The sequence below is a fragment of the Pinus tabuliformis genome, chromosome J, assembly GCF_031772625.1.
Source record: "Pinus tabuliformis cultivar Carrire ecotype Pingquan chromosome J, CPIR1, whole genome shotgun sequence".
Classification (NCBI taxonomy): Eukaryota; Viridiplantae; Streptophyta; class Pinopsida; order Pinales; family Pinaceae; genus Pinus; species Pinus tabuliformis.
In genome coordinates this window covers 1,214,914,499-1,214,986,587 of record NC_142295.1, presented here as the reverse complement: position 1 = coordinate 1,214,986,587, position 72,089 = coordinate 1,214,914,499, and the positions used below count along the sequence as shown (strand labels likewise).

Below are 72,089 nucleotides of genomic sequence, written 5' to 3'. Positions count from 1 at the left end.
TCTTGTAGATTATTTCCATACACTCTTGAAGGTAGAGCATCTGTTTGGTACCATAGCCTTCCACCAAATTCAATCCATAATTGGAGGGAGTTTAAATAGTTATTCTTAGAAATGTTTTTTGATGATAAAACTTCATCCATGTTACTTAAATAACTTGGAAACATTAATATGGGTGATAAAGAAAAGGTTAACAATTTCAATAAAATATTTACATGTATTTTGAATAAGTTCCCCAATGATGTGCAACCTCACTATTCAATTACTAAAGATTATTATACTGCTTCCTTTCCCACTAACATTTCCGTTTTTGTTAAGAATATTGCAAAAGAAAATTTGGCTCTCAACTTTGTGGAAGAAATTTCTGTTGAAAAGGACCTAAGGTCTATTGGGGTCATTGTTGATTAGGAAGATTGAAAAGAATCCAAATACACTAGTAAAAGTTCCTAAGACTCTTCCACAAAGACTTAAGAGAAATATCCTTTTGACATGGAGAACTTGACTAAATTATCAGATTTGTTAACCAATGAAGTATGAGCTCAAAAGGAAGTCAAGTGAGGCTTCTACTGATAACAAGTATTTTAAACTGTTTCTTAAGAAGAACACCAATCAATTGACTAATTCTGCACTGAGTTCCATTGTTGTATTCAACGTTGAGAACTTGGGCATGGATAAATATTGTAATTTTTATCAAGAATCACATTTAGAGAAAACATTCCCTCAAATAAAACACAATATGAATGTTGTGATTTCTAATGTTATAGAAATCTTGTCAGCAGAAGAGAATTCAAAGCAGAATCAAGATACCGATGAACCAACCTCGACAGAGGAAAACACAAGTGTTGGTGATTCAATTTTCACTTTTGATCTTATCTTGAACAATGATCGAAAAGGTGATAGTGAGCCCCTAGCAGGCGATTCTCCTCCTCAAAAAATTGCTAAGAAATACAATTTGAGGAGCAAAGGACCGGTGTCTAAGAAAAATGTGATGAAGAAATTATTGAGAAAGATTTTAGCACCTAGTAATCCTGCACAGAGCATTCATAAAAAATATGGAAGTACACAACCTTAGAAGAATGCTTTTGGAAATAATAAAACAAGTTTTTCACTCCTGAGGTATCGAACAAAGTCACACCACCTACCACTTCAACACACATTCCCAAGACAAATATATGGATTACAATGTTATTGAAGACATGAAGAAATCTAGTGCTAATTATTCCATATTTGAGCTAGCAAAGTTGGTAGGGAAACATGAGTTGATCATTCAAGCATTTTCATCCAAGCCTTCGTTAGGTAGAATGGTTTCCACTTCTCAAGCCTCATTTGGTAAGTTTCCTACTATTCTCAAATCAATTGTAAATGTAGGTAATGTAATTTCTAGATCCACTTGCCCCCCTTTCTTTTAACTTTCGAGATTTTTAATTATAATGTCCATAATTTCTTAGTTAATTTTGTTGCGCCTATGAATGTCATGCCTTTATATGCTGCAAAGAAAATCAATGCTAAATGGGAAAATACTAACACCAGAATCATATAGTTAGATATATATTTAGTACAGACAATTGGAGAACTTAACAATGCTATAATTTATTTATCATCTGATCATAGAGTTCACCAATGTTGACAGTGTCATTGTGGACATTCCAGAATCTTATGGCTTGATTTTAAGTAGATATTTGTCTAGAAAGTTGCAAGGATACTTTTCTACTGACTAGTTGCATTTATGGCTTCCTTACAAAGGTAAGAATAATAAGGTTCAAGTCAAGAGTGAACCTTTCATGAAGCATACATCACAACGCTTGAAGATCCTAATGAGCCTATTATTTGTGCGTAAGTAATTTTCAGAAATTGTTTTTAAGAAGTTTATCATGGATTTTATCTTGCACATCCATCCCTTATACCACCAAATACATAGTTGGAACTCCTTCCTTGCATTCCAATTGGTGCTTATGAATTTTGTAACATAGATGTAAATAATACTAGCATAGGAACTAACCTTGTTGCTGCTAACATTTGGACTTTATACTTTGATGGTTCAAAAACATAGGAGGTTTCTGGAGCTAGTTGTATTTTGATTGACCTACAAAAAGAAAAAGTATTTGATCCCATGCCGATTGGAATTTGAGGGCATGAACAACATTTCTGAATATGAAGTGCTCATTCTGGGATTTAAGAAAGCCATAGACCTTAAGGTGGAAACACTAAAGGTAATAGGTGACTTAGAGATTGTTACACATCAGGTACAAAATACTATACATTGTGTGTCACCTAATCTTAAGAAAAACTAGCAAGAGGTATGCCATCTTATTTCTTTCTTTCAAGATTTTAATATTAATTATGTTCCTAGGATTCACAATGCAGTCATAGACACATTAGCTAATGTTGTTGCTATATTATCACCACTTAGAGATATTTTTTCTGTTGAGGGTATTTATAAGCCATCTGTACTCGATAATGTTACTAATTTTCATTTTTTCAATGATGAACAATAGATATTGGATTTTATGGCCAATGCTAACGTGTTTAAAGATGCATCGATAGACAAGGATGAACACAAAAAGAATTTGCATAGATCAACTTAGGCACATAAGGGAAATCCCATGTTTAAGGGTGTGGTAACTTTAGAGAAGATTTATGACCTATAGACCCACTTCAAGGGGCCAATCAATGCAAAAAATCATAGTTCTACACTGCCACATGAACAAGTTAACTTGGGTACTGATGAAGATCCAAAATATGCGAATCCCGAAACATATTTTTCTCCCCAAGAGTGACAAGCTTTTGTTTGTATTTTCAAACAGTACTAAGATGTGTTCGTGTTGACCTATGATGATTCAAAAACCTATGTCAGACAAATTATCCAGTACATGATACCCATTAAGGAAGGGGTAAAGCCATTTCAACAAAAGTTAAGAAAAGTTTACCCTACAATTAAACCCCTTATTCAAAAAGAATTAAGGAAATTGTTGGATGCTCAGATCATATTCAAGGTTCATCATTATACATAGATCTCAAGTTTGGTTACCATTAGAATGAAGTCCAAAGAGTATTGAAAATTTTGCAGCTCAGGGTTGAATTTCTAAAAATAGAAAGTATAAAAATAGAATTTCTAAAATTAGAAACCCTAAAGATAGAAATTCTAAAATTGGATTTCTAAAAATAGAAAGTCTCCAGTTTGACTTTCCAAAAATATTAAATCAACTTGCATCAATTGGTAATCAAGTATTGTTGATGGAAAATCCATTTTGATCATCAATCAATATTAATAGTTAAATTTTGAATTAATCATCATTATTATTATTAATATTATGATACTATTATATTATTATTAAAAAGAAATTCAAGGTACTCAATTATGGCTCTCAATAATGTTCTCTTATGCTCTCATTAATGGCACGACATATTCCTCTTACCCTCTCATTAATTTTCTTACACTCTCGTACACAATAAAATCTCATCATAGAAGATTCCTCTTACACTCTCTTACACTCTCATTAAATCATGTCATAAAAGATTCCTCTTACACTCTTTAATGCATATATTACACTCTCTCTTATAAGCATAAGTTACAAAGGCATGCATAACTTCTTAATGGCATGAGTTACATTTCCTAAATGGGCATATGTTAATTTTCCTGGTGGCATGAAAGTTACTCCTACTTTATGGTATAGAAATTACGTTGTAGATTTGCAACTGCTTATGAATTTTTAATCAAAATCACAAGACACAAGCCTACTCTACTGCTCTACAAACATTAATTCACAATTTAGAACAAAAATATAGGAAACGCAATAAGAAATCACACACATGCAAATAGTATTTTTCCTAGGGAAAGCAATCTACTAAAATCCCCAATGTCTGCTTGCATTAATATGATGAATAGAGATGTATTACAATTTATTTACTCAGCTGAGCACAACCCACACGTTCATAACCTATCTCTCTACTCACTAAGAAGCTCTGACCCAGACTTCGTCAATTTCTACCTATGCTTGAGCCCTTATTTCCTTGTGCAAGTCGTTGAGAAATTAGGACCCTATTATTGATCTGAAAATGGGGATCTTAGGCTTCTTGTCTAGCTTACAAGAACCTCTCCCACTTCCAAAGCTTGAATTTTCCCAAGTCTATATTATTAACCAATGTGGAAAATAAGAAATGCTTGAAAATATGGGTGTATGCTTGCATTTGTTTCAACTGATTATTTGCTTTAGAATCTATTGTCTGTGTTGTAAGTTGATGTGATGAAACTGATGTATGGATACATGTAACAGAAAATAAAGCAACAATAAACAATCACACAAAGACAACGATTTAATTAGGAGTTCACCCACAACTTTTGGGCTATATCTCTGTGAGTTCTAGTCAACTTGACTAGGCTCTCTGGGATTATGGTGTAAGTCTTTTTTACAAGCTCTTGGCCTAACTCCTACTGTTCTACACAAAAATAGTGGGTGCAGACACCATTTTATCCCCTGGCTCTTGAAGCTCTGGATCTTGGCTCTTGGTTTTGGCTCTTGGCTTTGACTCTGGCTCTTGGTTCTAGTTCTTGGCTCTGACTCTGGCTCTTGGCTCTTGGTTCTGGCTCTAGCTCTTGTCTCTTGGCTCTGGCTCTTTGGCTCTTTGGTTCTTTGGCTCTAGCTTCTTTGCCCTCTGCAACCTTCAGCTCTCCGGCTTTTCACTTGAACTTCAAGTGACCCCAAAGGCTCCCTTAGCTGCTCTGTGCAGTAGCTCTTCAGCTCTGTAACTGCTTTCAGCATCCAGCTTCCCCTTCATCAGCCTTCGGTCTTTGAAATTCATGGCTTTTAAGCCAAATTGGCGCTGCTTGTTTCATCTTCCCTCTCGGGCTCTCTATCTTCCTGCCAAAGTCCGCTCAAATCCCTTCTCTAAGCGTTAGCAATCATTGCTAAACACCCTTAGGGATGAATGCCACCTATTTAGTAATCGAAGGGGTGTATCGGCGCTTTTAATCCTTCCATAATGGTTGCTCTGTGTTTACACAGAGAACACTACCATTACACAGAAAAATCTGCAGATAACACTGTTCCTGGACTTGAAATTCTCAAATCCCCACTTTATAGCACCATCGGGTCCGCCTGGGAATCCCTATCGCACCATCACATATCGCATGGGTCTAAGGCCTGGTGCTCTACTCCTTCTATCACCCGATTGCCGATCACATATTGCATCGCATATCACATGTCGGCATTATCACATTGTCAACGACCCTTTTTGTCATGTGATCCGATCGCATATTGCATATCGCATGTCAGTGTTATTGCATTGTCAACGACCCTTTTTATCGTGCGATCCAATCGTCGATCGCATATCGCATCGCTTGAGGCTTAAGGTCCGGCCCAACGCCGCTGTACCCTTACGATCCGATGAAGCCATCTCCACCGTTGATCTAACGGCCCATGTGTAATCGCACTTCCCTTTAAAGGCCAAGGTTTGATAACACTTCTGCTTGGCTTCTTCGATGTGATTTCCTTCATTAAGGCCTTAAGCCCATTTTTCAAAGAATTTGCCTCATTTTCAAAGGAACAAGGGGAGCTTCTTTTCATGATAACTTCTTCATCTAAAGATCATTTTTGCCCATTCAAGTTGCATTGGATTCAAAATGACAGGATCTCTGCAATGAGACTATTTCTGAGAGTAGCCTGTGATTTTCATTTTCCTCTGATTTACAAAGGATTTGTGCCATTTGGCACCTTTTACCTCTTGCATGAAGTCTTTTAGACTTAGAGGTTTATCTAGAATCCATTTTTGGATCACGCCTTCCCACTAAAAGAACTTTTGGTCTCCAAAAGACTGATATACTAATCTGAACAGTAAATGAGAGTGACTCACCCTCTTCTCTTAGCCTCCCTACACTTGCCTTTGCATAGTGCCTCTGAACCAAAGTTTTTGACCACTTCCCTTCTCTTGGATGGGTTGGTCTTCCTGAGAAGAACTGTATTCCTCCTTGCCTTCCTGCAAAACTTCCACTGAAATGGTCATAGAGGGTAGTTTGAGCTTCTTTTCCTTGATCATTGATCCAAGGTGGTTCAACAAATGTGAAGTACATCTGCTCGACAAAACTTTCATTTGTACCTATTTGAAAAGATGCCAACAAAAACTATTAACAAAAATAGGCATACAGACAACAACTGGATGGAATAAACTCTTGCTTCAATAAAAGAAACAGATTTCACATCTTGTGAACACCTCCATGTCTTACATCTGCATACAAATGATGGACCAGATAATAAGCCCACAAAACATGCCTTTAAACAAATGACCCTTCAAGTCAAGCATGTAGAAAAATACCATTAGGACTCTTTTTCCAAAAGATGAAACTTTCATCATTATCTCCATTTGGAGACCAAGTTAACTTCTTTCAAGTCAACATGGCATCACATGCATTTCATCCCTCAACTTTCACTTAAGCACACTGTACTTTCGAAGCTGAAATGAGATATAATGTAGGTGCATCAATAGACATGCAATCTTAATCAGATAAGAATTCTAAATTTTCCTTACCAATCCCTTTCAGAGGTACTACCTTTGCCTGCACATCAGCATCATCATGTGAATCATTTTGAGATACATCATTCATGGGATCTTCACTCCTATGTTTTCCATCTTCTCTTTCCACTTTCTTCAGCTTTAGTGGAAGCATTGTTGGATTCAGTGTCCAACATTTTGCAGCAAGATGTCCTTGCTTATGGTAGTAAGTGCACTGCATGTGCATCCTCTTGATAGCATGATTTTCCTTGTTCAATGGACCTTTGGCTGCTTACTTCTTTTCCTTCTTCTGCTTCCTGTATGCGGCCATTCTCTTCCAACATCTAGAAACATCATGGTTATTCAAACCACAAAAGGAACATGCAACTCTTTCCCCATACTTATGTGTAAATTTATCGTGCTTTGCAAAATCAAAAGGAATATGTTTAGAACAAGATTTATACCTACCTCTTTCACCTTTATTGCCTTCATGAGGAGGTGAAGCAAATGAAGAAGTGGCTCCCTTTGGAACACCATCAAACTGTTCAAGGTTGTTAGGGTCTCCCCAACTCTCTGGTTCAAGTGTGTGCTTCTGAACACCTGCATTTTGCAATTGATGTTTCAAACTATTGTATTCCTCTTGGATATAACCTTCACACTTCTGAGGTAGAGGACATGAAATGAAACTCCTCCTTGCGACTGTTTCAATGGCATTCATGGTAGCTTTGGAATTCTCTCCATAAGATTGTCCATAGCCAAGACCCAAATATTTAGGCCTTTACTCAACTGTTATTGGTTCAACAATACCTTGTGCATGCTTTCCCAAGCCCTTTCCTTCATATCCCATCTTGGACATTAGCTTGGAACCTATGCCTTTAGTATGTTTCTCAAAAGAACCAATATAAGCATTCTTAGAGGAATTTGAAGACAAACTAGAATGGCTTACCTCTTCTTCCAGTTGATACTTGACTAAGGCTTCTTGGGCAACAAAGAGCTGTGACTCCAACTCATGCATCCTTTTCAGGTTCATATTTGTAATATGAAGTTGTGTTATAGACATATTTGGGCACTGCAACCACAATCACATATGTCCATAAACCAAGGGCTTCTAAACCCCTAAAAAGGTTGTTTCATAACCTAAAAGATCAAGGTCAACTCATTACATCATTTCTCAGAAGTTCTCCTTGAAAAACTGCTCAAAATTGGTCAAAACTGGACCATACAGACTGCTCCATGCTGAGGTTGCAATGCATCTCACCTGTTACACACAAGGGGTGCGATGCATACTGAAAAACCCTCCTGTAGGGTGCGATGAGCGAGAGCAAACAAATGGCAGAGGCAGTTTGCTAGGTGGAAACTCAAATAATCTTCTAGAAACTGCTCATATGACACTTGCCTCTCTGAATTCGCCCAAGGATGAGTAAGAGATCATGAAATCTCCAAGTGGAACCAAGAAATATCAATGAAATGACACTAATCAAAAACCTAGAAGCTGACTCACCCATTTGCAAATATCTATAAATGGATCCCTCATCCCATAGATCTAGGGGCTGGAATTTTGTAATTTGTAAGGAAGTGCTGTTGGTTTCTCTTTGAGACATTGTATTGTTGGGTGATCTAGCTTTTCATGAGGTGAAGAGGGCTTTCATGCTGGGAGGATGGCACTGGATTAGACAGCTGGATCATAATCCTCTCTTCTACTACTTCTATCAATAAAGCTATTTGAGTTTTCCTCCATATACTTGTATATTTCTGAATCTTGTATTTGTGTATCCATTTGTATGGTTAATGTACATCTGATTATACATTGTTTATGGTTAGAGATCTCTATGCTTTGATGGTATTTTGCTACTTTGACTCTACAGGTGTTCTTTGAAGCAGGACAAGTGAGAAAGGAGTGGCGAAAGCTCTATCAAGGGAGAGAGGAAACAAGCAAGGAGCCAAGTGAAAGACTAAGGTTGGTGCTCTCTGCTTCTCTCTCACATATCTCTCATAAAGGAAAACACAAGTTACTTTGAATTGTTTGTTTCTAAGATAGCTACCCGTCTTAGTGGGACTAGCAGATCTGAGTAGACACTAGTTTTACTGGAAACACAATGGCAACTCTGCTGGGGAGCGAATAGTTTGTTTGTTTGTTTTTATTTGTTTGCTTTATAAATTATAGACGGAGCCTGAAGTTAAGCCAGCTAGCCTTCGAATTGCATTTTCTATGGAAGTGCAAAGTAGATCAATGCTACTTCAGTCAATCTCCAGGTTTTTTTATGAACTGAACAACTAACTTGCAAACATCCTAAGTGCCTTGGTGGTAGCTTAATAACCTCATTAGATCAGCCCCTATACTTTGTGTTTACTGCCTATCATAAGCTCAGCCTAAATCCCTAAACTTAGCTGCAAACTGTGGGTCAAAACCAAGCTCAGTCTCGTCCCTAGACCATCGCACTGTCTCTCATTGGTAGTCTGGATACATCGCACCTCCCGTGTGTTGTAGGTGAGATGCATCCCTGTTTCCCTTAAGGATAGGTGTGATGATTGAGTGAGACTGTTCCTCTCTCCAGATTTTGGTTTTTTTCTTCATTGTTTTCAGCTCTATTCAGTAGTTTTGCAGCCTATGATCAGTATATCACTATTGAAACTCTCTTCCTTTACATTATTCAGCCTCCATTGATAAGGAATTGTGAATGTTTTTTTATGTATTTTTCATCATTTACAGTCCTCCTTTGCAAAAAGTAGCTTAATCGAATTATCGTCTTTTGATTTGAAAGTGTTGCAACTATCGTTTTCAGTCAAGAAAAAGAGTGTCGTAAAGTCTTCCTCTTTTAGATAGTCGATTACACTTTTGCCATTGTATTTGATTTGAATTATCAATTCTTTGAAGTGTCGAAAATAGTTTTCCATTCGAAAGTGAAAGTGTCGTCTTAGTCTTCCTTTCGTTTTTGAAAAGAAATTGCTAAAGTATCGCTTTGAGGAAAAGTAATTTAGATCTGTACTTAGTTTTTTTTTGTCATTCTTAAATTAAGAAAGCAGAAAAATAAATACATGCATGTGCATTTGCATTTAAACTGCATGTGGAAATTGATTTAGGAAAAGTTCATTTAGTGCGTGCTCTCTGCTCTATGTTGAAAGAATTTTACTCTTCTTTCCTTAGTAGCTAGGATCTTCATTGCTAAAAGAAAATAAACGATTGTTTATCATCTTAGATTGCATATTTAGGAATTGTACATCTACATCATGCGGTGAACCTTGAAAGGCAAACTTCTTAAGAAAGATCAACTATAAAATAAACCTTAATGAACATAAAAATGCTTTGGAACCTAACACACAACATCTAGAATTCTAGGCTAGAGACGTATTCCGGCGTCGTAAAGCCTGGTAACTATCGTTTTCATCGTAGGTTGGGTGATTCCTCCTCTTTGATATGACAAGTGTCAGTACGGACTTGTGCTCCCACGTACCGTCGAGTATACATTGGGAGACCACAATAGGCTGATATCCTTTATCCTTAGGAAGCCGTGTCTGCCGCCCTATCGATCGCAATGCATTGAACACAACATTCAGGAAGATTTATTGCCGTATGTAAAGTCCTCGGTAATTTCTCTATAATTTGCCACCAAGGTGTATATTGCAGTTTTGCGATTGGTTCGGTAATCCCTCTGTCTATATTTCCAGAGTAGTCACTTTCATTCCTTTTCAGACTCCTTAAAATAAAAGGTCCATCTGAGAACTTGTCACTTCAGACTCATTAAAAATCGAAGGCGACTAGAGTCACCTTAGATTTTTCTCGACTCTTAAAAATTGAAAAAGCAAGTTGTGTCAAAGCATCATAAAATTCATTTAATTCGGAATAACATCACTGTTCCCTCTTTGGTCTTAGGTTTAGAAAATTGAGTCCACCAATCAAGGATTTCCTCTTGGGGGAAATCCTAGTCCTTTCTCTTCTTGGGGAGATATTGGTGCCCCTTATATGGCTACATTGTCCCTTCTAGGATTGACAATTGGCCTACCAGTTTGGCTATTCTTGACCTCTGTCATTCAAAACACTATGATTCCTCAGCAATAAAATCAGCAACTAGATGATACTAAAGTTGCTCCCCCACCTTCCACTTCGTTTGTTTCTCCCTCCCCTTCTTCCTCTTTGCTTGGTGAAACTAGTAACACTAAAAACCAAGTAACTGAGAAGAAGAAGAAGAAAGGGAAGGAGAAGAAGAAGAAGAAGCCAATGACAAAAGGGGGCAACCATGCATCTTCTGGCGAAAATCCACACACTACACCATCCAAACCCAAATATCCATGTGTCATTTGCAAAGGAGACCACTATCATCAAGATTGTCCTTGCATCCCGCGGATCTTGAGAGACTGGTCTCCCCACTTGCACAATCCGGTGTCTTCAACCTCTGTCGATCATGTTGAGAGTACACCATCAACTAGTGAAAATGATGTCAATGGAAGAAAAGGAAGATCTAAATTTCCTTGTAGGATGTGTGACGGAAATCATGCCCTCCACCGTTGTCCCTTCCTGGACGAAGCTAAAAGAGTCTTGGATAACCGTCTTGCTTCACCACAGCGGCTTCCTCCTGGATACAAGAAACTCTTACCAAGTCCATCACTAGTTGAAAATCCGATTGACACACCTCTGTTGTCAGTCGAAACACCTATAATTTAAGATAAACTTTCTGAGTCCACACCAGACCAAAGTCAATAGTTCGAGACGACAGTCGACCCAGTCTTTTCTTTCGAAGGTCCACCTTCAGATGATATAGTCTCCAAAGAGAATGAGAATGACACCACTCAAATTCTTTTTGTTAACACAGAATCTGATGAACATGGGGGCAATCTACTCGTTCCTTTACCGCAGGAAGGAAGTTCCCCATTTCAAGAGATTCATCTGGCCATTTATTTGGTCCCTCCTCCAAGCAATCTAGTCATTTCCTTCAATTGGAATTGACTAGCGAGCCCCCGCCTACCATCTAATGTGCCATTCAGAATCATAGTACAAGTTTACAGAATGATCATGGCTGGCACTATCATAGATGAAGGGGCTTCTATGAGTATCCTTTCCTCAACTGCTTGGAAAGCGCTTGGTTTGCCATCGCTTCTGCCTGAGATTCGAAATTTGTCAGGCTTCAATAAAGGAACCAGTCGACCGTTAGGGATCCTTCCAAATGTTCCTATAACTTTGAGAAGGAAAAACGTTCACTTAAACTTGATGGTAATCCAAGGGCCTCTAAATTACAATCTACTCCTTGGGTGTGACTACATTTACAGCATGGGAGATATTGTTTCCTCACTCTTTTGGGTGATGTGTTTCCCGTATGAAGGCAGAATGGTCCAACTCATTGACCATCTTTCATTCCATGGTTCAAACATGGCTACTAGTAAAATGCCATCCCTAAATGGTCTTTTTGCACAAGGAATGTCTCATCAACCTCTAGCCTGTACACCTGATGTCCGCAAGTGATTCGATGAATGTGACTAAACCCAGGGGGCATGCGCCCTGGTCTGATTTAGCAGGATAACCCTAGGTATAAGATAGGTTTCCTTGTAGGATATATGACTAGTTTGACACACTCGTCCGTTTAGGATATGAGATCAGTCTGGAATAGGATTTCCTTGTCAAAGGTTATGTGATTGGCAGTGGATCCACACCTTTCACCTTTGTCTATTTCGATGGACAGAGCCAAGGAAGTGTTTTGTCTGCAACGTGGACGAAACAACCTTGCTTTAATGCAAGAACTTCCATATGGTAACCTAGAAACTCTACTTTTCTTTATACCTGGGGGCATGCAAACCTTTTTTACACAAGTGAAAAGCGACCAACGTAACTCTAACCCCGTAGTTTTACTAACTTCAACTTCTTAAGTTAGGTGATTGGTCTGATCCACCATTCACCTTTGCAAGGGTCGACGGCACCAGCAAAGTAAAGGAAATGTTTTGTACAAAACTATCCTACCTAACCTTAGTAGTTCATTAACCCTTAGGATAGTAGTTGGTCGTTCCTAACTTGCATACAAAAGGCTCATGAGAAAAGTTTCGCATGGGGCAAGCTCATTAAAAAATGAACCTACTAATGAGAGACATCCTTAAAAGACAACTGGCATGAGCAATGTTTCCGCAAAGTTCAAGCTCGTTAAAAAATAAACCTAGCACTGAGAAATGTTTCCACAAAGTTCAAGCTCGTTAAAAAATAAACCTAGCTCTGAGCATAGTTTCCAAAAGATTCAAGCTCATTAAAAAATGAATCCACCCTCGGTAAATAACCTTTGTGATCACATCGCTATCAGCTTTTTAGCCTTGGTCGTGTTCTTACCATCACCTCCACTCTTTTAGCCGATCATACGCCTCCACTTGATTGTTTACCCTTTTGAGGAACAACTGCGATGAGTGATTCTGTTAGCCACCATCTTTACACTGCTGTGATTGAAAACTTCCAAACTTACCTGGAACCAGTTGCTACCCAAAAACATCACTCGTTCCTCAAAAACGAGTCTCTTTTAAGCTCTTTTTAGACTCGTAAAATATGAAAAGATTGCCGAGCAATTGGCCTCTCCAACTTGTTAAAGTGATTGGAAGTGCTATCCCTCCTCTATATTTTAATCTTTTTGGACCTGAGGGATCATTACACAAAAAGATCGAGCTCTTGTATTTTTCAGCTTGCTAAAGTGATCAGAAGAGTCATCCCTTTCATATTATTTTATACTTTTTTGGACTTAAGGGATTATAATACGAAAAAGGACTACTGGAGTTTCCTTTCCGTCTCTTTTCAGACTCTCTAAAACTGAAAAGGACAGAGTTATCTTTGTCATTAAACTCGTTAAAACAATAGTGACAAACTTGTCCAATACAGATAAGAGTGAGTTTCATTGTCGCCAGGCTCGCTAAAACATAGCGACAGGTTTGCCCGAAGGGAAAATTATAGAACAAGCATATGTTATCCTCCTCAAGCTTAACAAAAATAAAGAGATACTGGTCAGCAATGACTGGGGAAAAAGGAAAGAAAACTTGAAGAACTTCATTGGTAGCAGGTCGCTCTTGAACATGACTCTTTCACTTCGTCACCATGATTGAGTCGGGCTAGGTTATTCCGTTCACCGGTCATATCACCATTGGTTCTCCATACCATCCATTTTTGGGGTTAACACTACCAATCCATTTCAGTGTCACCGATATGTTCAAGAGAAGTCGCTCAGAGAATTCACCAACCCAGCTAACGCCTCATCCGCTGCAATACCTTCACACTCCATTTTTCATGACTACCACCTTGAACCTTGCATCATCAGATCATTTTCACCTCCACAAAATCATTTGCTCTGTTTCGTGTCATAGATGTGGGATTCATTAAGGCTCTCCTATGACGGGTCAATTCTTGTCGACATCAGCTCATTATCCAAGAAGTTGACTTAGGAACAACCCTTTCAGTACTTTGAAGCTTGCATGCCTTAATGGCAAGTTTCTCACTTCCGGCGATAGGTTTACATCAATGGCCTTCGAGTGAAAGATTTTGCATGGTGTTCGACATCGACTCATGTATTCACACCACGTGAATTGTACTGCAGTACCTTGAGGGTCATTATCATTATCGGTGATTCCTCTCGCGCCTGTTAATAGCTTACATCATTGGCTGGTAATCAGGCAATGTCTTTCCATGTTTGACATCAGAACATCTTTTCACATGGATCGACTTGTACTTTGGGCGAAGATTGAACGAGTTTGAAGACCCCAGATCTAGTTTCATCCATCTGGGCTGCGATATATTTAGGAAAATAAAGACATCAAATGTACTCCATAGCTGCACAGATAATCATCCAAGCTAAGGGATGATGGCTCTATCAGAATCATCAGTTTGCCACACAGATGATTGTCTGTCCTATGTACGTGAAAATGAATTTATAAAGCTGAGCATGGGAATGCCCACCTCAGCTAGATCATGAAAATATTATGAAGGTAATGTATTGTATTGTATCTTATTACAGGTCACCTTCCAGTTCGAAAAACCTCGGATCCTCATGATAAAGCATTTCACCCGACATTAGAAGATTTACGACCTCATGCTTTAGGGGGCAACTGTTATAGAAATATTTGGGCACTACAACCCCAATCACATATGTCCATAAACCAAGGGCTTCTAAACCTCTAAAATTTTTGTTTCATACCCTAAAAGATCAAGGTAAACTGATTACATCATTTCCCATAAGTTCTCCCTGAAAAACTGCTCAGAACTGGTCAAAACTGGACCATAGAGACTGCTCCATGCTAAGGGTGCAATGCATCTCACCTGTTACACAAAAGGGGTGCGATGCATACTAAAAAGCCCTTCTGTAGGGTGCGATGAGCAAGAGTAGACAAATGGCAGAGGCAGTTTGTTAGGTGGAAACTCAAAGAATATTCTAGAAACTGCTCATATGACACTTGCCTCTCTGAATTCACCTAGGGATGAGTAAGAGATCATGAAATCTCCAAGTGGAACCAAGAACTATCAGTGAAATGAAACTAATCAAAAACCTAGAACCTAACTCACCCATCTGCAAATATCTATAAATGGATCCCTCATCCCAGAGATCCATGGGCTGGAATTTTGTAATTTGTAAGGAAGTGCTGTTGGTTTCTCTTTGAGACATTGTATTGTTGGGTAATCTAGATTTTCATGAGGTGAAGAGGGCTTTCATGCTGGGAGGATGGCGCTAGATCAGACAACTGGGTTGTAATCCTCTCTTCTACTACTTCTATCAATAAAGCTATTTGAGTTTTCCTCCATATACTTGTATATTTCTGAATCTTGTATTTGTGTATGCATTTGTATGGTTAATGTACATCTGATTCTACATTGTTTATGGTTATAGATCTCTATGCTTTGATGGTGTTTTGCTACTTTGACTCTACAGGTGTTCTTTGAAGTGGGACAAGTGAGAAAGGAGTGGCTAAAGCTCTATCAAGGGAGAGAGGAAACAAGCAAGGAGCCAAGCAAAATACTAAGGTTGGTGCTCTCTACTTCTCTCTCATCTATCTCTCATAAAGGAAAACACAAGTTACTTTGAATTGTTTGTTTCTAAGATAGTTACCCGTCTTAGTGGGACTAGCAGATCTGAGTAGACACTAGTTTTCCTAGAAACAAGTTGCCTCTCCATTTCCTTCAATTTTTCAACAAGCAACTACTTCTCTTCCTTCATCAAATTCAACTGCTTTCTAAGCATGCTACTCTTCCTTCCATCCTCATACATTTCTCTCACCATATCCATCATGGTGGACAATTCTTCCTTCATGTCTTCATTAAGGAATCTTGTGAAGAACGCAGAATTTGAGGACCCACTTGTAGAAGTTGTCATTATGCCAATGAACAAAAAAACTTCAACAAGATAAATAAAGAGCTTATTTAAGCAACCTCTTGCAACAAACCTCTTGTGCTTTGGATTACCTTGAGGTCATTTGGGATAGAAGAATGCCTTCTCCTTCTTGTCCTTCCTCGACTGAGCTATCAATAGCTTTCCCTTTACCTCTGCAAACTCAAAAAATAGTTAGTCTGCAAAATAAGCATACAATTAGCCTCTTGTTGTTCAAACACCTTTCAGACAAGCAGTCTTTGCTTTTTCAATCAAGCATTCTGATATAACCTTCCTAAAAGTGTGGTTAATCAATCTTAAGCTTTGATACCACCTGATCTGAAAATGGGGTTCTTAGGCTTCTTTTCTAGCTTACAAGAACTTCTTCCACTTTCAAAGCTTGAATTTTCCCAAGTCTATTCGATTAACCAATGCCGAAAATAAGAAATGCTTGAAAATATGGGTGTATGCTTGCATTTGTTTCAACTGATTATTTGCTTTAGAATCTATTGTTTGTGCTGTAAGTTGATGTGCTGAAACTGATGTATGGATACATGTAACAGAAAATAATGCAACAATAAACAATCACACAGAGACAACGATTTAATTAGGATTTCACCCATAACTCTTGGGCTACATCTCCATGAGCTCTAGTCAACTTGACTAGGCTCTCTTGGATTATGGTGTAAGCCTTTTTTACAAGCTCTTGGCATAACTCCTGCTGTTCTACACAAAAACAGTGGGCTCAGACACCATTTTATCCCCTGGCTCTTGAAGCTTTGGCTCTTGGTTCTAGCTCTTGGCTTTGACTCTGGCTCTTGGCTCTTGATTCTGGCTCTTGGCTCTGACTCTGGCTCTTGGCTCTTGGTTCTGGCTCTTGGCTCTGACTCTAGCTCTTGGCTCTTGGTTCTAGCTCTTGGTTCTGACTCTGGCTCTTGGCTCTTGGTTCTGGCTCTGGGTTCTAACTCTAGCTCTTGGCTCTTGGTTTTGGCTCTTAGCTCTAACTCTTCGGCTCTGGTTCTAGCTCTTCAACTCTTTAGCTCTAGCTTCTTTGCTCTCTACAACCTTTAGCTCTCCAGCTTTTCACTTGAAATTCAAGTGACCCCGAAGGCTCCCTCAGCTGCTCTGCGCAATATCTCTTCAGCTCTGCAACTGCTTTTAGCATCCAACTTCCCCTTTAGCAGCCCTCGGTCTTTGACATTCATGGCTTTTAAGCCAAATCAACACTGCCTCTTTCATCTTCCCTCTCAGACTCTCTGTCTTCCTGCCACAGTCCACTCAAATCCCTTCTCTGAGCATTAGCAATCATTGCTAAATGCCCTTGGGGATGAATGCCACCTATTTGGTAACAGAAGGTCTATCGGTGATTTGAATCCTTCCATAACGGTCGCTCTATATTTACACAGAGAACACTGCCATTACACAGAAAAATTCACAAAGAACACTGCTCCCGGACTTGAAATTCTCAAATCCCTGCTTTATAGCGCCATCGGGTTCGCCTGGGAATCCCTATCGCAGCATTGCATATTGCATGGGTCTAAGGCCTAGTGCTCTGCTCCTCCGATCGCTCGATCACAGATCATATATCGCATCGCATATCGCATGTTGGCGTTATCGCATTGTCAACAACCCTTTTTATTGTGTGATCCGATCGCCAATCGCATATCGCATCGCATATTTCATGTCAGAATTATCGCATTGTCAACGACCCTTTTTATCGTGCGATCCAATCGCCGATCACATATCGCATCGCTTGAGGCTTAAGGTTCAGCCCAACGCCGTTCTTCTATTGCGATGCAATGAAGCCATCTCCACCATTGATCTAATGGCCCATGTGCAAATGGCAGCTCCCTTTAAAGGCTAAGGTCCGATAACACTTCTGGTTGGCTTCTCCAATGCGATTTCCTTCATTAAGGCCTTAAGCCCATTTTCAAAGAATTTACCTCATTTTCAAAGGAACAAGGGGAGCTTCTTTTCATGATAACTTCTTCATCTGAAGTTCATTTTCTCCCATTCAAGTTGCGTTGGATTCAGAATGAGAGGATCTTTGCAATGGGACCATTTTTTATAGTAGCCTGTGATTTTCATTTTCCTCTGATTTACAAAGGATTTGTGCCATTTGGCACCTTTTACCTCTTGTATGAAGTCTTTTAGACTTAGAGGTTTATCCAGGATCCATTTTTGGATCAATTATTTAGGAATTTATCCAAAATGGATTGCACAAATCCTCAAGTTGATCATCAGGTTGCATGCAACACTTGTACACTCTAGAATAATCTATAATTAATGTTACATTGCCTTAGAATTTCCACCTCAAATGGGTAACTTAAATTCTCTGCATGAACTAGCTATTTTGGGTTGATTGATTAGTTAATTATATGATCACTGAGTTTGATTGAAGTCCCACTGCAAACTAACCTTCCATTAGTTCCTCCAACAATTGGAACTATTTTAACTGAAAAAAACTTGAGATAACTGACTTTGATTGCTACAAATTAGGAATCAAACGTACTTAACTGAAATCTAACTCCTCCAACTCGAATTTATTGAGTAAACTAGGTGACATAATCCATGTCACACAAGTTAACTGCATCCAAGTTGTCTACTGATGTGGAAATTCAATTTTTCTTAAGTTAATCAAGGCAAAATCAAATTGAGAATTTCTTGCAACATTTTTCAACTCTCCCTCTTAGCAAGAAATGGATTATTAACCACCCCTATCCTGCACCTGTGGATCTTGAACTTCCCTCTTGACAATGCCTTTATCAAAATGTCAGCATCTTGTTCCTCTTTTGGAATGTACTGCAACAACATTATCCACCTTTCCACATAATCCCGTAAATGGTGATACTATATGTTTATATTCTTTGATCGACCATGAAAAATAGGATTCTTAGAGAGTCTGATGTAACTTTTATTATCAAAGTATATCACAGTTGGATCCATCATCTGACCAAATAATCCAGGAAGTATCTTTCTCATCTATATTGCCTCACATGCTACTTGAATTGTAACCATGTATTCTACTTCTGTTGAGCTATGTGCCACACATATTTTCTTCATGTTTTATTAGGAGACAAATGTGGACCTAGCACTTAAAATTCCAGCTGATGTACTCTTTCGGTCTAATGGAATCCCCACGCAATCTGCATTTGTGAAGCCATACAACTTCACTCCCTATGTCCCTCTGTACCATAGTACAAACTAGGTAGTGCCTCTGAGAACTGTAAAACATGCTTATTTTCCTTCCAAAATAATTTGGTTGGCCTAACCATAGCTTGTCTCAGCTGGCTGACTTTATAGCACATATCTAGTCGTGTGTTCACAAGGTACATCAATGAACCCCCTAGTTGCCGATAAATGGTAGCGTCCACTTCTTCACCTAAAGTGGCATTCTCCTTCCTCCAGTTGGTCACTAGAAGTGTCTCCACGGGTTTGCAACTATCCATGTGGAACCTCTGTAGTATCTCATTTTCATAATTTCCTTGAGAGACAAACAATTCCCCATCACCTTTCTATACTTGCAACTCGAGGAAGTAGTGAATGAGACCCATGTCTTTCATTTCAAATTCCCTTTTAAGGTCCTCCTTACAAGATCTAATCAACTGCTCATCACCAGTTAAAATCAAATCATCAACATATAAGACAATAATGAGAAATTTACCTTCTACCAAGATATTATAATGTTTTGCATCCACTTCACTTTTGGTGAATCCCAAACCAGTGAGATAACTATTGATCCTATTTTACCAAGAGCGAGGTGCTTGTTTGAGACCGTTCAATGCTTGCTTGAGTCTGCACACATGAGACTCTTGATCAAAAGTCTCAAAGTCTTATAGTTGTTCAATGTACACCTCCTCCTCAATAATCCATTTAGGAATGTTGTTTTTACATCCACCTGGTGGATCTTCCACCTCATCTACGTAGCCATAGCAAGAATTCATCTAATGGATGAGTACCTTGCTACAGGAGCATAGGTATCCTCATAGTCAATTCCCTCAACTTGAGAATACCCTTTGGCCACAAATCTAGCCTTAAACTTCTCTATGCTTCCGTCTACTACCTAATTCACCTTGAAGATCCATCACGATCCCAAAACTGATTTATCTGCTAGTCTTGTGATCACTTCCCAAACACTGTTCTTTATAATGGATTTGTATTCCTCCACAATTGCATCAACCCACACGGGTTTCTCTACTGCTTCCTCGAAAGAAGATGCCTTAGTATCTACAATCTCAGTCATTAGATCCATGTATCTAGTGTACTGATCAGGTGACCTTCTCTGCCTGCACTAATTTGAAGGAGCACCCACATTCTCCCTTGCATCTTGCACAAGTATCTCAACTTCCCTGGTTCTTTTTCTACCTTCTTTGGATGGTTCTACTTGAGTGGATTTCTCCACTCCGATCTTCAATTTGTGGCTGCTCCACACCTTAATTAGGTTCCTCCTTTGGAGCTAAAAACTCCTCTTTTGCTGGGATCTAAAGCTCCCTCTCAAGAGAGCATCACATGGATTTCGCCTCATAAAATTTTACATCCCTTCGCACAACTATCATTCCGAGGGACGGAAAGTACACACGGTAGTTGTGGGGATATTTTGTGTAACCCACAAATACCCCCAATTCTATTGTCAGCTCTAGCTTCTTCCATGATTCTTTGGAGACATGGAAGTAAAAAGAGGTTGCAAAAATCCTAAAGTGTGACACATTCAACTTTCTCCTTGAGAAATCCTCCTCCGATGTAATCATGCCAAGAATCTGATGAGGAATTTGGTTATGTAAATAGACTACTGTGTTGCATGCCTCTACGCATAAATGAATAGGTAGGCCTTGGTCATGCAACATCACCCTCATTGCTTCCACAATGCTATGGTTCTCTCTCTCAGCCACCCCATTCTGCTGTGGGTTGTGGGGTGCTTTCAACTCTCGTCGAATGCATTCTTTTGCACAAAAAAAATTAAATTCATTCGAGACGTACTCACCTCCATTATCACACCTGAGATCCTTGACCTTCTTGTCGATTTATTTCTCAACTAGTGCCTTGAATTCTACAAACTTATAGAATGTCTCATATTTATTCCACATGAAGAAGATCCAACATTTCCATGTGTTAGCTTGTTGGGGCCTGACCCAGGTTAGAGGTGATTTAGCCAAAAAAATCCTAGTACTACTGGCCCTTTCAGAAATAGTCCGTGGAGTGCGTACTGAGGTCTCACCCGAAGTAGTATGGGAGGGTGCTAGAACCAAGTTTCTACACCCTAGGGATGTCTGATGAGTTCAAGTGGTCTGCGGTTCGACCTTGCGCACACGTCACTATGCGCACTTACCCGTACCTCGCAGCCTAAGATGTTGCCTTTGCGTAGCCCTACTTGGGGGCCAAACACTTTTATTACCCAAGCCCTTACTAGTATTCCACTGTTAGTTGATTTAACTTAGCCTAATTGTATGTGTTAAGTTATACTTAGTAATATAAATCATCCATACAGGTGTGCGTAGTAAATAAACAATATGTTTTCAATTGATATCAAACATGTAATAAATCAAGAACAGATACAGAATTTGGATAAAACTTCTCTTTATTATTCTCTTCTTTGGTTACAGATTCGACTCCGCCCTGTGCACTCAGCTCCAGGTGTCCACGCACTCATCTGCAGACTTCTAGGCCTCTGTGCACTCAGCTGCAGAGCCTTCTCCTACTCTACGACCCAAGACACACTTTACACTTTCGACTCAATCACTTAGACTTCTCTATTCTTCTATGCCATTCTATTCTCCATTCGTTATCTTTTACATTTAGAGCCTCACTCTATTTATACAATCCCATGGTCTGCAGACCATGGGTAGGCCAACATTACATCCAAAACTAGGGTGGATAACCCTATGACTCTAACCTACTTCTGCGCCCACAATTCGTGAGGATTTACAACATTATTTAGTCAAAACATGGGCTAGCTACCAAGCCAAATCCTTTTGACTTGGTAGTTAGCCTTACCAGGCTAGGGAGGGATCTCTCCAAAGAATCACAACCCAAAGCATAGTCCAATAATATCTCATTAAGTTAACTAGACTATGCTTACTCCTTATTTCCTCGATTTTGGTTCTAGCATTATTTTTTTCCACACTATTTGAAGAGAGGAAAGGATAGAGTCACAGGATCCGACATGGATATAGTTAGGGCTGGATGGATTAGGGTTTTAGACTAGATATAGTAGTTGAAGGTTTTGATTTGATTTGATTGGGGTAGTCACTGGATGAGTGAATTATGTCATAGATTGAAATAGGTCAGGGCAAAAGAAAGTCAAAACTGTAGACATCTGACGGGGAAAGGTAGGCAAGTTCTTTAACACTTTGTAGTATATTGATGGAATGGTTTAGACTGATGAGATGCTAAAAAGAGCATGAAAACCATGATTTCTTTTTAAACTAAAGAAATAAAACAAATTATGATAATTTTCCCAAAACAGAGCATAGAAGATGAATTATGCTTATCACACCTTGAAAATCAAACATATTTAGAAGTGAAATGGATCATGGAAGATAAAAAACATTCATGCACATGTAATTGAAGAAGAAACAATATCAAAATACCATGGCATAGGAATCCCACCAAAATAGTTGCAACTCATCCAATATATTCCATGCCAAAGTCTGAAACACTAGTACAACATCCAATAGACTCCAACCTGTAGAATGATTGAAAATTACATGATATAGGCCTCAAAAAAACTCCTCCCAACCTCAGGGGTCGAATCCATGAGAGGAGGAGCAGTTCCACAAAAAGCTAAACTGATAGCTAGAGTGTAGGGTGGTCAAATTGATTCATCCCTAGTTACAATGAATTGATTCATTACACCTTATTGAGTGTATTCACCTAATGTATTTACCCTAGGTAATAGTAAAAAGACCATAATTACATTTACATGATCAATTACATCAGTAAAAAGTTGTTTTCCTAAGAAGAAAATCAAATCTAAAAAAAAATAGTGAAAAATTAGGCAACTGGTCAAACGCGTAACATCAGTGTCAAATGCACCCTTCATCTTGCAGGATGATTTTTACTACCTTCGTGGTGTCAAATTTGATCCCAGGATAGCACGTTGGAAATATTATCCTGTCTAGTTTCCAGAGCTACCTTTAGTATTCAAAATGGACTTGGTTTGACCCTCCAAAAGTGGATTCTCGCAAGACTGGTCAAACACGTAGTGTCAAGGTGAAAAGGAGGCATAAAATTGTTGTTTTAGGTGTTTTTTCACCTTTTCACCTGCCAATTGTGCAAAACAAGGCTTGTAAAGTTGTTTTCTTACATGTATTCCCTACTCTAAATCCAATGGTGGTCTTCTTTTGTCCAAAAAGTGACCCAAACAAAAGCGCAACGCCAAGGGCACTGCGCCTTTGGCATTCTAGTTGTCAAAAATTGTGTATAATTACTTGAAAAGCACAAAAAATTCAAAATTACCCCATAACTTCTCAAAATTGGTGAAATGATTGTTGATCATGTGTTTTGTGCATGGAGTGAGGCTTCAGCAAGGATGTCTAGCTTCTCCTTCTCTTTTTGGTGAGTTAGGGCTTCAATTTTTGCCTTTGCAGCCTTGAGCTTTGCCCTTGCATTCCTTTCTCTATTGGCATAGTGTTTTTCCATCTTCCTTTGAATTTCATTTTGCTGATTGGCTTTGTCTAGGAGCTTCTCTAAATGTTGATTGACCTTATCAAGCCAATGCTCCCGGTTCTCATCGATCAAGATGGAAAATTGCTCATTCCATGGGAACTTATTAACAAGCTCAACCTCTTTTTGTTTCTCTAGTTCTAGAGCTCTTTTCAGCCCTCTAGTTCTAGGTCTTCTTCTAGGTTCTTGCTCTTCTTCAGTTTCACTATACCTATCATAGGCCTCATCAAGCAATGCCTTGGCTTTCATTGCTTCTTTCTTTGCTTTGATGAGCTAAATCTCCATGACCTCATGTTTGGCCTCAAGCTGCTTATTTTCCTACTCATAATATGAGATGATGTATTTTTCCCTCTCTAGGTTGATCTGGAGCTCCTTGATGAGTGCATCTTTTTCTTTGATGACAATTCTTGTGCTCTCACTGCCATCATGCTCACCTAGGTCAACCAAGTCAAAATCCTGCTCTGTCTCATGGAGGTCCTCCTCCTCATGTTTGATCTCTGCCTCTGTAATATTTTCCTTGCCCTTCTATATATGCTTTGCCGATGAAGAAGGAAAGCACCCTCCCACAATCTGTGGGGAAAAGACCTGCTTATGGCCTCTCTGATAAGTGTGTGTCAAAGTGCCCAAATCAGCCCCTTTAGGCTTGATAACTTTAACCTGATCAATCTGCTCCTGCTCCCTGATTTCATCTCTGTTAGGTGGATGAATATGCTCCTGAAATGGTGATGATGGAGGAGATGGTGAGAGTGACTTATCAGATGATGATGAATGATATATGGGCTGAGATGGAGGAATGGAGGTGGAAGGGTGAGATGACGAAGAAATACTTTGAACATTCTAAGTAGATGAATTAGTGAATATGTCATTGGAAATGAAGGTACTCCAAGAAATGTTCCAATGTTTGAGGTGATGGAGGACAATAATTTTGATGAGGGAGTGGTGGAAAATACTCCTCATTTGATGCTCATATTCTCTTTTTGGACAATATATGCCATCTTGTCAATGCTCTAGAAGAGATAATAAGGTATGTTGAGCATCTTAACCCTTGTGAAATGCATGAGTAGTTGAATATGATAGGTATACAGTCTGGAAAACCTTCCTTCACAAGTAAAGTATCTCATGATGATTTTCATCATGGAAACATATCTATCTAGGAGGTAAGAGAAAGGAAACAACCTCTTTCTATCATTTTTGTATCTAGGTTTAATATAGGGCTCATAGTAATGCTCCTCCAAGTCTGTTTTCTTAAACCATTTTTCCCCAACATCTGGGATTCCAGTGGTAGCTGATATGATGGCAGTGGATACAGTGAAAGTGACACCAGCAATGTTAGAAAAGTATATATTACAGAGAAATGGAACACATAAAATATATTGCAGAAATATAAACATAGAAAACACATAAAACAAGAGAGACACAGATATATGTGGTTCGCCCGCCCAATTTGCGCTACGTCCACGGGAAACAGCTAGTCCTTCCTTTTATATTATCCAACAAATTGAAGAGATACAACCTATAGCAGATTCGTTGTAATTCCCTCTTCCCTCTCACACAATCTCCTCTTTCTTTCTCACTCAGAATATATGTTTACATAGATGCAATATAATTCCCTCATATATAACGAGGGGTTCCCTTCTAGGGAAAAAAAAAAACCCTAAATTAAACATAAGTTCTACCATTAGATCTCTGCCTAATGAATGGCCTAGATTGACTACGAAATTAAAACATTTTACAAGGAAATTTTTCGTCTATTTTTAGCTTCAGGGGCACTCCCCTCGATCCCTTGCCGGGGGGGGGGGGGGCTCCAAATAATCACTATTGCCTCCCCCTAGACCCCCCTGGCGGCATACATTTTATGGGCAGCATTGCACCCAAATTATGAATTGGGGTCTAATGTGGCGATACCTCTAAATAAAGAAGATAATCAGGCTCTACACCCAACACATAACATCAAAACCTAACCTTCCTTCCATTTGCATTCATGACAATTCATTAGTGGGACCTTTGTCTTGGGCTTCAAGCTATTAAAATTTGCAAATCAAGTTCACATTCCTGGACCCCCCTTGTAGTGCAAATATTACGGGCAGCATTGCCACCACATTACGAACTGGAGTCCAATGCGGTGATACCTTTGAATAAAGAAGATGATCAGGCTCCACACCCAACAATCTCCCACTTGGAGACTGATCATAGCGAGTTCGTCGTTCCTTCATTTGCTAGACAATGACTCCACTTTGGACCTGGCTATTTCTCATCTTCTTCATGATACTTGAAGACCAATTGAAACTCAATAGAATATCAATTTCTCCCTAGTTACAACTTTTGTTAACATATCTGCAGGACTCTGGCTAGTGTTTATCTTTTCCAGCTTCAACTGTCCATCTTCCAACATTGAACGTATGAAATGGTACTTGAGATGTATATGTTTACTCTTGGAATGAAACACATAGTTGTTTGCAAGATGTATGGCACTCTGACTGTCACTGTATAACCTACCCAACTCCTACTTCTTACCCAATGCATCCAAAAACCTTTGTAACCAAACCATTTCTTTACTAGCCTCTATAGCAGCAACATACTCTGCTTCTATTTTTGAGAGTGCGACAACACTTTGTAGTTTTGAAACCTAACTGAAAGTTGTTCCACCTATAGTAAACACATACCCTATGGTGCTCCTCCTGTTATCTCTATCACCCACCATATCTGCATCAACATATCCCTGTAGAGCAATGTTTGAACCACCAAAGAATAATGCTTGATTTGTGGTACCTCTCAAATACCTAAGAATTCACTTCATTGTCATCCAATGTTCTTTTCCTGGATTGTTCATGTACCTGCTTACAACTCCCAGTGCATGTGCAATATCAGGCGTTGTGCAGACCATTGCATACATTAAGGCTTTAAGCTTCCAACTTCTGATGTATATGGAACTTTAGACAAATAATCTATTTCTTCCTGAGTCTTGGGACGCACCTCCTTACTTAGTTTGAAATGGCTATCCAAAGGTATACTAATTAGTTTTTCATTCTTCGTATTAAATCTTTCAATACCTTTTCTATGTATTCACTTTGAGACAATGTTAATTTTTGATTCTTCCTGTCTCTAGTTATTCTCATACCAAGGGTTTGTTTTGGAGCACCCAAATCCTTCATTTCAAATGAGTTCACCCATTTTCTTTTGAGCACATTTATTTCCTGCATGTTAGAACCTGCAACAAGCATGTCATCTACATACAATAACAATATAATATAGCTGCCATCATTTTGCCTTTTGAGATAAACACAATGATCAGAGTGACATCTAGTATAACCTTGTTTAGACATAAGCCTGTCAAATTTTAGATAACACTACCTTGGAGCCTGTTTTAAGCCATACAAGCTCTTCTTCAACCTGCACACTAGTTTCTCCTTCCCTTTTACCTCATATCCTTGTGGTTGTTGCATACATATCTCTTCCTCTAAATCCCCATGGAGAAAGGTTGTCTTTACATCTAACTGCTCAAGATGCAAATCTTCATCTGCTACTAGACTTAAAATAGTTTTGATTGAAGTCATTTTAACAACAAGAGAAAATATCTCATCAAATTCTATACCTTTTTCTGTGCAAACCCCTTCACCATAAGTCTAGCTTTATACCTTTTTCTACCCCCATCTTCTTCCTTCAACCTGTAAACCCATTTATTCTACAATGTTGTTTTACCTACAGGGAACCTGAAAAAGTCCCAAGTCTGGTTATGTGCTAAGGAGTCAATCTCTTCTTTCATGGCTTGCTCCCACTTCTTCCTGGTTTCTACTTGCATTGCTTCTTCATAACATTCTGGTCACCAGAATCAGTCAACAATACATAATATAATGAAGGAGAGTATCATTCAGGGGGTATACTTATCCTGCTAGATATTTTAACACCACTTTTAGGTGTTTGAAGTGCATTTTTTTGTTGTCATTGCTGTTGTTTTGGCTGTTGATCATTATGATTTCTAGGCACCTTCACTTTTTCTGTGATCTCATCAAGCACTATGTATTCTCTGTTTTCTTTTTCCTGTTTCTTTTCCTGCATCTGATCCTTATACAAAACCTTTTCATTTAATAGGACATCTCTACTCCTAATGATTTTTTGTTTTTCATAATCATAAAAGCAATAACCAAAATCATTAACACCGTATTCAATAAAGGTACATTTCTTTAATTTTTCCTCAAGCTTTGTTCTATTTTTTTTATTAATGTGGACAAAGGCTTCACAACCAAAAGTCTTTAAAAATGAGTAGTTTACCTTTTTACCAGTCCATGCCTCCTCTGTAATATCATCATCCAAGGAACTCGAAGGCCCTCTGTTTATTAGATAAACAACAATATCTACAACATTTTCCCAAAATTGTAAAGGAAATCCTGCATGCAATCTCATGCACCTTGTACGCTCCATGATTGTCCTATTCATCCTTTCTGACACACCATTTTCCTATGGTGTTCTTGGAACTATCTTCTCTCTGCAAAGTCCATTCTCTAAGCAATACCTATCCAATTCGTTGCTGCAATTTTCACCTCCATTGTCTGATCTGAGACACTTCAACCTTTTTCTTGTCTCATTTTCAACCAAAGCTTTCCATTTCTTGAAAGTATCAAATACATCGTATTTATTTCAAATACAATAAATCCAAGTTTTTCTGGTTGCATCATCAATAAAAGTAACATAATAATGAGACCCATTGAGAGATGATACCTGAGTAGGTCCCCATACATCTATATGCACAAGCTCTAATTTTTTGCTCTTCTTTTCTTTCCCAACTCTGAGGAATCTAACTCTCTTCTATCTTCCATAAACACAATTCTCACAAAATTTTAAATCAAAATGCTTCAAACCTAGGAACAAATTTATTGAGTGAAGAATCTGCATCCCCTTCTCACTCATGTGCCTGAGCCTATGATGCCACAATGTCGTATCTTCTCCTATAGATGTTAAAGCATTAACAAAATTAGAAATGCCATTGCATAAATACAATGTACCAACCTTTTCTCCTTTTGCTATTACCAGGGCTCCTTTAGTGACCTTCCTGGTTTTATCTATAAAAGTAGTTACATAGCCTTCACCTCCCAATAGCCCTGTTGAAATTAGATTTTTCTTCAGATCTGGTACATGCCTTACCTCCTTCAATAGCCATTGATTTCCATTATGTTGTTTTATGAAAACTGTACCCATTCCAATGATTTTACAGGGTTTATCATCACCTAATTGAACCTGGCCAAAGTCTCCATGAACATAATCATGAAAGTGTTTCCTATCAGGTGTGGCATGGAATGAGGCCCTTGAATCTACCACTCAGGCATAAATAATATTTTCTAATGAAAGAATCAAAGCATATTGCAACACATCACCTGTCACATTCACTTCATGATTGTTTTCTTGTTGCGTGTCTCCTTCTTTTCCCTTCCAAGACTTGCATTCTTTCTTTAGGTGTCCTTTCTTCCAAAATTTCTAGCACACTATCCCCGATCTGGACTTGGATCTTCCTTTCCTTGACTTACTGCAATATCCTGGGCTCTTTCCTCTTTCCATTTTTCTTCCTCTAGTTTCTACAGTCAAAGCATTACCTAATGTCTCACCGGAGCTTTTCCGTCGTATTTCCTTGCTAAGGATTGCATCGACAATATCATCAAACTTTAAAGTACTAGATCCAGAGACAGAGTTACTAATGGCCATAGCTAAACCATTCCAACTTTCTGGCAATGAGCATAGAAATAACAGAGCCCTAACTTCATCATCAAAAGTTACCCCTATAGAACTTAATTGACTGGTAACTGTATTAAATTCTTTTAAATGATCAGCAACAGATCCACCTTCTGACATTTTCATATTAAATAAATGCTTCATAAGAAATACGTTATTTGAGGCTGAGGGTTTTTCATATATTTTTGCCAATTTCGACATTAAACCATCTGTTGTTGTTTCCTTTGAAATATTAAATGCTACCAACGCCACTAGGCACAACCATATTGTTCCAAGTGCCTTTCTGTCGAGAATATCCCATTCTATTTCTATCATACTCGTTGACTTCTTAGCCTTTCCATTCAATGGTTGGTACAAATATTTCTGGTACAAATAATCTTCCATTTGCATCTTCCACAGTTGGTAGTTTTAGCCATTAAATTTTTCGAACCTAAACCTACCATATTCCGCCATTGCTCCCACTCGAACCAGGAACCCTTCTCTCCCGCATGTTTATCAGCCAAATAGACCTTCGAATGTGATACCAGTTGTTAGAAAATTATATATTACAGAGCAATGGAACAAATAAAATATATTGCAGAAATATAAAAACAGAAAGCACATAAAACAAGAGAGACACAAATATACATGGTTCAGCCAATTTTGGCTACATCCATGCGAAACAACTAGTCCTTCCTTTTATATTATCCAACAAACTGAAGAGATACAACCTACAATAGATCCATTGTAATTCTCTCTTCACTCTCACACAATATCCTCTCTCTTTCTCACTTAGAATATAGGTCTACATGAACGCAATACAATTCCCTCATATATAGTGAGGGGTTTCCTTATAGGGAGAAAACCCTAAATTAAACATAACTTCTACTGCCAGATCTCCTACTAATGAACGAGCCCCCTTAGACCCCCCATGCAGCACAAATATTACAGGCGGTGTTGCCGCCACATTACAAACTGGGGTCTAATGCAGTGATATCTTTGAATAAAGAAGATAATCAGGATCCACACCCAACAAGCAAGGGTTACCTAGTTGTCATGGAGATTGGAGACGAACATTCTACTCAACATAGGATGATATTGGACCTTTTGTACTTTCTCATAGAATTCAAAACATCCTAGATGTTTGAAATATGTCATAGTCATGGGAGATGCCATGAGTTCATTAGTATTTCTTGGCTCAAATCTAAGGATTCTCCCTCCTTTGTTTGACTTCCTCCCTTTTCTTTCCTCTTCACTAGAACTTCTGTTTTATTCTTTTGACATGGTGTCTTGATTTTAAAACCCTAGGGAGATGAAATGATAGTGGAATGTAGGTGTAGGGAGTTAGGAATGGTGTGAGGAAATTCAGGGAGATGAGGGAAGGGGTTTCTGGTTTAAGGGAAGTAACAGGGAGTGGGAATGTAAAGGGATTTGGGATAGGGAATTTTATTATAGGTTAGGGGTTTTGGGAGCCTAGGTAAATAGAACACCTAGGTCTTAGGGTTTTGGGAATAGAAGGCTTTGGGAGATAGTGAAATGATATGAGGGTTGGGAAAGGGTTTAATAGGGGTATGGGAAAGGGATAGAAGTATTAGGGTGTGAAATTAGAGGTGTGGGAATGAAACTAGGGTTTGTAGGTTTGAAGACTCGAAATTTCATTCAAGAGACTTAACCATGAAGTTGTGAGATGTGAAATGAAACGAGGGTATACTTCAGGGCTACTTACTTGCTGGAGGAAGAGAACAACTGAACTGAAGCTTCAGAGGCAATGGCACTTGGTTTTAGAGGCTAGAGAGCAACCCTGGTCAAACACACAAAGTTCAACTAAAACAAACCCTTTCACTGGTCAAACATGAAACATATAATAGAAACGCGCAACGTATAATAGAAACATTCCCTCTTGGTCAAACACGTAGCATGACATTGGAACGCACAACAAAAACTCTGTTTTGCTGGTTTTACCTATCAAACTCGAAAATTTCTCCTTTGTTGAGGTTGTTCGACCATGACAAGAGAAAATGAGGGGAAAATGGATGTCTTGAAGGATTTAAATACTTGATAGCATTTTACTTTGTTGATTTAAAACCCATTTGCTAATGTTTTGAAAGTGCTTTTGAAACATTGCACTAATACCCTTTTACCTTGTGCTTTTGCTTTACAGATTGATCAATTGCTGGAGTAGACACTTTTTTTTTTGACATTTAATGTGTAGTTGGCATGTGGGACTGAGTTGGCGACTTTCGGAAAAGTAACTTATTACATAAAATTACACAAATATAAAAAAAGTAGAAATACATATATGTTTTTGGAATAAAATTACAATTAGGGATGAAACTCATACTTGAAATTAAAAATAGAACTTTGGAAAGCATCTTCACATGTTTGCAAATCCTCTTTACATGAAAAAGGGATATTATTGGTGTTCACTCTTATACTTTTGTTGGCCTTATGCAGTGAAATGGAGTTTTATTGGACCTTGAAAAAATGAAACCTAGAGACCTAATGAAAACCTTGAGTGAGCAAACTTCATGGTGACTTGACTGACATAGAGACATGATGAAATAAACTTTCATAATTGATGTATGCTCAGTAAGGCATGAAGGTGGGCCCACAAGAATATATTTTTGAGGGAGAGTGAGGTTTTTGACTAGGGATACCATCAATGAATAAATTTTTGAATGAGGACCTAGGTGGAATCACAAAAATTTCAGAATGGGACCCTAACATGATATAAAAGAGGAGTTTTGATCACTGATGGAAGTATGCAAACACTAACTCTAACATGATGAAGTCCCATCTCTAGTATTCCGCCATATTTTCTCGGTACCAAATCATACCTTAAGCGATCCTAATTCGTTAGTTTCTCCCTCCCATTCACTGAATATTTATAGCTATGCCAACTCTTGGGAAGGCCTAGAAGGGCTAGGCTTACCAATTCTTCTTCAGGAAAATTAACATTGACCCCGCCAAGTTCATCACTACATATTGTGAACTTGCTCAAATACTGCAGAATAGTGTCATTCTTCTGCATCTTGATACTTCAAAGTTTATCCTTGAGCACTATATTCTCGTGGTAACTGTTAGTGCTTGAGATTTCACCCTAGGCTGAGGAAGGTAAACCTTCAAGGCAACATCAAACCATTTCACCTCGTAGCTAGCCCTACGGGGTATGAGAAGGCTCTCTCCGGTCAATCTCAATAAAATCTTCAATGGCGAGATGACCCACAAGGTAACACAGATATTAGGCTAGTAAACTGATAAGGAAGTTTGATTTGGGGTTTTTAATTAAATGACGGGGCTTTTCTGGGCTGCATGGGAAAAATCACAGCTTGAACAGAGAAATATAATGACTACACAGATTATCAACTGAGGCAAGGTAGGCAAGCAATTTAACACCAAATCTAGATTTTAAATGAGATGGCAAGACTGGTGAGGAGCTGACAAGGGCATAGGAGATGAATCCTTGTCAAACAGAAGAAAACATCGAACGCGAACAAACTTATAGGAGGAGCATATAATACTATGAATTCCTACCTAAACACTTCATTTGTTCAGCTAGAAATGATCATGAAATGAAATGAAACATAACGGTTTACATATGTAACAGAGGAAAAACTAATGTTAAATTGTCATACCACATGAATCTCAGCAAACAGAGTTGTGAAATTCCATTAAATTCTCTACCAAAAACTGTACAATGAAAGCTCTGTTCCAACACTCAGCACTCAGAAAATCTCCCCTCTCCTTTACAAAATGAATTTTTAATACAATAAATAAAAAAAAATGCTGCCCAAAACAGGGGCGCTGTTTTAACTAAAGCCATAAAAATAGAGCAGATGGAAACAAGAAACAAGAGGCGCGTTTTCACAGTTCAGAGCCGTCTTAATTTGGTCAACTGTACAAGATATGAGGCTATTGACAGTTGCAACCGATCCTAAAGATAGCGCACAGAGTTGATTAAAATCTGGAAAACCACAGTCGACAACGAGCCACTGGAGATTGTGTCATTAATGACATTGCTACCCAAACTCAACTGTGTGCCACAAAATCCGATGGTAAAGGAGCCACGTAGTTGGGATCACCACCGTTGAGAACGACATTCATGGCCACTATACATACATCAGTGCAGCTCTCCTGGAGAATAAACATGTTACCCTGATTCGAATTCAAGTTGTTGACACGCAAACGAACCTATGAATGCCACTTTGCAAACTACGCCCCAAAATTTGGAAATGCGTTGGCCATTTTAATAAAACAATTTTTCCACCGATTCAGCTTATGGTGACAACTAAACTAAGAGTCCCAACAATCGCCCGCAATTCCCACAAAATCTCCAAAAGATCGCACCGTGATCTGTCAATTCGCTCAACCATTTGTCGCCTTACCAGCAATCCGAGTTTCACAAATGCCAGGTGCTAAGTGACTAGGTGTTGAGATTTGAACGAAGTAGCCTATCCGCAATCTTCACATTAAACCCAAATTCATTTCCCAGCAGACGCTCTTTCCAGTGATTGAAAAATTCACAACAGAGATTGTCACGGAAAGATATTATGGCTGGCAGTTAAACGCCCACCGAGCAACTTTGCCTAGCTATATTCATCAATTTGATGTTTAAGAGAACAAGGCACAAATGTCTCGACTCTCTGAAAGGTTAAGTAGAGGCGATAATAGTGTGTCGATCACTTAAAAGAGGGAAAAGAGAGACGCAGATCATGGCGGGCATCAGTAGCAAGAGCAAGACTATGTTGTTGCTTGTAGTATTTGCTGCGTCCAGCCAATCAGCTTGACAGCATGTCTTCCTAAATAACGAGCCTGGACATGCTTGTACACACCAGTTTCATAATGGGCAAAGTCCTCATAAACAGAAAATGAGACCTCTATCGGACCATTAGTGAAAACCTCAGCCATTATATTGTATGGATCTGATTTGATTCTGTATGCATTTGAACTGTAGTGCTTGGAGTGTGACCAATTTTGATTATCCTTGTAGTGCTTGACACACTGAGGTGTTGGGTATGAAGGCTCGCAACCAGGATGATTACAACCATCATTGTCAAAGTAGGGATAACACTCATCAATTACTACACCCCTTCGACTGAAATAACGCCATGCAGATAATGGAAAACTACCATTACACCCTGATCCACATCTAAATCCACAACATGCCACTAAATCGTTTTCTAAAAGAGTGGCATTCACTTGAAAGTGAACGCAAAATCGGTCTAACAGTGCTGAGAAGTTCCGACCTGAGGCTTGAATAGCTTGTGACAGGGCTTTACAAACAGCAGTTGACAAACAAACATTTTGCATATGATCAGAACTTAATATACGTTCAAGGAGTGGCCAGAAGTGTCTCAGTATGAGGATAATAGTCTCATCTCCAAGTGGTGAGGAAAAACCAGGGGTTGAAAGCTGGGTGAAAATTGCACCCATCCTGTAGAATGCCCTCGCAACTGACTCTAAAAGTTTGAGCATAACCAATTGAATGCTGTGTCAAACACACCATGCCCCCGTGCGCATTTCATCAACAAGTTCATATAGGTGTTGAATAGGTAGTGATAAATCATATTTGTAAACAGCACCTGCTCTCCCTAGTGCCTCTGTAATACCCTCACGTATTCACCAAAATGCAGCAATCTGATTGTAGTCTTGTGCCACAATACCATCAACAATGAGACTATTTTCAAGACAACTCTCCAGAAAGGCATCCAACTTTGCTTTGTCATGCAACTGGTTGCTACCGGTAGTCTCAATCAAAACATAGAATTACTCCTTTGAAGAAGGTAAAGGGTTCCTGACACCTTCCAAGTAATTCAAAGCCATGTCCAAAGAAGCAAGATCCAAAAAATTCGAACGCTGAGATAATCTCTCCCAATTTCCTTTTAGCTTCAGAGAGAAGTCTCTTGCAGCTCAAGTAATCTCCACATGCAAGAAAGGCAAGATTTATTGATGAAAGCCTTGGTGGTACAAGAATTGAAACCTTTGTGACTATGCCAAGGGTGCCTTCACTTCCAATGAATAACTGCTTCAAATCATATCCCGTATTGTCTTTTCTCAAGGTTCCAAGCATATCAACCACAGTGCCACTTGCAAGAACAACTTCAAGCCCTAGAACATTTCCACGAAGAGACCCATATCGAAAAAGACATATGCCCCCTGCATTTATGGAAATATTTCCACCAATTTGACAGCTACCTTTTGCACCGAGGTCAATGGGCATCATATACCCCTGATCAGCTCAAATGTGTCAAGATTCTCCAGGACGCAACCAGCTTCACAAACCAAGATGCCACTAACCTTATCACAGGAAATTATGTTGTTCATCAACCCCAGATTAACAATCACCTCATCAAAAACAAGGACACTCCCACCCACGAGGCCAGTATTACCACCTTGTGGAACAACTGCTAGACATCTTGAATTACAATATTTTAGGATCTGTGAGACTTCTTCAGTGTTCCTAGGACGAAGTAGGAGTTGGCTTGAACTCTTATATTTCCTCATCCAATCATGATTTTCCGTAGCCAATTCATCTTTATACTGAATGACATTTTTCTCTCCAAGTATATTTTGAAAATGAAGAATATCTCTAGCTTCTATCATAGAAAAGGAAGGATTTCTCTGTATTTTCGTAGCTGCAGTTCCATAAGATCTTGTCTGGGAATCATATAAACTTTCTAGCTCTGGAAGTGGAGGAAAATGAAAAAACCAAAAAGACTTGCATGCCGATTGAAAGGGCTGTCGTTTATTCATAAGCCTCATGCTGAATTTGTTTTCTTTGTGCTTTTGCAGACATAGGAGCTTTGAAGTCGCTGCTCCCTTTTGAAGAGCTAGAGAATAAATTACACAAATTTAAACAACACATTAATGATTTCTTCTTCAAAACAGGGTTTTGAAGAAGAATCAATCTCTGACATGAGACGGAGTCTAACATCGGCTCCATTTGGGATGGCAGCTGCAGCTTCCTGGAGGTGCCAAGAACCGCAGAACTTTGGGAGAGCAGACAGTGCCTCCACCCATTGGGCAATGGAGTCATCATCGACACAACTCTTGACTTAATTTTCAAACTGAAACTGAACTCAAACAATCTTCAAGCAAACTAAAACCAGATGCTGCCCTTATGGCTGCTTATTTATTTACAAAGCTACCCTACTTTGCTGTACAAACACTAGATCAGGTAATACTAAAATGCCAAATTAACCATTCAAGTAAACCTGAGAATGACGTAGCTCGAGAATGCTTCCGTCAGAACACAGATGCAATTGCCGGCAACCCTTCATGCACGTACTGAGCCTGGTCGCGGAAAAGACAGTCTGATCTGTCAATCAAACTGAAAAACATGTCCATGTATGCCGCAATAGGATCACGGAAGCCGGACTCTGTTGGCTGCCCCAACTCTGTGATGCATACTTCCAGCTGCACATTGTCAATGTATACATCTATAGGCAAATCTGTTATTTCTTGTTTCGATGGAGGAAGGATTTCCAAAAACTTTTTAGGGTCTTGGAAATCATAAGAGTGGATCTGCTCATCTAACCATTGAATCTCATCTTCAATTCTTTCCACAATTAACTCACACAATTCAATTTTGAAGACCTTTAAAGATTTCAAGCATTGAATCAAGGCACTGAAAACATCTTCATCAAATTCAGTATTTGCTAATAAATTTCTTATTTCTTCTACAGCTTCACACAGGGCAGGGTCTGCCACATACCCTTCCATTGCATGAATGAATCAACAGGCACTGGAATGTCTGGATCGAATTGGAGTCGCCGGGTGAATGGTTCAGCCTGCATGAGTGTCTGACAGCTATCCACCATCAGCATCAGATCTGTATCTTGATTGCATGTACTGGGGTAAAATTCAAATGAAGTGCTGTATTCACAAGCTCACGGAGATTGACTGAAGTAGTGTTTATCTACTAACGCTGATGTAAAACAAGAACGTTTTCGAAGGCTACCTGGCATAACTTCAGGCTCCGTCTAAGACTTATGAAACAAACACCTCAATCCACAGACAAGTTTGTTCTCCCCAGTATGGTCGCCGGTATGTTAGCGCTTGAGATTTCACCCTAGGCTGAGGAAGGTAAACCTTCAAGGCAACATCAAACCATTTCACCTCGTAGCTAGCCCTACGGGGTATGAGAAGGCTCTCTCCGGTCAATCTCAATAAAATCTTCAATGGCGAGATGACCCACAAGGTAACACAGATATTAGGCTAGTAAACTGATAAGGAAGTTTGATTTGGGGTTTTTAATTAAATGACGGGGCTTTTCTGGGCTGCATGGGCAAAATCACAGCTTGAACAGAGAAATATAATGACTACACAGATTATCAACTGAGGCAAGGTAGGCAAGCAATTTAACACCAAATCTAGATTTTAAATGAGATGGCAAGACTGGTGAGGAGCTGACAAGGGCATAGGAGATGAATCCTTGTCAAACAGAAGAAAACATCGAACGTGAACAAACTTATAGGAGGAGCATATAATACTATGAATTCCTACCTAAACACTTCATTTGTTCAGCTAGAAATGATCATGAAATGAAATGAAACATAACAGTTTACATATGTAACAGAGGAAAAACTAATGTTAAATTGTCATACCACATGAATCTCAGCAAACAGAGCTGTGAAATTCCATTAAATTCTCTGCCAAAAACTGTACAATGAAAGCTCTGTTCCAGCACTCAGCACTCAGAAAATCTCCCCTCTCCTTTACAAAATGAATTTTTAATACAATAAATAAAAAAAATGCTGCCCAAAACAGGGGCGCTGTTTTAACTAAAGCCATAAAAATAGAGCAGATGGAAACAAGAAACAAGAGGCACGTTTTCACAGTTCAGAGCCGTCTTAATTTGGTCAACTGTACAAGATATGAGGCTATTGACAGTTGCAACCGATCCTAAAGATAGCGCACAGAGTTGATTAAAATCTGGAAAACCACAGTCGACAACGAGCCACTGGAGATTGTGTCATTAATGACATTGCTACCCAAACTCAACTGTGTGCCACAAAATCCAATGGTAAAGGAGCCACGTAGTTGGGATCACCACCGTTGAGAACGACATTCATGGCCACTATACATACATCAGTGCAGCTCTCCTGGAGAATAAACATGTTACCCTGATTCGAATTCAAGTTGTTGACACGCAAACGAACCTATGAATGCCACTTTGCAAACTGCGCCCCAAAATCTGGAAATGCGTTGGCCATTTTAATAAAACTAATTTTCCACCGATTCAGCTTATGGTGACAACTAAACTAAGAGTCCCAACAATCGCCCGCAATTCCCACAAAATCTCCAAAAGATCGCACTGTGATCTGTCAATTCGCTCAACCATTTGTCGCCTTACCAGCAATCCGAGTTTCACAAATGCCGGGTGCTAAGTGACTAGGTGTTGAGATTTGAACGAAGTAGCCTATCCGCAATCTTCACATTAAACCCAAATTCATTTCCCAGCAGACGCTCTTTCCAGTGATTGAAAAATTCACAACAGAGATTGTCACGGAAAGATATTATGGCTGGCAGTTAAACGCCCACCGAGCAACTTTGCCTAGCTATATTCATCAATTTGATGTTTAAGAGAACAAGGCACAGACGTCTCGACTCTCTGAAAGGTTAAGTAGAGGCGATAATAGTGTGTCGATCACTTAAAAGAGGGAAAAGAGAGACGCAGATCATGGCGGGCATCAGTAGCAAGAGCAAGACTATGTTGTTGCTTGTAGTATTTGCTGCGTCCACCCAATCAGCTTGACAACATGTCTTCCTAAATAACGAGCCTGGACATGCTTGTACACACCAGTTTCATAATGGGCAAAGTCCTCATAAACAGAAAATGAGACCTCTATCGGACCATTAGTGAAAACCTCAGCCATTATATTGTATGGATCTGATTTGATTCTGTATGCATTTGAACTGTAGTGCTTGGAGTGTGACCAATTTTGATTATCCTTGTAGTGCTTGACACACCGAGGTGTTGGGTATGAAGGCTCGCAACCAGGATGATTACAACCATCGTTGTCAAAGTAGGGATAACACTCATCAATTACTACACCCCTTCGACTGAAATAACGCCATGCAGATAATGGAAAACTACCATTACACCCTGATCCACATCTAAATCCACAGCATGCCACTAAATCGTTTTCTGAAAGAGTGGCATTCACTTGAAAGTGAACGCAAAATCGGTCTAACAGTGCTAAGAAGTTCTGACCTGAGGCTTGAATAGCTTGTGACAGGGCTTTACAAACAGCAATTGACAAACAAACATTTTGCATATGATCAGAACTTAATATACGTTCAAGGAGTGGCCAGAAGTGTCTCAGTATGAGGATAATAGTCTCATCTCCAAGTGGTGAGGAAAAACCAGGGGTTGAAAGCTGGGTGAAAATTGCACCCATCCTGTAGAATGCCCTCGCAACTGACTCTAAAAGTTTGAGCATAACCAATTGAATGCTGTGTCAAACACACCATGCCCTCGTGCGCATTTCATCAACAAGTTCATATAGGTGTTGAATAGGTAGTGATAAATCATATTTGTAAACAGCACCTGCTCTCCCTAGTGCCTCTGTAATACCCTCACGTATTCACCAAAATGCAGCAATCTGATTGTAGTCTTGTGCCACACTACCATCAACAATGAGACTATTTTCAAGACAACTCTCCAGAAAGGCATCCAACTTTGCTTTGTCATGCAACTGGTTGCTACCGGTAGTCTCAATCAAAACATAGAATTACTCCTTTGAAGAAGGTAAAGGGTTCCTGACACCTTCCAAGTAATTCAAAGCCATGTCCAAAGAAGCAAGATCCAAAAAATTCGAACGCTGAGATAATCTCTCCCAATTTCCTTTTAGCTTCAGAGAGAAGTCTCTTGCAGCTCAAGTAATCTCCACATGCAAGAAAGGAAAGATTTATTGATGAAAGCCTTGGCGGTACAAGAATTGAAACCTTTGTGACTATGCCAAGGGCACCTTCACTTCCAATGAATAACTGCTTCAAATCATATCCCGTATTGTCTTTTCTCAAGGTTCCAAGCATATCAACCACAGCTGCCAATGTGCGCGACCACTCCAAGGGAGGGGCGCGACCACTCAGGGAAATTTCACCATTTTGACTATTTCGGCCTGCAAAACACTGTTTTTACTTTGGTTGACTCTTAATGCATGTAAATGATGGATTGTTGGGTAATTTTCATGGCACATGGATACATTTACTTTGCTTTAACACTTCTAGAAGTTTCCTTGATGTAAATAGTGAATATTAAATGCATGAATGGGTTACCTAAGTTTTAGAGGCAAGTTGTTTTGACTGCCTATTATCTAGTGCTCAGTTTAGAATTAGTTCAAACTGCTCCTAGGAAGCTGAGCTCGACCCCTAGAGGTGGGGAAAGGAGTTAGATGATCTATATTATGCCTTCTCTTGCTCATTTTCATGGTTGGACTCTTGAGGGAGAAGCTCCTATTGTATATTTCACTTGTATCTCTGCAATTTGAGGAAAAGGAAGGCCAGGGTTTTGCAGACATCATTGGGATTCTTGTGGACTCTTGTGTTGATGGTGTGTTCTCTTATTGTAATTGTAAGTGTGTTTATGTGTTCCATCTCTTTCTTTACTGAAGCTTATTAAACAAATGAAGTGATAAAGTTTGAATTCATGCTTGCCATGCTCAGCTTTCAAATTTGTTTAATGTTTATGTTTTCCACTGTCTAGAGAGGATTCAAAGTCATTTTTTGTCCTCTTTAGCTTCTCTTTTTTCTTCCTTGATCATCCATCTCAGCTAAAGGCATCAGCACAAACTCCTACCTTGCCCCAAAGACCCACCTGCAAAAACTGAGCTCAATCCCCGCAGCCTGAATTGCACTCCCTCCAATTGCCACCAAAAACCCCAAAAAACTTTAAATCAACCCTCCTTATCAGTTTACTAGCCTAATATCAGTGTTACCTTTGATTGGTCAGCTCATCCTATTGAAAGATCTACCGAGTTTGACCGGAGAGAGCCTTCTCATACCCCGTAGGGCTAGCTACGAGGTGAAATGGTTTGATGTTGCCTTGAAGGTTTACCTTCCTCAGCCTAGGGTGAAATCTCAAGCGCTAACAGTAACTATTATTATCGAACCATTTTGTCAGTGATTTCACATTGTGAACGTAGTTTATTTTCCATGGAAATTTGAGACAGTGTGTTCCTATACCCCCTCCAAGATTTTTCTCTTTAATTTGGCTTCATCTTTCTTCCACTGAGCAAGGTTTTGGGTATCAGATTTTGGTTGGTTTTTCAACATCTGTCTTGATGTATTATAACAATCTATTATCATCCAATACCACCTCCATGTGATCCTTCCATGCAGAAAAATTATAGGCTCCTTCCAAATCATACTCTAGCCTTAGTCCATTAAAGCCCATCTTCTCATCTTTGAATAAATCTTGTTGCATTGAACTCCAAATTCAAACCTTGTGAGAAACAAATTCGAAATTCCTACTCTAATGTGAATCCTTTTCTAATACCATGTAGAAATAACAATGTATATGTTGTGGCTAATTCTAGCACCTATAGCAGTAGTAATTCAGGGGATATGAAAATCCTCCTAGAGACAGTCTCTGGGCTAATTATAGACTAGTGCCTAAGACATCTCTAGTAGTTCTAGTAGATTTATCTTGAGATCTTGCAACACTAATAGTTTTCTATCACAAATAATTTGAATAGGGTTGGTTCAGAACAGTCCATGAAAGCACAATGTAAGAAGTAGCATGTGTGCATAATTCCATAGGGAGTAATACTCAAATAGTGGTGGACAAAGTAGATTGAAACTTGCAGCAAATCAATTGTTAATGGAGATGGAATAGTAGAGGACAAAAGAGATAAAATCCGTCAAAACGAAGCTTAAACTTTAAGGATTCTATATCTATGGATTTAGAGGGAAGCAAGAGTAATGAAAGGTTTATGAGATACTAAGATGCATGGAGCACCTTTTAAAGACCTTTTCACCATATCAATACAAACATTTTTTATCAATGAATTGACTTAAATGAATCTGCATATAATGGAAATATATCTAGCTACTACTTACATGCAATCTGAGGAGAATGTCAAACATATATGAAAATACTAAGAGAGGAAAACATACTACAAATCAATGAGTCAAAATCACCACAATTCTTCCATTAAATTATCTGATAGAGTAAATACATCAATGTTCATACAATTTCCTTTGTGAAATGAGGAAAGGATCCACTCAAGATTTTCTTTTCGAAAATTCTGAACCTTTGTTAAGTGTTACTTCCTAAGTGGTGACATGTGTCACCTAGATATGCCCCCATAGGACCCCTGAAAATGCCAGATCAACATGCCATGTGTCCTCCATACTGCCACATCATGGTGACGTTAGTGCCACCATGTCTTTATCGGATCCAATAGTATTCCGCCATGTGGCCCCCTGGAGGAGAGAGAAAAGGCTTGCATGCCCCTATTTTTTCATTGATTTCCTTTGTAAATTTTCTTTTGGGTCTCCCGACGACTTTACCCTATTGGCCCTTTTTCCCGACATTTTCTTTATAGTAGTCATTTGCAGACTGTCAGGACTTTCAATCTCTGATTTTGCGATATTTCACCGCTGACCTGTGAGGCACCAGAATTGATTTACCTCCAATTTCTATCTATGTATTCCTATGCTATCAGGACTGTGATCTTTGATTTGCGATATCGATGATCGCTGATCATCAATTCGTCTTGCTTCTCCTGGTCCTCTGGTGTTTATGATCGCCAATATGTGGGATTGTGGGAACCTTCGATATGCACTATTCACTATGCTTTCAATCGTCGATATTGGCGATCACTGATTGTATTTTGGTGATTTGGTTTTGGTTTTGTTGTATCATGTAGTGTGCTTTAGGACCTTTGATCTCTGATTGCGAGATTCGTCCTTAAGGCATTTTCTTCTTGGCTTCCAGTTTTCAAGGGCAACTTTGATCTGCCATAACTTCTGATTCCAAGGTCGATTTGAGGAGTTCTTTATGTCGTTGGAAAGCTAATTATGATAACCATCCATTGGAGGTGGTACAATTATTCTTTGACTACTATGGATTTAAATATGGCTGCCAAATTTCTATTCAATTGCACCTTATTAACAACCAAAGACAAATTTTGTAGAGGGTGACAACGTTGGCTCCACCTGGGGGCAGTGCCTTGCTAGCAAGGTGCTGAGAACCTACAAAATAGTGGCCTTCTATCCATTGGGCATGGAGTTTTTTATTCAATTATATAAAAGAAAAAACATAAATGTAAAGGACTGAAAGTATAACTGATTTTTTACAATGTCTCACTGGTATGTACAATGGGTGAGGGATGGACCTTTTAGTGTTGGAAGTATAATTTGAGGAATTTCCCATTTACAGGCAGCTCAAGCATTTCACCCTCCAATTTCTCAAGTAAGAAAGCATTTTTTCCCTTTTTCTCAAAAATCTTGAAGGGCCCAAATCATAAGGGGTCAAATTTTCGATGCTTGCCTTTGTCCTCTCTTCTTGCATCCCACCTTAGAACTAGATCTCCTAGATGAAGAGGTCTGTTTTTGGTATTCTTATCAAACAAGGACTTCATTTTTTTCTAGTAGTTGTTCACCCTGTAATTTACTTATTCTCGGGTCTCTTAGAGCTCCACTAATTGATGTATCATTCTAGTTAGAGAGTTGGGTTCCTCTTATGCATCTTGTAGCATCTTAGCCACTAGCATAACAAGTTGAATAGGGAATACAACAAATTTTCCATAAACCAAATCAAAAGGGGATCTACATTTGGATGTTTTTGGAGTGACCCGGTTTGCCCATAGTGCGAATTTCAGCTGAGAATCCCAATTCCTCTGCTCTCTGTAATTGTTTTCTTCAGGATTCTCACAACTATTTTGTTGGAAGACTTATCCAACCCATTTCCTTGAGGATAATAAGTGGTGGAATGACTATCTATGATGTTATATTTATGACAAAAGGAATTAGAATTTGTAGACTTAAAACCTTGGGTATTATCAGTCATGATATTTACAGGGAAACAAAACTTGCCCATGATAATCTCCTCAAGAAATTTCATAACCATAGCGTCAGTTGCATTCTTGGCTGGGAATGATTCTACCCATTTGGTGAAGTAGTCTGTGGTAGTGAGGATCCACTTGTGTTGGCCATTGAAAGGAGGATGTATTTCCCTGATGAAGTCTAGTCCCCATTGTCTGAAGGGTTCTTCTATAATAATAGGGATCAAAGGGAGTGGAGCCAATTTTTTCTTTTCAGCAAATACTTGACACTACTGACAGGCCCTAACATAAGAATGGACATCTCCAAATAGCGTGGGCCAATAGAACCCTTCTTTAAGTACCTTATGCACAATGGTTTTCCAACTATAGTTCCACCAACAAACACCACTATGGAACTCATCCATCTCTCTTTTCATTTCTATTTAAACCAAACACAACAACAACACTCCCACCAGGTCTTTCCAGTACAGTTTCCCATTAGATATAACAAAATTCTGGGCTTGAGCCCTCAATGCTCTGTACTTGGATTTCTCCACCTTTGTTGGGCATCTCAAAAATAGTAAATATTGGATGATATTTTGGTACCAAGCTAAAGTTTCATATTTGATATGAATCTTTTGGACTATAGTCTGGATCATGGGTTATGTCCCCTCTTCACCCTCTTCTGCTAATAGATTTATAACCAATGCCTGAAAATTTGACTCTTATAGGATTTTAGCCAATCCTTGTCCTTTAATGAGCTTCGTGGGTCTTACATGCATGTCATACTCCTGAATTCTTGCAATCCACTTGCCCTTTTTTCCACTGTTGTCTCCTTGTACTAGGATGTCCTTCATTACTGCTGTTGGGACATAAGCCACGATGCTTGAATGTAACACATAGAATGTGAATGCCTTCAGGGATTTGAATAGAGCATATGTGTCTTTTACCAATATAATATATTTTGGTTCAACATCTCGCAACACCTGGATGAAAAAAGCTATGGGCTGCTCATGGCCTTATTTATTTTTCTGAAGTAATATAGAAGCTATAGTATGGGGGGAGGCAAAAGAAAAGATATAAAATGGCCTTGAATAGTCTGGGCTGACTAGCACCAGAGCCTCTGTAAAATCTCTTTTGATTCTAGAGAAGGATTCTTGGGAATATGGGTTCCACTTTACTTCATTCTCCTTTTTCAACATTTCAGTAATGCCTTTCACCATTTCCGTGTAGTTAGGCACAAACCTTCTCAAGAAATTAATCCTCCCCAAGAATATTTGGACCTCCTCCTTATTCCTTTGAAGGGAAACATGACTAATAACCTCCACCTGCTTAGGATTGATCCTGACCCCTTCCTGCGTTACAATGTGCCCCAATAGCTTGCCTTTGCTTGAAGCGAATTGAGATTTCTTGGGATTCAGGGACAACCCATACTTTTTGCACTTTTCAAAGGTAAGAGTTAGGTTTTCAATGTGTTCTTAATCTATTTTATAGAAAACAATGATGTCATCTAGAGAAACCACCACAAAATTATCTTTCTCTCCCACAAACACTATGTCCATTGTAATCTGGAATGTTGGTCATGTGTTTGTTAAGCCCAGTGGCATTCATGCGCACATGAAATTCCCCTAAGGAATTGTCAATGCAGTTTTATTTTGATCCTTAGGTTGCACTACCACTTGCTTATATCTTGAAAATCCATATATCATTCAAATCCTATCTGAGCCAACTACCTTCTGTAAAGTTTGGTCCATTTTAGACAATGAGCAGTTTTCCTTCAAAGCAACTTTGTTCAGGTTCCTGAAGTCTACACATAATCTAATTTATCCACTCTTCTTCTTAATAGGAACTAGATTTGAAACCCATTCTGAGTACCTCAGGGGTAAAATGATCTTAGCTTGAAGCAACTTCTTCACTTCCTTCTTGATGGATGGGAGGATAAGTGGATTGATCCGTTTGAGTTTTTGCTTACAGGGCTTCACATCATTCTTTAGGGGAATATTATGTTGCATAATATTTACATCAAAGGTTTTCAAGTGATCATAATACCAAGAAAAAACATCTTTATAAGATTTCAGGAGATTTAAGTACCTTTGTTTGTAGTGCTGGGGGATCTTGGTTGATAACTTGATCAACCGAGGTTCATCCTCCGAGCCTATGTTGTAGTCCTCTACGTGTTCCTCAGCTACCTATTTAGTAGGATTAGAAGCCATGTTGTTTGGTTTGAATATCCTTTCCAAAGGAACTACACCCCATGGAATGGAATTTTCCTTCAACTGCAGGACCTTCTGTCCTGCAATGCTTTCCTCCCATGTAGTCAGTTGCTCTTCTGTTATTTATTCCTCTTCTCAATCAATCACAAAGTTTGAAAATTTTGGATGTCCTCCATGAAATGCTTGATCTTCTCATCATCCTCAAATACTTTCCAGTGCTTTACATTATCTGACACTGAGGGTCTATATCTGACTTCAATTTCATACCTTAGAAGAGGATTCTGTGGTGGCTTGAAGTTGCTGGTAGCAATGGATAAAGAATCAACCATTTGATTTCCTTCTCTTGGTAGGAATTATATATTGAAATTTGAGAAGAAGTTGTTGATCAAGTCCCAAACTTCATTTTTACAGCCCCTTGGCCAGGGGTGTTTGGTTTGGCATTGGGCCTTGATCTACTTCAATACTAGTTCAGAATCTCCAAATGCGGTTAGGCAGTCAATATTTAGATTCTTTGCCATTTGCAGGCCTAGTAGCAGTGCCTCATATTCTGCCACATTGTTGGTGGCCTCAAACTCCAATTTGAAAGATAGAGGAATCTAGTTACCTTGTGGAGATATCAACAATACTCCTACTCCATTTCCTTCTTTTGAATTGCCCCAATCAAAATACAACTTCCATACCTTACTACATTCTTTGAGTTGTTTGTGTTGTATCTATGTTTCTTACAGGTTGATTTCATCTTCTTCTAGCATGAAGTAGGAGATGTATCTTTCTAGCATATACACAAGAGCATTGTATAAAAAATCATCTTTGGTGACTGTTTTGATGAATATTGATTCCCTATACAGTCTCCTTTCCTCTCCACCAAAGATAGGAATGGTAGCATAAGTTAGATCCAGCTTGATGGACCCTCCAATATTAGATCCCCAAGATCTGGAAAAAAGCATACCAAACCTTGTTGGGATGTCAGCAACTACAATATCCATTACCACACTTTTTGATGGGATCACCACCATGTCCTTGATCATCCCTAAGCACCTGACCCTCTTAGAATCAAAGGAATAAAAATCCTTATAGGGCTTTGCTATCTCTAGACCCAATTTCTCCTTTACGGACAATGACATCAAATTATGAGAAGCTATGGAGTCTAACATGAAATTGCAAAGCAAGAGGTCATGTAGTATCAGAGTGACATAAAAAGGTGGGGTTGAAGGATCTTCCTCCTCAACATGATGTCAAAAGAATACCGTAGGCCTTTCTTCCTGTAGGTTTCGGATGTCAAGGGGTTGAACTGAAATGGAAGGAAATAAAAACTGAGATATGTGGGCCTTGTAAGTGGGTTGTTTCAAGAGCTCAGATAATGGGACTGGGATCTTTATTTTTCAAGATATTTATGGAGGTTGTGTAACATTTTTCTCCAGTGCTAGTTTCCATAGACTCTTTTTCTTTTTCATGAATAGGTTTAGTTGGGGGAGGTGACTTACCTCCTTTAATGACTTGAGGATGATGGTTGTTTTGTTTGGAGGACTATTTCTTCCTTGAGTTAATTGGGTCCATAGGTCCCTTCCCCTTATCAAAAGACTTAGGGGTCTCCTGGGAGGAAGTACCTTCGTTCCTATCTTGTGCTATCAATCTCTTTCTAGTCTCAATCTCTTTCTGGATGATTGCACATCATACTTCTTGTATTGCTAAGCTTGCATGAAGTCAACAAACTTCTTGCGGTAGCCATCAATTTCCTTATCATTTAGTGTGACATGAAGCGCTTCCTCCTGTTCATAAGTCTTGAGTTTTTGTCCCTCTTTTGAGAAAGAGGAGTGCAATTTCCCTTGAAAATTGCTTGGTTCTGGTGATAGTTCCTCTAGGTCATCTTCTATATACAATGGAGGATGAATATGGTCCAATATATCAGGATTGTAACCCTGATTGGTAGCTGGGAAGTTATGCCTCTGAAGGATTTTGTTCTCCAGCTCCATTTTTTTTCAGTTTGATGGGAAAGTTCTTTATCAACTTATCCATTTCTTCTATCTTCTGATCTTGAATTTCTCTTCCACTTGAGGAAGTTACCTTCTCTTTTCCCTTTTTCTTCTCTTCGAAGTCAGTTATGCTTCTCAACTTCCCTGTGGAGGTATAGTTTTCCTCTACTTCAAGGGCATCAATTTGGATCCGATTTAAGGTCGGAGACCTCCTTTATCTAAAAGCAAAACCAAAATTTGAATCAAAGGCCCCAACAAAGACCACTTGACAAGTGGTCAGTGGAGGTTTGGTTTCACCAAACAGATTATTGTACAACTTATTATATCATTTAATAAAATATGAGACATCCTCACTAGATTTATTCTTGATAGCATTGAACTCAGTGAGGATGTACCCATGGTATCTCTTATCACCCCATATTTGCAAAAAGCAATTTTCTATTTCTTCCCAAGTGTTGATGGAATCATTTGGCAGGGATTTGAACCATTTCTTGACCTCCCCATCTAGAGATTGGATGAAAAGCCTCAACACTACATACTGATGTTTTGTAGGTTTCAAACCTGTACAAAAATTACCTGCATATGAATTATAAAACATAGAAAATAAACAACGCGAGATCATAACACATAAAACACATATACATAGAGATTTTCCCCTGGGTCCCAAAACTGGGACTACCAGCTTGATTTTTCATTATGTTCCTTTCAATGTTACAATACATATTTATACATGCTAAAGCATCCAATACCATGGACCGATACCATTGCGTCCAAAACTATGTGCGAAAATCATGCACAGAACAATAGGTAGGTCCGCCCAATCTAATATAGGGTTCAAAAAAAAATAAAAAATCGGGGAATTGCCTCAGACCCCATAGAGGGGGGTTACTTGCGCCCCTAAAACCCCCTATGACCCCCTCTCTACGCAATCGACACAATGAAGGGGGGGCTTTGTCCCCCCTCTAATCCCCCGGTTAACTACGTGGGCTAGTCGTGGAAAGAATATAACACAACCCAACATTCTCCCACTTGTTTTCTTTCCACAGGGGCCACAAGAGAGCTTAGTAATTTATCTAGCCTTGCAACGCCCATTGTTTTTCTACACCAAGAGAACTTCTCAGAGCTTACAGATTTTGTCAATGCATCTGCAGTATTCTTCAAAGTGTCCACCTTTACTAGCAACACCTTTTTGTCTTCTATCATATCCCTCACAAAGTGATAGTGAACATCAATGTGATTTGTCTTTGAATGATATTTAGGGTTCTTTGCCAAGAAAATTGTACTTTGGTTGTCACAATCTATCCTTATAGCTCCTTGTACTAACCCCATACTTGAACACAATCTCTGCAACCAAATTGCTTCCTTGCTTGCATGAGTGGCTGCCATGTATTCTGCCTCCGTAGTTGATAGTGCCACTATAGATTGTTTCTTACTCATCGAACTGACTACACCTCCAAATAGGTTAAACACATACCCACTTGTAGATCTTCTCTGGTTGAGATCTCCAGCCCAGTCTGCATCAACAAAGCCATAGATATCCAACACTATGTCCAATCATGGTCTTCCTTGGTAGCACAAACCATAATCACTGGTGCCACACAAATACCCGAAAACCCGCTTCACTTTTGTCCAGTGCTCCTTCCCTAGTTTTGACATAAACCTGCTTAATACTGCCACTGCATGTGCAATGTTTGGTCTAGTATAGACGATTGCATACATTAGGCTACCAACTGCACTTGCATATGGAACACGGGACATGTCCTCTTCCTCTTATTGTGTCTTGGGACACTGCTTAGCAGATAACCTCACACCTACAGGAATAGGAACCTTCATCGGTTTACTATCCTGCATATTAAACCTCTGCAGTAGTGTCTCGACATACTTCCTTTGGTTTAACCAGAGCTTCCTCTTTTCCTGGTCTCTTTTAATTTCCATGCCCAAAATATAGTTTGCAGCACCAAGATCTTTCATGTCGAATTTGGAGGACAATTGGGCCTTCAATTCCTGGATAATTTCTTTGTCATTTCCAACCAACGACATATCATCCACATACAAGACCAGATAAATAACATGGTCACCAATTAATTTAAAGTACACACAGTGATTTGCTTTGCTTCTGGTGAAGCCAAGTCCCTGTATAAATGTATCAAATTTCTGATACCACATCCTTGGTGACTGTTTTAACCCATACAGAGACTTCTTTAACTTGCATACCATTTCTTTCTTACCCTTCACCACAAAACCTTTAGGTTACTTCATGTAGATCTCCTGTTCTAGATCCTCGTGAAGAAATGTTGTCTTCACATCCATCTGTTCTACCTCAAAATCAAAAGCAGCAGCAACAAATAAAAGTAATCTAATAGAAGCTACCTTGGCAACATGAGAAAAAATATCACCAAAATCAATTCATGGCACCTGGGAATAACCTTTTTCTACCAACCAAGCTTTGTATTTCTCCACCTTTCCTTCTGCATTTGTCTTCTTCTTGAACACCCATTTGCTACCAATGGGTTTCCTTCCAACCAAAAACTCCACCAGATCCCAAGCCTCATTTTTGTGCAAAGATGACATTTCATCAACAATGGCCTCTTTTAGAGTTTACCATCCTCTGAATCTACTGCTTCCTTCACAGTTTTGGGGTCATCATCAATAACAGATATAGCAAAATTTGAATAGAAAGAAGATGGACTATACCTATGAAAAGAATATAACAGAACTCAACACATTCAACATTTTGATTCTCTGCAAAGGCATAGAAAATTTCTCCGTGTCTTTGTGTTGTTACATTAGATTCCTCATTATACCTGGGCTTGAGCTTAAGGTATTCCTATGGCATGGCATGTGGAGGTTGATAAAGATTTAAGGGAGCATACTTGTTTAACAAGAAGCCTGAGAAAACCATTTGGATCAGGGGTGCTTGAATTCTTGGAGGAGCCTAAGGTATTACCAATGGTAAGACAATTGACTGACATTGGAATGAGAGATTGTTCACACTATTGGTAGGGATGCCTTGGGTTTTATTTTTTATCTCCCAAAATTCTTCTTTGTCTTCTAGGAAGGTTGCATTGAGGGGTGGACCACTCTCGGGAGGATATACTAGAACTCTAGAAGGAGATTTAGAACCATGAATTGCAACCTTCTGTGAAATGGATAAGGATTTTTGTTGAGAGAGGTTTTCACGGGTATGGGACTCTTAGGAGCTAGAATGATCAAATAAAAAGAAAGATAGTGGATTCACCAAGGTGAGAGCTCTTCAACCCACACTTCCCTCGCTCACCTAACATGGTCAATGTAATGATTTTTCATACCTAGGGAAAAGTATTTCATAATTATTTCCCTGACAACAACACCAAAAAGATGTTGTGGCTAATTCTAGCACCTGTCGCAGTAGTGCTTCAGGGGATATGAAAATCCTCCTAGAGATAGTCTCTGGGTTGATTATAGACTAGTGCTTAAGACATCTCAAGTAGTTCTAACAGATTTATCTTGAGATCTTGCAACACTAATAGTTTTATATCACAAATAATTTGAATAGGGTTGGTTTAGAACAGTCCATGAAAGCACAATGTAAGAAGTAGCATGTGTGCATAATTCCACATGGAGTAATACTCAAATAGTGGTGGCCAAAGCAGATTGAAACTTGCAGCAAATCAATTGTTAATGGAGATGGAATAGTAGAAGACAAAAGAGATAAAATCCATCAAAACGAAGCCTAAACTTTAAGGATTCTATATCTATGGATTTAGAGGGAAACGAGAGTAATGAAAGGTTTATGAGATACTACGATGCATGGATCACCTTTTAAAGACCTTATCACCATATCAATACAAACATTCTTTATTAATTACTTGACCTAAATGAATCTGCATATAATGGAAATATATCTAGCTGCTACTTACATGTAATCTGAGGAGAATGTCAAACATATATAAAAATACTAAGAGAGAAAAACATACTGCAAATCAATGAGTCAGAATCACCACAATTCTTCCATTAAATTCTCTCATAGAGTAAATACATCAATGTTCATACAATTTCCTTTGTGAAACAAGGAAAGGATCCACTCGGGATTTTCTTTCCAAAAATTATGAACCTTTGTTAAGTGTTGCTTCCTGAGTGGTGACACGTTGTTGGGGGAAAGTGATTGCCTGTCATTTAATTTGTCAACCCGGGGGTTTCGTAAACTTGTGAAGCATGCGTGCACTGTATGTGCTAGAAATTGTCTTTCAGTTTAGATCAATTTAACTACAAAATAACGAAAACCAATTCATCTAATCTATGAAATCAAATAATGAAAATGAAACTCAACTAACTTGTGAAATAAAAAACAACTAATGTATACTTAGTTACTCTAGCATTCAATTATGAAGTGTTACCTTCTTGAGATGATGTGTAAGTAACTATTTATACTTTAACTTATATGTCCTAGAAAAGCAAGTAAAGTGTGCATAAAATAACTTAGTAATTTCATGCTTTAAATATTCAACCATTCAATCTTGAAATATGGTTAAATAAATTTCTTAGAATGATCTTTAGGAATATTAGTTAATGCAATTAAATGAGGATCTTAAAAGCAAGTATAAAAGCATGAAAAAGTAAAGCTCAATGATTGCATAGGTTGAAAATTCAATCGCCCATATTGAAGTCACCTTCTTGGCCTAATCTTTTATTCAATTATACAATGAATTGATAGTTTGATCTAAGAAAGTAAATAACAGAACATGAAAGGAAACTAAATAACTATGAGCTCTTGCCTCAAACTTAATCCAATTGGAAAATACATAAATATTTCCTATTGAAATGTTTTTGGAAAAGAAAATATTACACAGTCATTCAAAAACTAATACTAAGAAAGCAAATGAACTTTAATCTATAAAAGAAATTAAATCTCACACATTTTAGGTAGCTGATATAAAAGTGTGAGAGATGGTAAATCGAGATGCTCCATATGTAAGCAAAACCAAGTCAAAAAGAAGGAACATTCATGAGTAAGGTGCCACAATCTAATTCTGTATTCAAAGATTGAGCATAACTCCAATTTTACACATGAAAATGATATGATAAAACTTCCCCTATTTATACAAAAATATGAGAAGCTATCTCATTAATGAGAGTCCATGAATCTGTCCCCATATATCTAGAGTTACAATCAAAATAGGAAATGAGAAGACACATGTCTTCTTAGAGTTTCAATACAAATAGGAAATGAGACACATATCCTCATGATCCCATGATCTTCTCCACTCAAATTCGAATTTGGTTTTGGGAGGCCACATAAGGGTCTTTTAGAAGCTTCCTTTTGACCTACACATGTCAACAATCTCATCCCACCTGTTAGGTATAAGCATATGCACATTATTTTCTAATTTTTAACCATAAATTCACTTTAAAATGCTAAGAATTAATAAAGTTTGGAAAAAAATAAATGTGATCCAATAATGATAACGATAAGGTAAATGTAATGAAATAGAGGTGGAGTGAAGGTGACAATATGGAAATAGGTGAAAATGTAATGGAAGTGAAAGACAATTTCAAGGCCCAACACATGTGTCACCTAGATATGCCCCCATAGGACCCCTGAAAATGTGACGTCATTGCCATTGTGTCTTTATCGGATCCAATAGTATTTCGCCACGTGGCCCCATGGAGGAGAGAGAAAAGGCTCGCATGCCCCTGTTTTTTTCATTGATTTCCTTTGTAAATTTTCTTTTGGGTCCCCCGACAATTTTACTCTTTTGGCCCTTTTTCCCGACATTTTCTTTATAGTAGTCATTTGTATACCGCTGGGACTTTCAATCTCTAATTTTGTGATATTTCACTACTGGCCTGTGAGGTGCCAGAATTGATTTACCTCTGATTTTGATCTATGCCCTCCTATGTTGTTAGGACTGTGATCTTCTATTTGCAATATCGATAATCACTGATCACTGATTCGCCTTGCTTCTCCTCGTGCTCTGGTGTTTGCAATTGCCAATATGTGGGATTGCTGGAACCTTAAATATGCACTGTTCACTATGCTTTCAATCACTGATATTGGGGATCTATGATCATATATTGGTGATTTGGTTCTGTTGTATCACGCGCTGTGCATTAGGACCTCTGATCTCTAATTGTGGGATTCATCCTTAAGACATTTTCTTCTTGGCTTCCAGTTTTCAAGGGAAACTTTGATCTCCCATAACTTTTTATTCCAGGGTCCATTTGAGGAGTTATTTATGTTGTTGGAAATCTAATTATGAGCACCATCTATTGGAGGTGGTACAATTAATATTTTACTACTTCTATGGATTTAAATATGGCTGCCGAATTTCTATTCAATTGCACCTTGTTAACAGCTGAAGACAAATTTTGTAGAGGGTGACAACATTGGTTCCACCTGGGGGTAGTGCCTTGCTAGTAAGGTGTTGAGAACCTGCAAAGTAGTGGCCTTCTATACATTGGGCATGGAGTTTTTTGTTCAATTATATAAAATAAAAAACATAAATGTAAAGGACTGAAAGTATAACTAATTTTTTACAATGTCTCACCGGTATGTACACCGCATGAGGGATGGGCCTTTTAGTGTTGGAAGTATAATTTGATGAATTTCCCAACTGCAGGTAGCTCAAGAATTTCACCCTCAAATTTCTTTGAGTAAGAAAGCATTTTTTCCCTTTCTCTCAAAAATCTTGAAGGGCCCAAATCATAAGGGGTCAAATTTTCGGTGCTTGCCTTTGTCCTCTCTTCTTGCATCCCACCTTAGAATTAGATCTCCTGGATAAAGAGGTCTATCTTTGGCCTTCTTATCAAACAAGGACTTCATTTTTTTCTGGTAGTTACTCACCCTTTGATTTACCTATTCTCGGGTCTCTTAGAGCTCCACCAATTGATGTATCATTCTAGTTAGAGAGTTGGGTTCCTCTTCTGCATCTTGTAGCATCTTAGCCACTAGCATAACAAGTTGAATAGGGAATACAACAAATTTTCCTTAAACCAAATCAAAATGGGATTTACCTGTGGATATTTTTGGAGTGACTTGGTTTTCCCATAGTGCGAATTTCAACTCAGAATCCCAATTCCTCTAACTCTCCACAAATTGTTTTCTTGAGTATTCTCACAACTGTTTTATTGGAAGACTTATCCAACCCATTTCCTTGAGGATAATAAGTGGTGGAATGACTATCTGTGATGTTATATTTATGACAAAAGGAATTAGAATTTGTAGACTTAAAACCTTGGGCATTATGAGTCACGATATTTATAGGGAAACTAAACCTGGCCATGATAATCTCCTCTAGAAATTTCATAACCATAGCATTAGTTGCATTCTTGGCTGGGACTACTTCTACATTAATAGTTGTATGTCTCAAATAATTTGAATAGGGCTGGTTCATAACCATTCATGAAGGCACAATGTAAGAATTACCATGTGTGCATAATTCCACAGGGCGTAATACTCAAATAGTGGAGGCCAAAGAAGATTGAAACTTGTAGCAGATAAATTGTTAATGGAGATGGAATAGTAGAAGACAATAGAGAGAAAATCCATCAAAACAAAGCTTAGAATTTAAGGATTCTATATCTTTGGATTTAGAGGGAAACTAGATTAATGAAAGGTTTATGAGATGCTAAGATGCATGGAGTGCCTTTTAAATACCTTATCACTATATCAATATAGGCATTCTTTATCAATGACTTGACTTAAATGAATCTGCATATATGGAAATATATCTAGCTACTACTTACATGCAATATGAGGAGAATTTCAAACATATTAAAACACTAAGGGAGAAAAACATACTACAAATAAATGAGTTAGAATCACCACAATTCTTCCATTTAATTCTTTGATAGAGTGCATACATCAATTGTCATATAATTTCCTTTGTGAAACAAGAAAAGGATCCGGTCAGGAGTTTCTTTGCCAAAATTTTGAACCTTTTTTAAGTGTTTCTTTGTGAGTGGTGACACGTGTCACCCAGATATGCCCCCATAGGACCCCTGAAAATTCCATATCAACATGCCATGTGTCCTCCATACTACCATGTCATGGTGACGTCAGTGCCCCCGTGTCTTTATTGGATCCAATAGTATTACGCCAGGTGGCCCCCTGGAGGAGAGAGAAAAAGACCATCTACCCCTTTTTCGTTGATTTCCTTTGTAAATTATCTTTTGGGTCCCCTGGTGATTTTACACTATCAACCCTTTTTCTCGTCATTTTCTTTATAGTATTCATTTATAGACCATCAGGACTTCCGATCTCTGATTTTGTGATATCGTACTGCTGACCTGCGATGCACTGTGGTGCCACAATTTATTTACCTCTGATTTTGATCCATGCCCTCCTATGCTGCCAAGACTATGATCAATGATTTGTGATATTAGTGATCACTGATCACCGATTTTCCTTGCTTTTGCTGGTCCTATGGTGTTTTCGATCGCTGATATATGGGATCACTGGAACCTCCAATATACACTATTCACTATGATTCTGATCGCCAATATTAGTAATCATTGATTGCATATCGATGATTTAGTTCTATTGTATCATGGGTTGCGCCTTAGGACGTCCGATCTCCGATTCTATGATTCTTCCTTAAGACATTTTCTTCTTGGCTTCCAGTTTTCAAGGGAAAATTCGATCTACCATAACTTCTGATTCCAGAGTCCATTTGAGGAGTTCTTTATGTCATTGGAAAGCTAATTTTGGGCATCATCCATTGGAGGAGGTCAAATTAATATTTTACTACTTCTATGGATTTAAATATGGCTGCCAACTTTCTGTTCAATTGCACCCTATTAATAGATGAAGACAAATTTTGCAGAGGGTGACAACATTATATTTGTAACTGGTTATGAATTTTTAATCAAAATCACAAGACAAAAACATCCTCTACTACTATGTGGAAATTAGCTCACAATTTAGAACAAAAATATTGGACATGCAATAAGAAATCAGACACATGAAAATAGTATTTTTCCTATAGAAAGTAATCTGCTAAAAACCCCAATTCCTGCTTGCATTAATATGATGAATAGAGATGTATTACAATTTCTTTGCTCAACTGAGCACAATAGGCAAGTGCATAACCTATCTCTCTACTCATTAAGAAGCTATGACCTAGACTTAGTCAATTTATACCTCTGCTTGAGCCCTTATTTCCTTGTGGAATTCTTTGAGAAATTAGGCCCCTATTTTTTAATAATTTCTCCAAAACGGATTGTTTAATTCCTCAGGTTGATCATTAGTTTGCATACAACACTTGTACACTCTGGAATAGTCGGCAACTGATGTTACACTACCTTGGAATATCCACCTCAACTGGGTAACTCAAATTCTCTGCATGCACTAGCTATTTTGGGTTGATTGATGAGTTAACTGGATGATCACTAAGTTTAACTAAAGTCCCATTGCAAAACTGACCTTCCACTAGTTCCTCCAATAATTGGAACTAGTTTAATTGAAAAAAATTTGAGTTAATTGACTTTGATTGCTACAAATTAGTAATCAAACATGCTTAACTAAACTCTAATGTAACACCCTCCTCCCACATATACCCAAGTAACTAGCCAACTAGGGTAAACATGCGACAAGAGGCTACTATCGTTGGATTTTACCTCCTATGTGACCTTAAGGAAATGGAATTGACAAAAACACAACAAACAAACCTTCCACATTAGCTACAAGACCCCAGATAACCATGCTAACACTTTAGGTAGCTTGTGTCTAGGTCCCACTGAAACTTCTGATCACTTGCCCTCTGGATGTTCTCATGCTATGGGCATGCAAGCATCTAGGGACCTCTGGATGCTCTCAAAAGCATGCATACCAATGCCCAAGGACCAATTTTTCCAGTTTTGTGCCAGCATCCCTGGGATTTGAGCCACTTTTTCCAACCCAAAGGCCAGGTCACTGCCCATAATGGAATGATATTTTAAGAGTAGTAAAATAATAGGGAAACAATGATGCTAAAGTAATCAGTTAAACAAGCCCTTAACTAGACCCCTACTAGCCATGTTAGGCATTTCGTCAAACATATCACAAACATGTAGTTTGAAGATGGAAACAACAGAATTAAACATAGGGATCTCATACTTATATGAGAATCACTAAGAACCATTGTTCCCTCATGTATTTTTCTTCATTATCATCTACTAGGTCATAGATACAATATCCATTCATTTACAAGTAAAAACATGTTGAGATCCATACATAGTTGCTGTCATAAAACATACATATAATGAGCATAGTAACAACATAAATACCATAAATATATCAACCATAAAATCCACATATAAAATAGTACATTTACACATGAAAACCAAGGGAATGAATTTCTCATTAATGAATGCAAAAACCAACTGGAGATGGGATTACCACATTTCACCTGACCATAGATTGGCTGAGCCAAGTCTCTCTTCAGCTAATCTCCCCCATGCCATATTCCAAGCATGAATGTGGGACTCATAACCAACCGAAAATAACCAAACAAGCATGGATGTTATCATAGTTCTCCACCTACACCGTGACAAATTTGAGTGCCTCCTACTCTCTCAGGCTCTACCGTAATCCACTATCCGATCTAGGGATCACTAGGCCCTACACCAAGGCCCACTCTCCATGCTTTACCATACATCCCATCCCGGGACTACTAAGCCCAACATAGAGAAATCCACATCTAGGCTTTACCATATATCCCATCATTCACCGACAAGGATTCTTAGGACCACCGAGGCACACAATCCTGGCTTTAGTGAAACCCACAGTCTGGCTTAGGGGCTACTAGGCCAATGGATTTTCCATGATCCAAAGTTTGGTTTATGGACCACTAGGCTATGTGTTTCTCATTTTGGAGTTCCACTCCACCCAGCTTTGAATCCATCTAGAAATCCAGCTCAACCAAAGTATGAGAACCCATCTCATTAAGGCTATTAGGAACTGGCAAGGCTAGGCTAAAGAACACTATAACACCTGGTAAAACCCTTCTATGATAGAAAACAACAACATGCAACACCATGCATGTCAAATCTAGCAAGGAAAATACACATGAAAATCGATACCTACAAAGAATCTTGTTGTAACTGCTTGATCCTGACTTCTCCTACTTGATTTTTGCTTCCTCTTTCCTCCTTTGCATTTCTTTCTCCAATGCCAAAGTGCTCCAAGAAAACTTTGTGTGTCCAAGAGTGAGAGAGAGAGAGAGAGAATAATGAGAGATCTCCTAAATCTGAATTAGAAAAATGTTACCAACTGATCCTCTGAAGCCTTTTTGTGAATAAGGCCTCTATTTTCCTCATTTTCCATTATTTTCCTTCATTTTCCTCCTCACATGCAACTGGTGGCCTTTCACCTGCATTTTATCTAATGTCCATTATTTTCATAAATAACATTTTTCCTTTCCAAATCCTTAGCCATTTCCTTTGCCAATTTCCTTAGCCGTAAAAAACCAAATGAACACCTCCTAGAATGTCTTGCCCAACATTCAGCTTGGAACAAGTGTCCCATCAACCGTGGTTATTATTTTAACTTTTATTACAAGGAATTTTCAGTAGGGCTGTTACAGAACCCTCCCCCTTGGGGGACACTGTCGTGGGTGTTCAATCACACATATACCTCAACAAACTGCTAGAAAGAAGATATACTTCTCATGGAGCTTTATAACATAGCTCAATGTAGTATTTACAATGATCACCCTACTGAGTTCCAACCCACATGAAAACATAACAACATGATAGCATAGTAACATGAAAACACAACAGCATGATAGCATAGTAACATGACAACATAGCAACATGAATATCATAATGACATGGCCCATACCACTTATTGGAGATTTATAACATAGCTCATGGTGGTATTTACATCCATATACATATGTACATATTACAATATGACCAAAACACACACCAAAACATATACCACGACACCATATCAAAACATATACCAAAACACCATATCGAGACATATACCAAAACACCATATCAAAATTGATTTTCCTCAACCAGAAAATAAGGAAGGATACTTGGCCTGCATCTGATATACCATCTCCCATGTAGCTCAATCGGGCCCAAATTTCTTCCACTACACCTTAACTTTATTGATTTCTCAATTCAGGAGCATGAGCACCTTTTTCTGCAATATACACTGAGGTTTCGGCTGGAATTCTCCATCTAGTTCCACTTACAATATAGACCAGCCAATCATATGATCAACATCCTTAACATACTTCTTAAGAAATGATACATGGAAACCATCATGGACTTTCATTATTAGAGGCAGTGCAAATCGATAGGCTACTAGTCCAATCCTCTCAATGATACTGAAGGGTCCACAAAAATGTGGTGCCAACTTGACACATGATCCAATCTGCAATGAGATCTTCTTTTGTTTGACACGCAAGTACACTTGTTCCCCAACTTGGAACTCCTTTAACAACCTATTCCGATATTCATAGCTCTTTTGCCTATCCTATGCTTCCTTTAGATTCTTCTTGATCACTTGAATTTCTTGTTCCATGCCTCCCAACATGTCTGGTCCAATCAATACCCTGTTAACCAGATCACTCCAACTGATAGGATATTGAAAATCTTCCCATACAATGCATCAAAATGACTCATCCTGATTGACTCTTGATAACCATTGTGGTATGTGAACTCAACCAAGGGAAGATACTCCTCCCACTTCCACTTCTGATGCATCACATACATCCTCAACATGTCCTCCAATATCCCGTTGACCCTCTATATCTATCCTTCTATTTTCGGATGATAAGTTGTATTGAAGACCAACTCAGTGCCCAAAACTGCAAAAAACACCTTCCAAAACTTGGAAGTGAACTTTTCATCCCTGTCTAACATGATATTCTTTGGAACACCATGTAACCTGAAAACATTCTTGATGAATAGCTGTGCCACATTGCTAGCTGAGAATGTAGACTTTACTGGAATAAAATGTGCAACATTTGTTAACCTATCCACAACAACCATGATGGAAACATGCTGCCTCATTGTCTTTGGAAACCTTGTGATGAATTCCATGGAAATTCCCTCCCATTTCCACTCTAGAATCAAAATTGGTTGTAGCAGGCCATCTAGATGTTTACACTCTACCTTTACTTGCTGACAATCAAAACACCTAGCCACAAACTCTGCTACATCCCTCTTCAGATTCAGCCAATAATAAATTTTCTTCACTACAGTCAATGTCTTCTGATAACCTAGGTGACCTAAATAAGGTTTCACATGAAACTCTCTCAAGATCACCTTCTTGAGCTTGCTGCTATCTATCACATATATCTCGTCTCTGAATCTAACCAATCCATCTGCTGTAAGGCAATAGTCCACATCCTATGCACCTGCACCTATACCTGTACTTGTACCTATACTACCACCTGTACCTACACATGTACAATCACCTGTACTACCACCAATAACCCTACCAGTACTTTGCTACAACCTATGCACAATATCCATATACTTGACATCTTGCTGACCTACCTGTAAGATCCTATCCAGTAAGTCTATCCCATAGGAGCTCATAGATGCCAAGTGATTTATCTATACCCCCCTGCTAAGAGCATTTGCCACCTTATTCTTTTTACCTTTGATGTACCTGATCTCGAAATCAAACTCATTGATCGTGGCCAACCACCTAGCCTTTCTAGCATTCATATTCACCTGGTCAAACAAATACCTCAACCCAATATGATCACTCATCAGTAGAAAACTCCTGCCAAGAAGATAATGCCTCCACATCTTCAATGCATGTATGATCGTTGCTAACTCAAGATCATGTGTCAGGTAGTTATACTCATGCTCATTCAATTTTCGTGACTCATAGCACACCGTCTGTCCATCATGCATAAGGAATCCACCATGTCCTCTCTTGCAAGCATTTATGAAGGCTACGAATTCCTTGTCTGGATATGAAATTTTTACCACTCGTGAATGTGTCAACAACTTCTTAAGCTGCTAAAAAGTAGCCTCACACTCCTCTGTCCATTTAAACATCTTACCTTTCCCCTGCAATGATGCAATATGATGAGAAATCTGTGAGAAGTTCGTGATGAACCTCCTGTAATACCCTGCCAACCCCATGAAATATCTCACCTCATCTACTTTCTTAGGAGATACCCACTCCATGATGGCCTTGATCTTTTCTGGATCTACTGCAATGCCCTCCTTGGAGACAATATGTCCCAAGTAATGTACCTTAGTTTGAAAAAAACTACACTTGCTGAGCTTAGCATACAACTGATGCTCTCTCGACAACCTCAAAACTGCTGCTAAATGCTCAACATGCTCTTCCCCATTTTTATAATATACCAATATGTCATCAATGAACACGATAACAAACTTATCTAAGTATGGAAGCAACACACTATGCATTAAGCACATAAACTTAGCTAGAGCATTAGTTGAGCCAAATGGAACTACAACAAACTCATAATGCCCATACCTGGTCCAGAAAGTTTTCTTGTAAATGTCCTCCTCTTTGATGCGTACTTGATGGTATCCAGATCTCAAGTCAATCTTAGAGAACACTGTTGCTTCATTCAACTGGTCAAACAAGTCATCAATCCTTGATAATGGGTACCTGTTCTTAATAGTCACTTTGTTCAACTGCATGTAGTCAATGCATAATCTAAGAGTTCCAGATTTCTTCTTCACAAACAATACTTGTGCGCCCTAAGGTGATACACTTGGCCTAATGTATCCCTTGTCCAACATTTCCTTCAACTACAACTTTAACTCAACCAACTCATGTGTGCTCATACTGTAAGGTGCTTTTGATGCTGGAGTTTCCTCTGGCACTAACTCAATAGAAAAGTTTACATCCCTGTGAGGTCACAACTCTGTAATGTCCTCAGGAAATACATATTGAATTTGCTATAGAACTGGGTACCTGTTCAATGCATATACATCCATACACCCCTTCCTACAACTACACTTTGCCTGCATATCTGTCATCATCCTAATTGATGTGGCTTTCTTCTTACCCTGTAAGACTCTTGGTTCCCCATTGTCATCAACACACTCAATGGCTTTGTCATAACAATATATCTTGGTTCTATGAAGATATAACCAATCCATTCCCAAAAAAATACTATATGATCCCAATCATGATACATTTATATGTGCTATGGTAGGCATACCATTTAAATCAAATGCACAAGCTCTTACCCAATTATGAACTCACTTCTTTGTACCTGTAGCCAACTGCACTAACCACAACTCTGCGTGCAATTCTTTACTCAAACCACACTTATCCACCAAGTCAGAACTAAAATAGCTATAATTATATCCAGGGTCAATCAAATTAGAAATAACTTGATCACAAAGCTTACTGTCCATCTTAATGATAGATGCTTGGTGCTCTGCCTGTCTGTTATCCATGGCTGCATAAATACGAGGAATACTTTGCCCTACATCCTTAATAGTCTGCACCTCTTGTGCAATGTATATCTTCGGCATACCACCCTAATTCTATGGACAATCTTTCCTAATGTGTTCCTCGCCACGTGTCTAATACTCTAATCGACTAGTGCCCTCACCTCTATGTTGCTGCTGTGACCCATGTACCTATCTAGCTACATTAAACTTCTTTTTTGGTGCCATATTTTCTTTACCAACTGATCCTCAGAAGTATTTTTATGAATGAGGCCTCTATTTTCTTCGTTTTCCATTATTTTCCTTCATTTTCATCCTCACATGTAACTTGTGACCTTTCACCTCCATTTATCCTAATTTCTATTATTTTCATAAATAAATGTTCCAAAATTTCCATTTTCCCTTTCCAACGCCTTAGCCATTTCCTTTGCCAATGTCCGTAGCTGTAAACAACCAAATGAACACCCCCTAGGATGTCTTGCCCAACATTCATCTTGGAATAGGTGTCCCATTAATCGTGGTTATTATTTTAACCTTGATTACATGGAAGTTTCACCAGGGTTGTTACATCTAACTCCTCCAACTTGAATTTGTTGAGTAAAATAGGTGACACAAGCCATGTCGCACAAGTTAACTACATCCAAGTTGTTTACTGACGTGGAAATTCAAATTTTCTCAATTTAATCAAAGCAAAACGAAATTGAGAATTTATTGCTACATTTTTCAACATATGTTATAGATTCATTTCTCCTCCTATATATATGTGCCTCATTCTTTCTCCCCTCACTACTTGTGCATTGTGAAAGAAGAATTAAAAATTGAGAGAGAGTTGGAGAGAGTTGAAGAAGATTAAGAGAGAGAGACTTGGAGAGTAAAAGCAGAACTTGGTGACCAAGGTTGATTCAGTGCTTTAGTGTTTCAATGTTGATTCAATTAAAGGGAAGGTTGATTCAATGTGTGCATTTGTTGTTGCTACCAGTGATATTCATGCTACAACTTGTTCATATTTTGGTGAAATTACTCATTCTCTTGATCTCTCATTGTACTATGTATCTTTATTGAACATTTGATTTATAATAGAAGAAGAATTTGGTTGGGTTTCCCCTTGTGGGTTTTTCCTTGGTCATTTGATCATTGTCTTAAATCAGGAATGTTCTCACGATTAAACAAATTTTTTGGATATAACCAAGTTCTAGTAGTAGAACTTGACAAGTTAAAAAATACATTCAGGACTAAATGGGGTACATTTGCATTTTGACGAATGCCATTTGGACTCATAAATGTTGGTGCTACCTTTCAGTGGGATATGGACATAAGTGTTGCTGTGTACTTGGATGATGTTATAATATTTTCAAAGAAAAGATCCGATCGCTTTTGTCATCTAAGGAAAATATTTGAGCAATGTTGAAAATATGGTATATCTTTAAATCCAAATAAGAGTATCTTTAGAGTGTTAGTGGGAAACCTCTTGGGACACATTGTAGCCAAGAGAGGAATTAAAGTGGACCAAGAGCAAGTCAAGACTATTTCTTAGATTCCTTTTCTCATGAATAAGAAAGCCATGCAATTCTTCTTGGGAAAAATAAACTTCCTTTGGAAGTTCATCTTGGATTATGCACAAATTGTCAAGCCATTAAAGAGATGATCAAGAAGAATGTAGTTTACAAGTGGGAGAAAAAGGAGAAAGATGCCTTTACCTGGATTAAACAAGCGATTGTTGATGCCCCAACATTATATAGTCCATATTTTAATGAATATTTCTTGTTGTATACTTTTTCTTCTAACACATCTCTTGCAACTATTCTTAGAAGAAACATGAAGGAAACGAGTGGCCCATATAATTTATGAGTGTTGGCCCACAGGGATATGAATTGAATTATCCTGCCATAGATTAAAAATACTATCTGGTATATAAGGCAGTGAATTATTTTAGGCCTCACCTCTTAAAAATTCATGTTATCATCTTTGTGTCTTACCCAATGGTTAGGCCCCTCTTCATGCAACAAGAGTAGGGTGAGAGTAGGGCAAACTAGATGACATGCCTTCAAGAATACAATCTTGAATTCAAGCCATTTCATACAATAAAAGGCCATGGTATCTATTGGATTGCAGTAGAAGAATTCAATTCACAAAAAGAGGATTCTTTTGGATAAGAAAAAGAAATCGAAACGTACAATATTAAGTAAGCTACCCCTACAAATGTAGCCACGTCTTGGTACACTGATGTATGACCATATGTAAAGCACGAAACCTTTCCCTAACAATTATCAGCTAAATAGAAGAGGGAAATTCGATTTAAAGCTTTATCTTATCATATTTTACTTGGTGTGGTTTCTTGGAAGCACCACAATGGTGTCCAACTCAGAGGTATGGAAGTACAAGATTCATAAAGGGTATTAAAATACCTTCATGATGGGCCAGATGGTGGGAACTATGTGTTGGAAATAATACTGAGAGGCCGGGGGGGGGGGGGGGGGGGGGGGTGAATCAGTATTATAAATTTAACAATTTTTCATTTTCATAAACAAATTGATATACGCTATTTCTGTTAATTAAACTTGTGTATATACGCAACTGCGTTTAGAGAAAATGGCATATACCTTGCAGACTTATAATTTAGTTAGCTGATCTTAATTTGTGTATTAGAACCATAAAACAATAATCAAGTGTAGTCAACAGTACAGGAAATCACACACATGAACACAAGATATAAGGTGGAAACCCAATGTGGGTGAAAACCATCTGTTGTAATTCGTCTCTATCTTCTTTTAATAACAAACTTCTTTTTACAATATTTCTGTACTGGTGCAATATTATACCAGTACGCAGGCTTCTACCTACAGAAGGCTACAACCTTCTCTTGTTCTCCAGCTTCTCATGGAAGGGAGCTACAACCCCCTTAGCTCTTGTACTAGTTGATGTACTAGTACGTAGGTGCTGACCTACAAAAAGCTACAACCTTCTCTTTTCTTCCAGGGACCACGTTTCATGAATTTTCAGACTGGATCCATCAATAACATTAATCAAACATCAAATATATTTGCATCAATCAATCTCCTTTGCACCAACCAAAACTGAATCAAACAATCACTTCTCTAAATGCTGTAACCAAAATATAGTAACAGTAACTAGAAAACGATCCTGAACCCAGAACACTATAGCAATAAACAGAAGTAGATAAAACATATTTTATGAGACGTATGCTACTTCAACATGTAGAACCTACGTGCATATGCTGATATATTAAGGCAAACCTTCATATATGTTGTTTTGAATTACTGAACCAGCGTGTATACGCGTCTTTGCTATGCTGAACCTGCGTACAGATATATAAAAGATAATTTACCCTTTTCAATTATTCAAACATTAGTTATACCTAGATCATCAGATTTATAGATCAATTCATGTGCCAAAAAGATCAAAATCACACAAGGATACTTCTCTTCAAGCCTTAAGATCTTGACCCAACAATAGAACTTATCCTTCTTCTAGCGCTCAGGTTCCTCCTTGATTCAGATCCAGCTATGCACCATAACCCAATGACTAGTATTCTAGATCTTGCTCTTCATAAGATATTCAATTCTTTTAGTGTCCTTGCCTAATGATCTCCTTCCCCTTTTATAGTCTTAGGCCTTACTCAATACCATGGTCCAAAACCACTTAGAACCAATACCTGGGTCCAAATACCTGGGTTCATCACTTTGGACAAGATGCCACGGTCCAAAACCATAGGTCCAAATACCAAGGACCAAAAACCAAGTTTTCTAAACTGTACGTGGTTTTCCTTGCAAGAAAGTGTGTGCATACGCATACGCGCCTTTTGATCAGAGATATCACATGTATATGCGGATTGGTCAATGAGAATCTGTGTATACCTTCTTTTCGTTTATTCTGAGAGCCTGTGAGTCTAAATTGTCATCTGAATGATTTTCCGAGTGAGTTGCCATCAAGGACAATACCTGTGCCATAGTGCCAAGCCTGTTCCATAATGCCAACAATCTCCCCCTTTGGACTTGATGGCAACCCCCAGTCACTCTCACCCTTCGTCATCAAGGGCAAAGGGTTATGCTCCCCCATAGTACATGCTGAAATCTCTGCTTTGCTGTGTTGTCCATGCTGCCCCTGACCGTAGGCAAGGTTTGCAAGAAGAACATAACTGTATACATCATAAATGACCTTCTTATCACCAAAGACTCATACATACATCCATCTCCCAACCAAGTGGGAATATACCAAAAATTGACTCATCTACCTGACCAAGTGGGGATACACCAAAAGTTTATACATGATAACACAAGAACCTTACATCATCCATCCCAGGCATAGTGGGGAAACAAAATAGCTCGTTACATGACATTAATAGTAAAAGATATACATGACATAGAGACGAAATATCTAAAATGAGACTATGATAGTCATCAACAGCATCTGCTAATCACCATCCAGACCAACAACCATGATCTCCCTCTGCACCTGTTCCACCTGAATAAAAAACAACTGTGAAATTGTACCAAGATCTTCTAAGGTAATGCCAACAATGATAATGCATTATATGCTCCCCCTGAACCTGTGCCAGATGATCACTGATAGACCCATATCAGACTCTTTTCATCCTGAGTCTGGCCCACTAATATTCTTCAAACCAACATATACGCGACTGTATCCACAGAAACCAGCGTATGTACGCGGATACGCTTCATGAAAATCGCATACAACCACTGCTCTTTGAAACATATAAGTTTCAACAACAAGATGATGCATCAACTACTCCCAGCTTTTGTCTGAGGTATTAAAATGTCTCTCTGGGTAGTGTTTTGGTGAATATATTAGCAACCTGTTCCTTGGAGGGGACATACTCCAATTTGACTTTTTGTTCAAGCACTTGTTCCCAGAGAAAATGATATTTGATAGGTATGTTCTTGGTCTTGGAATGCATGACAGGATTCTTTGAAACTATGATTGCACTTGTATTATCACATAGAATGGAGATGGGTGGAGTACAAGTGATTTGAATGTCTTGCAATGCTTGCATCATCCAAAGGAGTTGTGTGTAGCAACATGTAGCAGCCACATATTCTGCTTCAGCTGTAGATAATGCAATTGAACTTTGTTTCTTATTGAACCAAGATACTAATATGGAACCCATAAAGAATGCACCACCACTAGTGCTTTTTCTATCATCCATGCTTCCTGCCCAATCTACATCTGTATATGCATGAAGTGTGAGATCTATGTCTCTAGGATACCATAAGCCATAGTTTTGTGTTCCTTGAAGATATTTGAAAATCCTTTTAACTGCCTGAAGGTGTGCTTCCTTTGGATTTTCCTGGAATCTTCCAACTATTCCCACTGCATGCATGATGTTTGGTCGGGTACTTGTTAGATAGAGTAGACTAACAATCATGTATCTATAGGTTGGTTGATGTATTGCTACTGATTCATCATTTGCGCTGAGGCTGCATCCTGTTACCATAGGGGTACATACTAGTTTCAAATCTTCCATGCCATATTTCTTCAAGATTTGCTTGAGGTACTTGGTTTGTGATAGAAAGATACAATCTTTGTTTTGTTGGACTTGTAAACCAAAAAAATATGTGAGTTCACCAAGCAAGGACATTTCAAATTCTTTTTGCATTACCAAAGCAAATTTTTGACTCATGGCTTCTTCATTGCTACCAAAGATGATATCATTAACATACACCACAAGTATTAGCAATTTATCGTTGTCAATTTTTATATATAGATTGCTATCTGTTGATCCTTTTGAAAAACCTTGTTGATGGAGGTATTTTTCCATATGATAATACCAAGCCCTTGGAGCTTGTTTAAGACCATAGAGAGCCTTTCTGAGTATGCATACAAGTTTTGGATCATTTCCAAGGATGACTCCATCTGGTTGCTCAATATACACTTCTTCTTCTAAGTCTCCATTTAGAAAGGCAGATTTCACATCCATTTGATATACTTTGAACTTATAAAAGCTAGAAAGAGCAAGGAACATTCTTATGGCTTCTAGTCTAGCAACAGGTGCAAAAGTTTCTTCAAAGTCTATACCTTCTTGTTGAGCATACCCTTTACAAATAAGTCTGGCCTTCTTTCTAATAACATCTCCATTTTCATTTAGCTTGTTCTTGAATATCCCTTTGGTCCCTATGACATTCTTATCATTAGGTCTAGGAACCAATTCCAAAGTGTTATTCTTTTCAATCTTCTCAAGTTCTTCATTCATGGCCTTGACCCAGCATTCGTCTTTGCATACTTCACTTATATTTAGTGGTTTGATGGAGAAGAGCAATGCTAGATAGCTTGAAGCTTCTGTAATAGTTCTTCTTGTTTGTACACTTGCCTCTTTCTGCCCCAAAATTTGAGTCTCTGGAAGGTTCTTTTGGACATACCTGGACGGAGTCTTTTCTTCCACTCTTATCTATTCTTCTGGTGCCTCATAAGTTTCTTCTTCATCATTAGTCTGATCTGATGTTGAAGGGTAGTCTTCTTCAAAATCTTCAATTTTTATCTGCTTTGGATTGTCGCCTGCTTCATCAACCACCACATCAATACTTTCAACAATTTTTCCAAGTATTTTATTGTAACACTTATATTCTTTACTTTAGGAAGAGTAACTGAGGAGAATGCCTTCATTTGCTCTAGTTTCAAACTTGCCAAGATTTTCATCAGTCCTTTTTATGTAACATTTGCTTCCAAAGATTTTGAAGTATTTTACCGTGGGAGTCTTACCATACCAAAGTTCATGAGGAGTTTGAGTGTTGTTTACCTTGACATTTTTTTTGTTGAGAATAGTAACGGTAGCAAATGCAATTTCACCCTAGAAAGTTGCAGGAGTTCCAGACTCATCAAGCATAACACGAGCCATTTGCTGAACCATTCTGTTCATGCTTTCTACCACTCCATTTTGCTGAGGAGTCTTTGCAGTAGAGAATTCCCTTATTATTCCATGTTCTTCCAAAAAGTCAAAAAATTCATCTGAGGTAAATTCCCCTCCTCGTTCAGACCTGAGGCATTTGATTTTGCAATCTGATTCATTTTCAACCAAGGCTTTGAATGCTTTGAACTTTTCGAAAGCTTCGTCTTTATGCTTCAAAAGTCCTATCCAACATATTCTGGAAAAGACGTCAATGAACAATATAAAGTATTCTTCTCCATGAGGTGACTTTTTCCTTGATGGACCACATAAGTTAGTATGGACAAGTTCAAGTGGCTTACTAGCTGATCCTTCCTTCTAAGGGAAATGTGTTCTGGTTTGCTTACCAAACTGACAAAATTTGCATATTGTATTTTCTGAAATCTTGATGTCAGGAAGATCACGAACAGCCTGATATTTGCATGCTTTCCTTATCTGAGGGAAGCTTAGATGCCCCAATCTTCTGTGCCATAGCCAGTGTTCATCATTTTTTCTTAGATAGCATTGTTGCTGTCCTCCCTTGAGTATGTATAAATTATTTGGAGTTCTTATGCCTTTGATCACTGTTTCTCCTGTATCAAGCTCACGAACAATACATCCATTTGATCGAAATACTACCTCATTTCCTTGATCACACATTTGACTAACACTTAATAGATTATGCTTTAAGCCATCAACATACATAACATTTCCAGCTTTGACCTTTTCTTTTAAAAGAACAGAGCATTTACTAAAACATAAAACTTCTGAATAGACGGGAATATATATAGAAATATTTTATTAATAAGATGAATTTACAGATGATGGTTATTACAATTGCGGGTGCCTGGCTTATATACCGCCATGGACACCCTTTGGGGAAAGGGCATGATCTTATGATTGTGCCCTTTCATCTAATTTAACTGAAAATTAAATAATAACCTAATCTAACTAATTTTTACATAACATTGCCTTCCTCTCGAAAGAATGCTTTGTCCTCAAAGCATACGTAACGACGGATGTTGTTGACAAAATGCTTCATTCTCCCAAGAAGCTTCTTCTTCGGGCAAGTCCTTCCACTTGATCAGATATTCCTTGATAATATGATATCGAAGCTTTCTTTCTCTAGTAGAAAAAATACCTTCTGGTTCTAAAATGACTCTTCCCTCATCATCTAGGGATGGAAGTGTTGTTTGCACTGTTTGATTGTTACCTAGTGCCCTTTTAAGGCAAGATACGTGGAAGACGTTGTGAACACGACTTGTCTCTAGAAGGCTTAAACCATACGCAACTTGGCTAATCTTTTTGTTGATCTGATAAGGTCCATAAAACTTTGGTGCCAATTTGTTTTTTCCTTTCTGTTTTAAGGATAATTGTTTGTATGGTTGGAGCTTAACAAATACCCATTCTCCAACTTCAAACTCTCTTTCGGTTCTATTACGGTCCGCTTGTTGCTTCATACGATTCCTTGCATTATTCAGGTTTTC

At 38.5% G+C, this 72,089-nt stretch overlaps 2 pseudogenes; both read right to left on the bottom strand.

The window, feature by feature from the left end:
* Nucleotides 1-33,896: 33,896 nt before the first annotated feature.
* Nucleotides 33,897-34,589, bottom strand: LOC149231508 (cathepsin B-like protease 3 pseudogene; annotated as a pseudogene).
* Nucleotides 34,590-34,649: 60 nt separating this feature from the next.
* Nucleotides 34,650-63,788, bottom strand: LOC149231507 (D-2-hydroxyglutarate dehydrogenase, mitochondrial-like; annotated as a pseudogene).
* Between the last annotated feature and the right edge of the window lie 8,301 nt (nt 63,789-72,089).